The sequence below is a fragment of the Schistocerca americana genome, chromosome 2 (genome assembly GCF_021461395.2).
Source record: "Schistocerca americana isolate TAMUIC-IGC-003095 chromosome 2, iqSchAmer2.1, whole genome shotgun sequence".
In the NCBI taxonomy this organism is placed as follows: domain Eukaryota; kingdom Metazoa; phylum Arthropoda; class Insecta; order Orthoptera; family Acrididae; genus Schistocerca; species Schistocerca americana.
This window is the reverse complement of record NC_060120.1, coordinates 825,265,005-825,337,093: the sequence shown is the minus strand read 5'-3', so window position 1 is coordinate 825,337,093 and position 72,089 is coordinate 825,265,005. Positions and strand designations below refer to the sequence as shown.

At 40.9% G+C, this 72,089-nt stretch overlaps 1 protein-coding gene across 1 annotated transcript; it reads right to left on the bottom strand.

Annotated features, from left to right (window-relative positions):
* Positions 1-13,531: 13,531 nt before the first annotated feature.
* Positions 13,532-25,124, bottom strand: LOC124593854 (S-formylglutathione hydrolase). Its single transcript, XM_047132202.1, has 6 exons — positions 25,013-25,124; positions 24,862-24,932; positions 24,598-24,785; positions 24,332-24,521; positions 14,623-14,845; positions 13,532-14,508 (listed from the first exon to the last, which is right to left on the bottom strand). Exons 2-6 carry the CDS (start codon positions 24,930-24,932, stop codon positions 14,311-14,313), a joined length of 870 nt encoding a protein of 289 aa, XP_046988158.1. The 5' UTR covers positions 25,013-25,124; the 3' UTR covers positions 13,532-14,310.
* Between the last annotated feature and the right edge of the window lie 46,965 nt (positions 25,125-72,089).

Below are 72,089 nucleotides of genomic sequence, written 5' to 3'. Positions count from 1 at the left end.
ACATGTTGGATGTCTTAGGTTGGGCAGACTGGTAAAACCAGACAGTTGGTGAACTGTGATGGAACTAACACAGATTTTAATGCTGGGCGCACAGCAGAAGGGTGTCTGAATGCTCAGTGCACCGAACACTCGTAACGATGTACATTGGCACAGTGGCAGAGCATTGCATGGTGTGATGAATCCCAATATCATCTTCATCATGCCAATGGGAGGTTGTAAATCCTTCATGTTCCATGGGAAAAGCTCCTTGAAACCTGTACTGTGGGATAGAGAAAAGCTGGTGGTGGCTCCATTATGCTCTGGGGAATATTCACATGGGGGAATATTCACATGGGCATCCATGGGTCCAGTGGAGCTCGTGCAATGCCCCATGATGACCAAGGAGTATCGTACACTGTTTGTAGACCATGTACACCCCTTCATGATGATCATGTTTCCCAGTGGCATTTTTCAATAAGATAATGCACCACGTCACAAGGCCAGGAGTGTAATGTAGTGGTTTGAGGAACACAGTGGCAAGTTCCAATTGACATGCTGGCCTCTCAACTCACCAGATCTGAACCCGATCGAACACATCTGATATGCAATTGAAAGTGGCACCAGACCTCATTGCCCCCTCCCTGGAATTAGATGAGTTGTGTGTGCAGATGTGTTGCCAGCTCCCAATCTACCAATGCCTAATTGCTTCCCAGCACGATGCGTCACCGCTGTTATCTCTGCCAAAGGTGGCCATACCAGCTGGGTAGGTGGTCATAATGTGCTTGCTGATCAGTGTAGTTGGACAATATAAAATAATTTGAAACATATGATTGAAAAATTTCAAGAACAGTTAGTGCATTCTATTTATCAATGTTGTGTTGCTTCACTAATAAATTCAGATGACATCGGACTGTGAAAGTGGGTTTCTCTGTATTGTAACAGCCACAAGAAGTGGAGAGTTCACTCCACCTTGTTCATTTAGTAATGCATGCTTTGTACTGAAAACTTGAGACCAGTAACAACAGATATCCAAGAATAACAAATGCTATTTCTTTAAATTTAAACATAGCTAACATTTCTTCTACAAAGAAGAGTTGTAAGTTATACCTGTGATGTCAGGAATTTCATCATCACTCATTTTCATACCAGATGCTCAAAAAGGAGCACAATGAAACCATTGCACACAGAAACGTTACTGAAGCTGTTTGTACTGTTTGATCATCAATATCAGAAGAAGCTGAAGAGTAGATATATTTGTATGAAGATAAAAGAACCAGGTGGCAAAGCAAAACAGAACAAATTGCTGGCAGATGTTTGGCACTCATAAAGAATTTTTCTGCTGTGGTGTAACAGCTTGTTCCACCTCTTCCTCATGAATTTAGGTCGTTAGCATGTAGAGAATCTCCACTGTGCAAGCTTCAGGTTTGGTTTGCGTGGAGACGATGTGAGAAGCACGAGTACATCAACGAGGCACGATGCTGTCGAGAGTCTCTACTTGTTCTGGAGGTGACACTTATACTTTGGTGTCGCAACTTGTTTGTGTTTTGGAAGGCACACAGCAAGCGTCTCTGCTGACAATGTAAACACCCACAAAATGATAGGAATCCATGGAGAAATGTCATTCTCTTATGTGCTGTTCTGAGATTAACTTCAGATATGTTGTTCTGCAAGAGATTTGTCATCTACTGTTGTATATGTTAAATAAGAGAGCAACCAAATACAGAAGCAGTGTCTAAAGAAGGCAGTTACATAGTTTTGTAGTGAGTTGGCATAGATATGAAATCTTTTATAGCCCTCAAACCCCTGCAACTGGAGACAAAGTGACATGGTACAAGAAGTGGTACTGCAGAGCAGGTCCACTGCATCAAGGGAACAGGAAAGGGCGAGCATAAATCTTCCGTAATGTAAAACTGCTCATGAATGACGTTGAGGCAACATACCAGTTGGGAAATGAGGAATTACATCCAAACCTCCATATGTCAGTCATATTGGTACCAAACATTGTATATTGACAGAGTATTAACCAAACCTCTGATACAATTTGTGCTATATGTCCAAGAAATATGCACAAACAGTAATTAATAAGTAACACCTGACCTGTGGAGCACTGGAAAGGCGTAACTGTGAGCCTCTGTCTTGTAGAGCTCATATGGAAAAGTCAGTAGAGCAGTTTGTTGGACCAAGCATCCCAAGTTCAAGCCCTGGTCATGCTAGTTTTCGTACTGTAGTACATGTGAAAGTGTTGTGTGGACCAACATATTCCTGACGTAAAAGGATTGTTCGAAGTTTATAGCAATGTTTTAATCACAGTCTACTTATGCTTCATTTATTTGAAAGCAGTAAACCTATAGAGTACATTTGTAGTTTTATGGAATAAGCAAATCATCCGAACAGAAGAATAAAGAAACAATATGTGCAGAAGTATTAATAGTAACACCAAAAAGAACAGATAATAACAATAATAATAATAATAATTGAATTCTAATGGCAGCACTGCCATCTATCAGATGTGTATGTTGTGGTTAGTCTCATGTCTGTGCACACATGAACAATTGGGTCTGAAATTGTTGTCCAGTTGTAATATTTCTGGCTTTGCAACCATCATATTCGGCTACAAGAAGCGCTTTTTAGAGCAGTTGAGAAGGCAGCTGTGGCAAGGTAACATAATGTGGCATTAGGTACCGATGACAGATTGTTTGTTCAGTATGGGTACCGTGAGAAAGACCACCTAAATTGTGGTCCTTTTCCGTGATTGGCTGCTGCATTCGGAAGTTGCACACCAAAACAGTAATTAATATTTAACAAACTACACATCATATTTACTTGCATGTCATATTTAAAGCATCCCTCAATAGCATGCTATCATTCCATTATTTCACAAGTATTATTAAGCAGCAGAGTAATAAACAACTCCAAAACAAAAAGGCAGATGAAGCACTTCAGTGATCTCCGGATTGCACATAACTTGTATGGCGGGTGAAGTGGTTCGGCTATAAGATCAGAGCTGGTTCGGCGGTCTCAGAGGACGGACGTGTTGTCCACTGTGGTATCAGTTAAGACTTCATTTGTAATGTCTAGTTTGTAAAAACAAGGCTGGCAACATGTTGTCTGCCGCGGTCATTGTGAGTCAAGATTTCTTTAGTAATCCATGGTTTGTAAAGATATAGAGCTGGTTGGCAAGCCTTGTCTGCTGCAGACAGTGGTAGTTAAAACTTTATCAACAATTTATGATTATTTGGACATATAGTTGAGAACAGTGTGATACTAATTACAGAAATATGCCACTCATTAATTTGTTGAAAAATAGAAATCATTCATGACTCTAAAGTGTAATTTAATTGTGCAGTTTCTCATGTTCTGCTAATAAAAAGTGAGTGGATCCTGTATAAACAAACTGAGTGGAAAGTTAATTATTTCTAAAATAACAGTTCCTCACAAAGAGTTTCTTACAGCCTCAATATTGCGGATTCATGACTTACATGCTGTTTTCTGTGCAGGTTGGTGTACTTTTATTAGAACTTATGCATTCCACTCAGGGCAGTGGAAGCAAATAGGCACCTTGCGTGTACTGCAATCTTAGTATAAACAAGATCAGTGACACCTCATCTGTGGTAACACAGAGGAGGTATGAAGGAGAGAAATGTTTTTGAGGGAAGGGGATTATACGCACGTATATCTCTCCCGCTCTCTCTTTTTCAACTTTCTGTACAGTCTGCACACTACTAGTACTGCTGCAGCTGACAGTGATGTTTTGAAATATGAATCCATGGAATGTTACCGATATTCTTGTCACATTGTTGCATAGTGACAGTTGTGTGCCTACAACAACAGAAATTAATTAAGATGAGAGAAAGCATGCAGTATTCCTACTGGACATTACTGACCAGTGGACGGTGTCGAATGTCACCATTAGATATCAACATGCATGCACCAGATGGAGCAGAATCATTCATTTGTGACACAAATGCAAAAAAAGGGTCAAATATCTTTGATGTGGCACCAGAAGTTCCTCAAGTGATGGAAGTGATGAAATTCTATGAGAGGAGAAAAGGGAAGTGCTTTACTCCAGAAATGAGAAAAAAAAAGCTCAAATATTGGCTTAATGTCAAAAATCATCCAAAGTCAACGCAAACATTCACACATTGCACGATGTCTGCAACAAAAAACAGATTTCACACTAGAAGTCCTGCATGATGTATGTTGTATCAATGGGAACAGTGGTTGGAAAGTGGGGAGATAATGTCTGTGAAAGAAGTACAAACATATTACAATGCATTTGATGGAGACCTTCAAACAGTGTCACCTGAAGGGTCGGTGTGTTCATGATGTAGACATCAAATTGTGGGCAAAACCAAAGCAAGACAGTAAATTTCCCAAACTTTGACACAGGCAACAGTTGGGTCTTGTGCTGGAAGCGTAAAAACAATACTATACGCCATAAAATCAAATATTTTGTTATGGTGAAAACCCACTAGAACAGAAATGTTATAGGACAGGTAAAATGCAACTTGTGCATTGATGGCCTACACAGATGCAAATATCTCCGACACTGACAAAAGTAGATTCAACAAGATGTCTGTGGGCTTCTGCAGCTAGATCTTCTACAGAAATTGTAGGGGCTGTAGAATCCGTTCACATGAGAATCCATATGTACACAATTATTCCACTGCTTTCACAGACAGGCAGACTTGCTCCACAGCTGTGTGTAGCCCTTCAAGAGACACATATATACACAGTCCATGTACATAGCATCATATTTAATCATCTGCTCTCATTTCTTCAGCAAAGTGACCAAAGAACTGTTCAGGTGAATGTGGGCTGGTTCCCCTTATTCCGCCTCAGTTACACTATGTCGGCCTGCGCAAACATTGTCTCCACGTACGCGTACACCATAATTACTCTACCACGCAAACATTTGAGGTTACACTTGTCTGGTATGAGATTTTACTGGAGGGGGAGGGGTGGTCCATTGGGGGCCGAACCGCACAATAACCCTGGATTTGGTGTGGGGTGACGGTGAAGTGGGTGAACTGCTGTGGCCTGTTATGGGGTTTGTGAGCCACTGAGGGCTAAGGCGGGATGAAATCTCTCCGCCATTTCTAGGTCCCCAGTTTAATATACAATACACAAACTTATTTATGAACCCAAGCCCTTTGAAAGAGTTCTGCTTCAGACACATGCTTCCATTCTGCAGTCTACATACAGGTTGAATGTGCAGATAAGGGATTCATCAAATGTGCTGGGTTGCAAAGGTGCTTCACACACTTTTAATCAACCACTATCTTGAAACCTTTATTTCTGAATGAACAACACTTTGCTTGTATGGTGGTGATGGTGGTGTTTGTTTCGATTCCTCAACGTTATGCACTTATTAATAATATTAATGCTTCCACACACGTGACTCATATGCTTCTTTATTCTTATGTTCTGATTGATTGTTCTTGAAACTGCAAACATTCTCTATGGATTTGTTACTTTCAAATAAATGAAGTGAAAGCAGACAGCTAATAGAACATTGCTATAAACTCCTAATTACAGTCCTTTTACGTGTCATTAACATGTTGTCCCAAATAATATTTTCAAATTTTCTGCAGTACAAAAACTGGCATGACTAGCTCTTGAACCCAGGACCCTTGGTACTACTAACTAGCACTGTACCGACTTCCCCATTCATTCATTCATTTCTATGTCCGGTCAGCATTTCCAGAAGGTAGCAATTCTGGCCTTGTTGTTTCCCTCTATCAGGTCCTGTGTTGTGCAGGGTTGTTCAAGTTGAGGACAAATTAGCAGGTGGGATGGGTCTCGTTTTGTTCCGCACTCACAGGATGCATCTCCATCAGCTGGAAGAATGCCCCATTTTCACATGTTGGTCTTGCAAAGAGGAATGCCCAGCCTAAGACGATTGAGCGATCTCCAAATTGGGTAGGGCAAGTCATTTCCTGGAGCTAGCTCTTCCTTTACAGGGATATCAGGTGGCAGCTTACTGTTCCACCTGGTGATGCGGTTAGACTCTGGTGTTCCCTCTAGTGGCTGAGTCCTGGCGATGACACTCTTTCTTGACTTCAGTCAACGGATTACAGCCTGGTGATCATGCGGTGGGTGTCAGGGATCGTAAGTTTGCTTAGTCCTCTCTACATCAGCAGCAACACACCTTCTAATAGTAGGGGGAGCTATTCCAACAATCGGGTAGATTTTATCGACTGGAGTTGGCTTCATACATCCTGACAAGAGTCAGACGGTCTCATTGATTGCAATATCAATCTTTTTGGTGAGAATGGATGCACTCCACACAGGCGGAGCATTCTGTGCGGCAGACACACACAAAGCAAGAGCCGAAATTCTCAGGACAAGAGGACTTGCTCCCCAGGTGGTGAATGCGAGCTTCCTCAACATGTTATTCCATGAACTAACTTTCAGCCTGGTGTTATGGCAATGTTTGTTGAAGGACAGAGTTCGGTCAAGGGTAACACCTAGATATACTGGTGTTGAGCAATGCTCCAGTCGTTTGCCTTGCCATGTAACGTCCAGTTCCCGCTGAGCTGCATTGTCCTTCAAGTGAAATGCGCACACCTGAGTCTTGTTGGGATTTGGCTTTAGGCAATTGGCTTTGTAGTAGGAGCCAAGCGTATCTAGTGCAGAAGCCAACTTTTCCTCTACTTCTTCAGTCTTTCCTTGAGCAGCCACTGCAGTATCGTCAGCAAAGATGAAAAGGCTGGAATTTTCCATTATGGGCTGGTCATTAGTGTAAACATTGAAGAGCACACGGATGAGCACACTGCCTTGAGGTAAGCCATTCTTTTGTATGCACCATCTGCTCTTCTTACCATGGAGACAGACTTGAAATCTTCTGTTCTGCAGGAGAGTACCCATAAGGGATGTTAGTTGGTAATCCTTGGCGAGTTGGTAAATTTTCCTCAGCAACTTCCTTTGGTTGATAGTGTCGTATGCAGCTGTTAGGTCAACAAAGGCAACTCCTGTTATCTTACCCTGTTCAAAACCATCTTCGATGTGTTGAGTGAAGTTCAGTATCTGACTGCAGCATGACTTTCCAGGTCGAAAGCCAGCTTGTTGAGGGACGAACGATTCTTCGAGGATGCCTCTAATTTGGTTAAGGATAAGATGCTCAAAGACGTTGAAACAGTGGCATAACAGTGTTACTGGGCGAAAGATTTTAGGGTCGTTTGGCTCCTTACCAGGCTTAAGTAGTGCAACCACACAAGCTTTCCTCCAGAGCTTTGGAATTTATAACCTTGATACACTTTCATTAAACATTTTAAGCAGCCATTGCAGAGTGGTAGGCCGAACTTCTTGATCCGTTCCACTTTGATGTCATCGATGCCAGCAGCTTTGTTCAATTTCAGGGTGGAGATGGCAGAGTCTGGTTCATCCAAGGTGAATGGTTCTCGGAGGTTATGGTTCTCACACCCTGGGGTTTGTTCCAGTTGCTCCCGTGTACTCCAACCTTTAGTCTTCCCATTCATTAGTAGTCTGCTGTTATTGCGGTGACGTTTCTAGATTTCATTGGGTCACCGCTCAGGTTTTTCAAGAGATTCCAAGCCTGCCTACTATTTAATTTCATGTCAAGGTTCTCTACCAACGAGGTCCACTTAGCTTTACGATTTGCTGAGATAGTTTGCAGCAATTCCTCACCAACCTAGAAAGTGTCATCAGCAAATGGGTCTACCTTGAAAAGGTCTGTGTAGCGGTTCATTAGCTGTTTGCTGTCATCAGTCAGTCCTGGTATGTAACTTGTTTTACAGCCTCTTGGGATGGTCCTTCGTGAAACTGTTAGGACGCATTTGACAAGTGCATTGTACATCTCAGGTTGCGGCGGAATCTTGGCAATCTCTGTGTTGAGCTAGTTGGTGAATCTTTCCCAGTCGGCCATCTGGAAATTAAATCTTCATATGAAAGGCACCTCCTCTGGCATTACCATGGCATTCATTTTGCAGATTACAGGTCTATGTTGCGTGGATGGGATGGGCGTACCCATCATCTTGACACAGCTCCCAGTAACTGTTGATGACACGAATATATTATCAGGGTTGTAGCCTCTCCTCAACCGACCTCTGTTGAAGGATGCCGGCAGCTTTGGATCATGAATTAGCTGAAGATCATGAGACTCTGCCCAGGCCTCAGGTTTTTCATGATTAGTTTCTCAATTTGGGTATCCCCATCATGTGCTTCGGCAGTTGTAATCACCAAGGCACTACCATATTTATCATGGGGCTGTTCCAGAACAAGTTCCTGCCTGCAATTCTGGGCTGACGGCTATTGTAGCCTCGGTGAGTCTCTTGTACTAAAAGGATGTCACATTTATATTGCGCACATAAATCAGCCAGTAAGGACTCTTTGGCACACAAAAATCCCTAAATATTTATCAAGATCGTAACAAGTGGTCTTAAAAAAGACCCTTAAGGAAGATCACTACTTCTGTGTTGACCAGTGGTGGAAGAATCAGCCACTGCTAATGTGCAATGTTGCCCAGGGAGCGCCCAACTGTACTGAGGAGCTCTACACCCCAGGTGCTCACAGTTAAGTTTTTCTTGTGGTCCGTAGGTCAAGTGTTACTTATTCCTTGCCGTGTATGTGAGCTCTCCTGGACGACAGCACATAGCACAACCTTTATTGGAGTCCTAGTTATACTCTATTGAAATACAACATTTGGTACCGATTCAACTGACTGACGTAGGTTTGGTTGTTAGTTACTACCTGTAACTAGGGACTATTGTTTCACTTCACTATGTCATAAGAAGATACTAATATGATCTAACAGGACATATACCTATGATGACCTATTGACAGTAACGTCTGCAGCTCATGGTCATGTTCTCGCTTCCCAAGCACGGGGTCCTGGGTTCGATTCCCAGTGGGGTCAGGGATTTTCACCTGCCTTGAGATGAGTTTGTGTTGTTCTCATTATTTCGTCATCATTCATGAAAGTGGCGAGATTGGACTGAGCAAAGGTTGGGAATTTGTACAGGTGCTGATAACTGCGCAGTTGAGCACCCTACAAACCAATCATCATTTATTCACAGTAACCACATTTCGTTGTACATAACCACATAGATGGAGAAATTTTATTAATCACATCTTAAAACAACATCTTCGTAATATTTTTGTTAATGAACTTCCATGCTTTTAATTTCCATCGACAACTTTGTGCAAAACAGTTAAATTTTCCAGTAACTTTCTGAATGTGTTTATTATTGACTACAGATTCATAATTATGAATACTTGTTCTTACATTTCAAAATTCTTCCAGTATGTGAGCCCCTTCATGCATTACACGCTGTCCATAAGCAGCATGATTCACTCTAAATTTCGCCTGTTGAGGTTATATGCTAACAGAGCTGTACCACCAAATTCTTTTCACACTTAGCATGATATGTTTGTGTTTGCTGTGTAAAGTGCAAAGTGAATTAGCAACACTTGCATGCAAAGTAAAACAATGGCTACATGAGGGTAGCAAGAGAGAACTCCCTATACCAATCTATCGACACATATGCATGTGTGACACTTAAATTATGTTCAAAGTCTCGGACACTGTGCAGTGTGTAAAGTCTTATCAGTGGGGACTACACCCGCTTTCTACTGTGGTGGTTAGAACAGTCAGTTGGGAATAGTGTTTTGTATCATCATAAGCAAAAGAAACTTTGATTTACCTCTCAAGAAAGGAGAAACTGAAGAGCAGTATCTATCTACATCTGTACTCTGCAAACCATCATGAGGTACCAATTATTAGGAGTTCTTCCCATTACATTCACATATGGAGTGCAGGAAGAATGAGTAATTGAATGCCTTTGTGCGTGCAGTAATTATTACGAGGTGCATTCAACTTCTAAGGCCTCCGATTTTCTGTCTAATTAACTACTCACCCGAGATCGATGAAACTGGCGTTACTTCTCGACGTAATCACCCTGCAGACGTACACATTTTTCACATCGCTGACGCCATGATTCCATGGCAGCGGCGAAGGCTTCTTTAGGAGTCTGTTTTGACCACTGGAAAATCGCTGAGGCAATAGCAGCACGGCTGGTGAATGTGCAGCCATGGAGAGTGTCTTTCATTGTTGGAAAAAGCCAAAAGTCACTAGGAGCCAGGTCAGGTGAGTAGGAAGCATGGGGAATCACTTCAAAGTTGTTATCACGAAGAAACTGTTGCGTAACGTTAGCTCGATGTGCGGGTGCGTTGTCTTGGTGAAACAGCACACGCACAGCCCTTCCCGGATGTTTTTGTTGCAGTGCAGGAAGGAATTTGTTCTTCAAAACATTTTCGTAGGATGCACCTGTTACCGTAGTGCCCTTTGGAATGCAATGGGTAAGGATTATGCCCTCGCTGTCCCATAACATGGACACCATCATTTTTTCAGTACTGGCGGTTACCCGAAATTTTTTTGGTGGCGGTGAATCTGTGTGCTTCCATTGAGCTGACTGGCGCTTTGTTTCTGGATTGAAAAATGGCATCCACGTCTCATCCATTGTCACAACCGACGAAAAGAAAGTCCCATTCATGCTGTCGTTGCGCGTCAACATTGCCCGGCAACATGCCACACGGGCAGCCATGTGGTCGTCCGTCAGCATTCGTGGCACCCACCTGGATGACACTTTTCGCATTTTCAGATCGTCATGCAGGATTGTGTGCACAGAACCCGCAGAAATGCCAACTCTGGAGGCGATCTGCTCAACAGTCATTAGGCGATCCCCCAAAACAATTCTCTCCACTTTCTCGATCATGTCGTCAGACCGGCTTGTGCAAGCCCGAGGTTGTTTCGGTTTGTTGTCACACGATGTTATGCCTTCATTAAACTGTCGCACCCACGAACGCACTTTCGACACATCCATAACTCCATCACCACATGTCTCCTTCAACTGTCGATTAATTTCAGTTGGTTTCACACCATGCAAATTCAGAAAACGAATGATTGCACGCTGTTCAAGTAAGGAAAACGTTGCCATTTTAAGTATTTAAAACTTCTCATTCTCGCCGCTGGCGGTAAAATTCCATCTGCCGTACGGTGCTGCCATCTCTGGGACGTATTGACAATGAACGTGGCCTCATTTTAAAACAATGCGCATGTTTCTCTCTTTCCAGTCCGGAGAAAAAAAATCTGAGGCCTTAGAACTTGAATGCACCTTGTACAATCTTATCTGCATGTTCCCAAAGTGAGCAATACGTAGGGGGTTGTAATATATTCGTAATCATTTAAAGCCAGTTCTTGAAATTTTGTTAACATACTATCTTGGGATTGTCTACATCTCTCTACAAAAGCCTTCCAGTTCAGTTCCTTCAGTATCTCTGTAACACTCTCTTGCAGATTAAACAAACCTGTGACCATTCGTCCTGTCCTCTATATACATTCAATATCCATTGTTAGTTCTACCTGGTATGGGCCCCACACACACTTGAGCAATATTCTAGAACCGGTCGCACGAGTGATTTCCTTTGTGGATTGTTTGCATTTCCCCAGTATTCTATCAATAAACTGAAGTCTATCACCCGCTTTACACGCAACTGAACCTATATGATCATTCCACTTCATATTCCTACAAAGTGTTACACCCAGATATTTGTATGAGTTGTCCGATTTCAACAGTGACTCATTGATATTATAGTCATAGGATACTAGGTTCTTTTCATTTTGCAAAGTGCAAAGTTTTACATTTTTGAATATTTAGAGCAGGTAGTCAATCTCTTTACCAGGTTATCAAGATCTGACTGAATATTTTTGAAGTTATCTCCCAGATAGTACTTCATTAAGGATAACTGCATCATCTGCAAGAAGCCTTAATAGTAAAATAACACTGTCTGCTAGGCCATTAATATACAACAGGAACAGCAAGGGTTCCAACACACTTCCCTGGGGCACACCTGAAGTTACTTCATTTGATGATGACTCCTCATGCTGTGTCCTCCCTACCAAAAGTTTCTCAATCCAGTCACAAATTTCACTTGATGTCCAATAGCGAACTTTTGACAATAAGCTTAGATGCAGTACTGAGTCAAATGCTTTTTGAAAATCAAGAAATACTTCATCTACCTGGTTGCCTTGATCCAAAGCTTCCAGTATGTCAAATGAGGAAGTGCAAGTTGGGTTTCAAATGATCGATGGTAATCATTGTTGCCACATGTGTGTTTTGGTCACTGATACCAGTTTCGATGTGGACATCTGTAAAGACGTCCGTTTTATTTGTTGTCATTAGATCCAGTATATTTTTATCATGAGTGGGGTTCCTAGCTATCTGTTCTACATAGTTTTCAGAGAAGTCATTTAGTACTGTTTCACAGGATATCTTATCACTACTAACCAAGCTGTTATTTTCCCAACTGATTGTTGGATGTCCTGCATAGTACATTTATGAAGTGATGGAAAATGTTGTTTGGAATAAGAGAGTTGGAAAATTTGGCATGAACAGCAGCTTTTGCTGCGTAACACATGTTAAGATTACAAAAGAAACGAAGCACTTGAGAAAATATGACATGTACTAAAAAATGTATGGCTGCAACGCAACAGTAGATATTGTGGCGATAAAGGATGTGCCAAGAATATACTATTTGGTCTGATACTGTAGCCACATTAATTTAATGTACTACAAAAAAAACACACACACACACACTGGTGATGGACACGCATCACAGCCCTTTACCTTCTTTCATCAGAGCTTCAAATGATTCATTTGCAGCTGTGAACTGTTGCTAGTCTGTCCCCCACAGAGTAGTCAGTCTGAAGTACAGTAATAAGACAGAGTAAGACAATACCATCTACAAATTTTTAGTGCTTAATGTTCTCCATTGCACTTCATCCAACATTTCATGCCTTGGGTGCATTCAACCTACTTGAAACAACCCCTCCCCCCCTCTCTCTCAACAACTACAGTTCAACTCTAAAAAAAGGTGTGCCATGTACAAGATACTGGTTACCATTTGGTAGTTTTGTACAGCATGACTGTGGTCAATCTTTTCTGCTTTCTAAGTTTATCACTAATTAATGAAATCTGGGTTTTATCACCTGACTTGCTGATGCAATGGCCATGAGTTTACTCTGCACCTCTACAGCAAATGTTGACTGACTTCTAAATCCAGCAAATATGTGACATTAGGAATTAAAAGGCAGATAATAGCGTGCCACTCATACTTTAGGACTTGCAGGAAGTAGCCAATGGAAAGCGATATTTTATGTAGGCCTACACTTTAGATTTTGTGCGTAGTTCATTAAGAATATTTTTTACCTGTTCAGTTCAGAAGTTGATATTTACACTTTGATCTGTAAGGTCTACGGAATATTCTGTGCTATGACAGGTAATCATCATTGACAATAAAAATGTAAACATCAACATGTGTTCAGCTTAACTGTAGGAATAAAATTGCTAGTAACGCATTTTTCACTTTCACAAGTGGTATCATTTACCAATAGTAGCAATACAGTGTGTATCAAGCTACGTATTCAGGATGTCTAAATACAGAATACCAATTCTAACTGCTACTTTGGTGTTCAGGTACCTGTATGAAATTTGAGACTTATTAGTGACATATAGGGTACAATTATGAACCATTTATATGCCAGAAACATTTTATTTACCATAAACAAAGCAACTATTTCAGACTGTAACAAAACTCTGTAACTCTACATACTGTGTTAACAGTTTATACATGTAGCACATAAAATAGTCTTATAAAAGAGATAGGTTCTCTTCTTGAACATCATCATTGTCATATGCAGTTAAATCTCTTTATTGCTTTTACCACAAAATATACAAATGGAAGAGGAAAACTTTCTTCTCTTACACAAACGTCATTTGAACACACTATTTCATACAGTAAGAAGAATTTTGTTGTAACAGCCTAACCTTACAGTGTTTATTGTTCGACAATAAATGCCCCTCAAGACCATAAATGCAGTACAACAAAATAGTTACTGACGACACTTACTGCTCACTAGTATTGAATCAGAAATCCTGTATTTGGGATCTCTTAGACAGAGCAATACAAATCACTGTACAAAATAAATGGGAAAACATTAACAATGGAAACCAGGGAGGAAGAGACAGCACTTATTTAGTAATTGAAAAGCTGTTTCTACTGTCAATAACTACTGAGGTCAGCCCTCAATTTAGACCGACGTACTGTAGGAAGATGAGTGGAGATTGGATGCAGGTTGATAACGGAAGAAAAAGAGCAGTATGAAAAGAAAATAGTACTTGTACTTGTTGCAATCACCAGTATACAGCCCAAATAATACACACACATGCTGCAAAATAAGTATGATATACTTGGTGTAAGTTTCCCAATTGAGCTTGCCAAGCAGGACAATGTATTCATAACAAATCATAATCACAGAAGAGTGGATGTTGCATTGAGGTGTTTCATGTGGAATTCAATGTGTCTACCAATGAAAGAAGCAATGAAGTAATAACTATGATCATAACCATCACACATTTGGAGCACTACAGGTGTGTGTGATTCCTGACAAGCAGCAACAAAATTTTCAGGCAGCAGTTGTTTTTCTTTCAGGAACTGGTCCTCCACACCCTACCAAAACAAAACAGTAATGGTTAATTGCTACTACTGCCAACAAATAGCAAAATAAGGTTTCCAAATTTACACATGCCAAAATAACAGACAAAAATATCTACATGTACTGACCTGGTCAATTAAAATGTCAAGGGGTGGTCCATCATAGTTTTTGACTAGCTCAGTTGCATCCCATCTTTGCCACTCAAGAATGTTACCCACTCCCAAATAGCCGGTGAATGCTTTCTTTCCCCAGGGACAATTTATTGGGTTGCAAATGGGTGCAAATGCAGATACAGAGCGGTATTTACCAGGATTCTTCAGGGCACAAATCAGTGCCCCATGACCACCCATGCTGCAAAGTAAAAATGAGTATGTCATGTAAATTATGTACAGAATATATTGAACAAAATGTCGGATGATTATTTTATTCCCCCCAAAAAGTTTCTCCTACAATTCCCAGTTTTGTTTTATGTGACAGCAAGCTTTGCTTTACTAGAGCTCATGGCCATCGCACTTATTAGTGACTAACCACAGTTCAGTTTTAACTGAAGAAAAAAGATATAGAAACTTTATTTTTTGCAGGGAATATTAGTCAGCTGCAAGACTTTGTATCAAAGCTATTGCAGATGATTTCAAAATATTTTAAATTACATTCCTTCTTACAGCTCAGCATAGATATAAAGCCTGCATTATCTTTACTGTAAAGGCTTGTTATGCTTTGGCTAAAGTTAATACAGGAGAATATGCAGGTAACACAATCTCCATTATCAGAAGTGTGAACACATTTTGTACATCTTCGACTTTTGCTCTTCACAAAACAGACAACACTATTACAATTCTTTGATGATTTATGTTGATCAGACTGTTAAGAAAAAAGTTACACTACTGTGAGCGGTCCAAACCTTCCCACAATAAATAAAAAATGTTCAGCATCAAAACTGACAGCAGACACAAAGCACACTAGATTAATTAGTATCTGATGACTAATCTTCAACTAAAAGTATTAAAGATAACAGTAAAAACCTCCATAATACACAATATCACTGCCCCACATGGATAATAATGTAACACTGGATAATTTTAAGTTAAATCCATCAGTGATTTGTTTGTATTGTTCATTCCAACCTAAGGTCAACATGACAATAAAAGAATTGGTGTTAATACATCAGCCTTCTAAATATACAAGCACTATGTTAGTAGTTTTCCACATTTTTTATGCTCTCCGCAACACAAAATCAACATGGCAATAAATGAACATGTGTTTATATATAGTCATTCTCAAAATATAAGTCCTTTCTTATTCAATAGTTTTCCTCTTTTTCTGCTCTTGTGAACAGTTACAGGGTACGTAGCTGCAGTGTTATTCTTTTGAGTCGCTGATACTCTGACCCATTAATCTATTTTCGTAAGTAGACTTCCCTAGTACATCATATCACTTCTCTGAATACATGTGAATTTCAATCACCAAAAACATAACTACCTGTACTTCAAATATGACAATAGTTGCATTTGCACACACACATGCATGTACGAGTGTGTTTGTTATATAATTCTGATGAAAGCCTGTTTGGTTGAAGCTGAAGGCTTTGTTTGACAGTCTTTTTGTTGTGCCTGTGCCTCAGCATCTCCGCTAGATGGTGATTAGCAATCTATGCTTTTCATAATATGACAATATTATGAAATGGATAGTTGCTACTCACCATAGAGCAGAGATCTTGATTCACAGACAGGCACAACAAAAAGACTACTACGCACATAAGCTTTGGGCCAAAAGACCTTCTTTTGGAATACACACACACACACACACACACACACACACACACACACACACACGCACGCACGCACGCACACACAAAGGGTAAAACGATTGTGGGTGCATTTGTGGAACAGAAGGCTGTGTAGTGCTGGAGTGGAACAGTAAAGGGGGTAGGTGGGTGAATGACAATGACTAACATAGGTTGAGGCCAGGAGGATTATGTGAATATAGGATACATTGCAGGGAGAGTTCTCACCTGTGGAAATCAGAAAAGCTGGTGTTGGTAGGAAGGATCCAGATGGCATAGGCTGTTAAGCTATCATTAAAATAAAATGCATTGTGTTGGGCAGCGTGCTCAGCAGCTGGGAGGCCCAGCTGTTTCTTGGCTACAGTTTGTCGGTGGCTATTCAAATGGACAGACAGCCTGTTGGTTATCACGTCCACATAGGACAAAGCACAGTGGTTGCAGCTGAGCTTGTGGGTTACTACAAGGGCATGACAAGCAACAATCTGACTGTCCGCATGAATGGCCACCAACATATCTTGGCCAAGAAATAGGTGGACCACCCAGTTGCTGAGCACAGTGCTAAAAATTATGTTCTTCATTTTAATGACTGCTTCACAATTTGCACTATCTGGATCCTTCCTACCAACACTAGCTTTTCTGAACTGTGCAGATGGGAACTCTCCCTGTAATATATCTTATCTTCACATAACCCTCCTAGCCTCAATCTTTGTTAGTCATTGTCCTGCACTCACCAATCCCTTCTCTGTTCCCATTTCAGCACTACACAGCCTTCTATTCCCAAGTTTACTCACAGTCTTTTCACGTCTCGCCTTTTCCAGATCCCCCCCCCCCCCCCAATAAACCTCCCGACTGTGCCTAGCTGTCCTAAACTCTCTCTGACTTGTTCCTGTATGGGTAATTTCATGTGAAATCACCCAGTGGCCGTTGCCCTTATGTCACAGATTTTCCTGAAAATTTTGTGTAAGAATGTACATAAGGAATTAGGGTTAAAATGTTTCTTCTGGACTTTTTTGACCAAAACTGTAATTAGGAGCCCATTATGAAATGTGGGCCTCTTCTAGCAACTGGTGTTGAGAAACGAAGTGTCTTGTAAGTTTGTAACCACTATAACTTTTTTATTTATGAATCAATTTTATTCAATTTGGTGTCATTGGAAAGTAAAAGAATAGAGCTATAATATAAAAAATATTAAAGTGCTGTGTCTAAGCAACAAATGTTTGAAAATCTGTAATTAATGTTATTTTGTCATCAATTTTTTTTCCAAATTTTAGGATTTTTTTCCCCAGCAGAATCACAAGTTTCACCATCTGAATTTTTGTTTCAAATAATTCCTACTGTCATACTTTTCAACATAAAAAAATCAGAAGGGTGTTTGTCCTCTATTGTTAGATCTTATACTTTTTCAATAATGCTGTAATAATTAATTGCTTCAAATAGCTAATCAACAATACATGAAACAACAATGAAAAACTCAGTCTAGCAGCAACACTCATGTGCAACACAGGCTGTGTGTGTATCACGTTTTTGTCTGTGCGCTTTATACACTCCTGGAAATTGAAATAAGAACACCGTGAATTCATTGTCCCAGGAAGGGGAAACTTTATTGACACATTCCTGGGGTCAGATACATCACATGATCACACTGACAGAACCACAGGCACATAGACACAGGCAACAGAGCATGCACAATGTCGGCACTAGTACAGTGTATATCCACCTTTCGCAGCAATGCAGGCTGCTATTCTCCCATGGAGACGATCGTAGAGATGCTGGATGTAGTCCTGTGGAACGGCTTGCCATGCCATTTCCACCTGGCGCCTCAGTTGGACCAGCGTTCGTGCTGGACGTGCAGACCGCGTGAGACGACGCTTCATCCAGTCCCAAACATGCTCAATGGGGGACAGATCCGGAGATCTTTCTGGCCAGGGTAGTTGACTTACACCTTCTAGAGCACGTTGGGTGGCACGGGATACATGCGGACGTGCATTGTCCTGTTGGAACAGCAAGTTCCCTTGCCGGTCTAGGAATGGTAGAACGATGGGTTCGATGACGGTTTGGATGTACCGTGCACTATTCAGTGTCCCCTCGACGATCACCAGTGGTGTACGGCCAGTGTAGGAGATCGCTCCCCACACCATGATGCCGGGTGTTGGCCCTGTGTGCCTCAGTCGTATGCAGTCCTGATTGTGGCGCTCACCTGCACGGCGCCAAACACGCATACGACCGTCATTGGCACCAAGGCAGAAGCGACTCTCATCGCTGAAGACGACACGTCTCCATTCGTCCCTCCATTCACGCCTGTCGCGACACCACTGGGGGCGGGCTGCACGATGTTGGGGCGTGAGCGGAAGACGGCCTAACGGTGTGCGGAACCGTAGCCCAGCTTCATGGAGACGGTTGCGAATGGTCCTCGCCGATACCCCAGGAGCAACAGTGTCCCTAATTTGCTGGGAAGTGGCGGTGCGGTCCCCTACGGCACTGCGTAGGATCCTACGGTCTTGGCGTGCATCCGTGCGTCGCTGCGGTCCGGTCCCAGGTCGACGGGCACGTGCACCTTCCGCCGGCCACTGGCGACAACATCGATGTACTGTGGAGACCTCACGCCCCACGTGTTGAGCAATTCGGCGGTACGTCCACCCGGCCTCCCGCATGCCCACTATACGCCCTCGCTCAAAGTCCGTCAACTGCACATACGGTTCACGTCCACGCTGTCGCGGCATGCTACCAGTGTTAAAGACTGCGATGGAGCTCCGTATGCCACGGCAAACTGGCTGACACTGACGGCGGCGGTGCACAAATGCTGCGCAGCTAGCGCCATTCGACGGCCAACACCGCGGTTCCTGGTGTGTCCGCTGTGCCGTGCGTGTGATCATTGCTTGTACAGCCCTCTCGCAGTGTCCGGAGCAAGTATGGTGGGTCTGACACACCGGTGTCAATGTGTTCTTTTTTCCATTTCCAGGAGTGTATATCTGAAGGACTTTTGTCACCTTGATTTTGTGCTTCTTATGTAAGTAGCCATTCTGTCTGGTAATTAGAGAACAAGAAAAAGTTTCAAACCATCCAGTTCTTTTTTGCAACATACACAGTTGATTAAAAATCACAATGGAAAGCAAATGTTCTTTAGGTTTTGTGTCATAAGAAAAGTAGTAGCAGTGAAGAGCTTGATTTACTAGATATGTCAAGCCTGAATCAAGCTAATATTGAATTACTGAAGCTAAGAAGCACCTGTGAAAGTATTGAGAGTATTTGTTCTTCTCACAAAGGGCTCTATTTGGGAACATATGATGACAGACAAAGAATTTGCTGTGACCCTTTTAAGAAGTATGGTAAAATGACTGCTAAGAAATCTTTGAAACCTATTTCTTTAACCATGGCAACGAAATTTAAAACCCTTGGACTTATACCAGGTACCAAGCTGTGCATAACATGCCGTAAGGACATTTTATCTCCTATGGGGGATAACCTTCCAGGAATGGATGAATGTGAAGTTGAAGATCAAGAATATACACCAGAGCCGTCTACAGCTCTTCAAAAACTTAATGAAAGTTGTGAATTACTTGAAATTTCACCATTTAAGGTTACCAAGAGAGCACAAGACAGGCATCTAGAAGACATTCGATCCACGTCTTGTCGCTTAGCTTTAAAATTCCGGCAAACAGTATCAGAGGTGCTACATCCTCCAGCGAAAAATGTGTCTGAAGAAACTGGCAGTGCTGAATGTACAGATTGTAATATTTTAATGCAAAAACTTAAACAGAAATTCAGCAGAAGTTCTGTTGAAGAAAAACTACAAATACTTACCTTAGCACCAGCTTCATGGAGTACAGAAAAAATGCAAATGTTTCTTAACACTACCGAATACATGGTAAAGAAATCGAGGGTATTGCTAAAAGAAGATGGTACTTTGTCAAAAGGGAGTTATAAAGTGGGAAACTGAATAGGTAAGGATGTGGAAAAACATGTCCACAATTTTTACTGTGAACATGATGTAAGTCGCATTTCTGCTAATAAAAAAGACCGACTGTCTGTCTGTCCCTTCAGAATACGGCAAAAGATTGTATAAGACAAAAACACTAATTTTACATAATCTTAAATATGTATACTTAGCTTTCAGAGATTAGTTCAGGCCTACTAAATTTTGTGAACTTAGGCCAAAAGAATGTGTTACTGTAAACAGTCATGGAATGCATAACGTATGTGTATGCAAGTATCACCAAAATGTAAAACTTAATGCATGCTGCACATGTGAAAGAACTGTATACTGAACTTCTACAGAAACTTGCGTGCAATCTGGCAAACGAGGAGTGCGTGCTACATCGCAGTTCTCGGTGTCCTGATGAATATGAACTGCACAATTTTTTAATGAAGCTGGAGTCCTTACAAGATTGTGAAAATGTTGTATTCAAACAATGGATGCAAACTGATCGACTACACTGGAGACACTAATGAAGACGACTGATGAATTTGTTGAGTATCTCATGCAAAAACTTCAAAACTTAACACAACATCATTATGTATCAAAATCTCAGAGTCACCACTTCAAATCAAGCAAAGAAACCCTCCCTGATACTACATGCATCATCATGTAGTGGATTTTGCAGAGAACTATACCTGTTTGCTTCAGGATGCTGCACAAGAATTTCAGTGGCAGAACATTCAAGTCACCCTTCCATCCTTTTGTGGTTTACTTTAAAACAGATGATTGCATTAAGTCAATGTCATTGTGTTGTATAAGTGACTGTTTGCAGCATGATACAAACACATTCTATGTTTTCCGGAAAACTGCTCGCACTTATGTATTGGAACACCACACATCCAGCATGTTATGTACTTCAGTGATGGCAGTTCTGCACAATATAAAAAATTTAAGAATTTTTTTAATTTGTGCCATCACAAGCAAGATTATGGAGTAAACTGCAGAATGGAATTTTTTTGCCACTAGTCATGGCAAAAATGCATGTGATGGAGTTGGTGGTACCATTAAACGTTTAACAACAAGAGCAAGTTTACAGTGTCCATATGACAGTCACATTTTAAGCCCAAAAGATGTTTACATTTGCGAAAACTCATGTTCCAGGAATAGAAACCTTTTATGTTATAACAGAGGAGATAACGAAGTCCACAAACATGTTACAAAAAGGATATGAGACTTGTTCTACCATTCCTGGGACAAGAGTGTATCATTTTTTCAAACCACTGAATGAAAACAAATTGCTGATAGAGCGTGTTTTCATCATCTCAGAATTCAATAAACTGCCTCTAACACAATTAAAGAAGAAAGATTTGTCGCAGCTATCTAAGATAACCAGTGGTGGCTTGGAAAAATTCTGGAGATAAGTGAAGAGCACAGATGCAAAAGTCAAGTTCATGAGTCCAAGTGGCCCTTCCTCAAGTTATTCATGGCCACTTCACACTGATGTTTGCTGGATACCTTATGAAAACATTTTAATGACTTTGCCTGCTCCTAGTGCAAGGACAAGTACTGGTAATTTATATACATTTGAATCAGACATACTATTGTCCACTGAAAACTTGTTTGAAGGAATGAATGCTTTTTAGAATTTTATGAATGTGTTTTATGAGAACTGATCATCGTTTGTGACCACTAGAAAAGAGTCACAAAATGAAATGTGCATATTATTATTTATGTTCTTTCTGTTTTAAATGATTAAACATTACAAAAACCCTTCTGATTTTTTTATGCTGAAATGTATGACAATAGGAATTCTTTGAGACAAAATTACAATGGTGAAACTTGCGATTTTGACGAAAAAGTTCATGAAGTTTTTAAAAAAAAAAATTTGAAAAATGACTTTATTACAGATTTGCACATATTTATATGCACAGTTGCAGCATTTTTATAGTTTAGTGATACAGTTGGTCCTTTTATCTTTCTAATGACACCAAATTGAATAAAATTGATTTATAAATAAGGGAGTTGTAGTAGTTAAAAATTTTCAACCTACCTTTCGTACTGACACCAGATGGAGAAAATGCTAAACATTTCAAAATGGCCCCTGACTACAGTTTTGCTAAAAAAAAAAACGAAAAAAAGCTGTAGAAAATGCAACACACAGCATTTTGTCATCTAGTATGAATGAGTCAAACAGCAATGTTGGCTTTAAGACTGGTGGACTGAAATGAAACCTCTTAGCTGATAACAATGACTGACATATTCATTTTTGGTATTACAGCATTGTTGGGTACATTATTGCAAACATTTTGAAATCTGGTAAATGTGCACAGGCAGAAATCTACTTCTGCCTTAAATTCCAGTCCTGATGTCTTCATTCAGTATTCTGTTAGGTCACAGGCAAGTACTATGGGTAATATTCCAGAATCATGCTTAGATCTTACAGTTGCATTATTCTACAAAAAAAAAAAAAAAAAAAAAAAATGAACAATGTGAAATGTCCAGTTTTAGATCAATTTCAAAATCCCAATTTTAGCTAGTTATGGGGCAGATATCAAGTTACTTTGAGGACAATAAACTTTTCCTGGACACACAGCATGGCTTTCACAAATAGAAGTCAACTATACAGCACTGGACGTAATCACAGTGGTTCAAGGACAGAGAAACTGTGGCACTCAAACTCTGTCACCTCAGCAAGACCTCTGACTGCATCTCGCAAGTGTTGTTATAGTACTGGAAGTGGTGTTCTGGCAACTCTTTACTCTGATCCCAAATGAAATTTTCACTCTGCAGCAGAGTGTGAACTGATATGAAATCTCTTGGCAGATTAAAACTGTGTGCCAGACCGAGACTCGAACTCGGGACCTTTGCCCTTCGTGGGCAAGTGCTCTACCGACTGAGGTACCCAAGCACGACTCACGCCCTCTCCTCGCAGCTTCAATTCCGCCATTAACTCATCTCCTACATTCCAAACTTCACAGAAGTTCTCCTGCGAAACTTGCAGAACTAGCACTCCTGGAAGAAAGGATATTGCGGAGACATGGCTGTTCCACACCGTGGGGGTGTTTCCAGAATGAAATTTTCACTCTGCAGTGAAGTGTGCACCGATATGAAACTTCCTGGCACATTAAAACTGTGTGCCGGACTGAGACTGGAACTCAGGAGCTTTGCCTTTTGCGGGCACCAGGAAGTTTCGTATCAGCGCACACTTCACTACAGAGTGAAAATTTCATTCTGAAAACATCTCCCAGGCCGTGGCAAAGCCATGTCTCCGCAATATCTTTTCTTCTAGGAGTGTTAGTTCAAGTTTCGCAGGAGAGCTTCTGTGAAGTTTGGAAGGTAGGAGATGAGGTACTGGCAGAACTGAAGTTGCAAGGACGGAGCGCGAGTCATGCTTGGGTGGCTCAGAACTGGTAGAGCAGTAGCCCACGAAAGGCAAAGGTCCTGAGTACGAGTCTTGGTCCGACAGACAGTTTTAATCTACCAGGAAGTTGCTTGAATCTGATCCTGAAAACAGAAGACAGATGGTATCAGCCTATGGAGCATTCTCCCAAGAATGAAAATTGGAGCATGGCAGACCCCAGGGATCTATCACTGGACCTCTCCTGTTTCTTATTCATGTCAGTGATATATGCTGCAACAACCACTTACAATTTGCTGATGACGCCACCATTTTTGCCAAAGAAAAAAATGCTGCACATGTTCTCCACCTGTATTGAGGAATTGTTCAAAAGTGACTGAAGTGATTAGACAAAATAATGCTTTCATCTGTTACATATGTCTTCATAGTGAAAACTTTCCTCATTTTCACAAAAAAAAAAATTATAAAAATGCCCATGTACATAATCTTGAATCCATCCATCCAGTCATGACTGGTAAATGATGCAGATCTAGTAATAAAGCAATCAAAAAGCATTATTTCCAAGGCTTACATCAAAAGGCATATTGTCCAATAGAACTCAACAACTACATTTAGTCCTACACACACACACACACACACACACACACACACACACACACACAGTCTCTCTCTCTTTACTGTCTGTGTCCAATTATTTAATGGTGTTTTTCAAGCACAGGGCATGTATGATATATGCGAGTTCTCTTCTGAGATACATATAAAAGTCATTGTGTTTATTACCTGTGACCCATTATAGACACTTTATCTGCAAGCACAGGGAAGTTAGTATTTATTATATCTGGGAGTTCCTTTGTGACATAAGAATACATTCGGTAGTGTTTTTGCCATGGATCCGTCACGGAGTCAACATAAAATCCAGCTCCACTACCAAAATCCCAACTGTCACCTTCTCCAGGCAAATTCACGCCCCCTGTAATAAAATATTATGTGTCAGTCGACAATTAATTTACATAAGACATGTTGTGCAGATCTGGAAGGCGGCTTACGAGGGCTAGTGTCTGGACAAACTATTATTACTCCATGTGCAGCTGCGTATCTCTGAGCACCGGCCTTCTGAATGAAGTTCTGCTCCGTACAGGTCAGACCAGATAACCAATATATGACTGGCAGGCTACGTTCTTCCGATTGCGGTGGTAGGTAAACCGCAAAGTTCATTTGACATCGCAGCTCGGAACTATCACATAAAATCACAGTGATCAAACAAGATGAATATTACGCATGCCACTCGCTTAAATAAAACGACGTCTTACCTCTCATGAGAAAATACTTTCTGATACCCGCCGAAACAACGATTACTCGATACCTCAATTAGTTCTGGCATCTGAAAAAGTAAACAAGATCTGTTTACCGTCTCCACTCAATAAAAGAAACATGAATTAAAGCCTACTGTTAGCTTCATACATTTATCACGCACAACACAGCACACGCCAAACAACAAACCCAACCCCGCGAACCAGTGATATTATAGCGCAGCACTGCTCGAATCGCCCGTATTGCAGCGATTCACACGTTTCCGATAAAGTCCCAGACTAATCATTTGCAATTGTATATTAATATCTGTGAAGGATCATGATCAGCATTTTTTTGATATCGTACACGCTATTATTGCGTTAAATAGCTAAGTGATGGTGGTGTTGCGCTGAACTGTCTGAATACTCAGCTCTGGTAAATCATTGAATAAATTTACAGATTTCATTAGAGATGTCGTTGAACCAAGAAGTACTAGTAATCCCAAACTTTTAAAACAGGACTTGTAGAGCAAAACAGGAAGAGAAAAAATAAGCTGTGAAGTGCGAGTTGTCTTCAGCGTGATTCCAAATCAAAATTAACTGACGTAATTTATTTGACACGAAGAGGAAAATTACGTGGCATGTACATTAATCTTGATCTAACTCTCTGGAATCAATTAATGCTTGAGTCTGTGCCATTCACCTGTTTAGGAAATTGTCTACTTTATAACAGTGCAGTTTAGATCACAGGCAAAGATGTTTCCAGTTTCTCATTATAATGTGTATGTCTGTAATTGTTGTGGATGTATTGTTATTATTTTCTATTTACTTATTCGTTCTTGGACAATTCAGTGCAACAGTATCGGACATTCCATAGACGATAAAGAAATTTTATACACATAGAGAGCACAAACAAAATATGATAGGATTCGGTGAGGATAGGGCAGGAAATTGTCCATGATCTAATCAATGGAATCAGACAGTGTGGCATTCGTCTTAGAAAATTTGGAAGACCACAGAAAACCCAATTCGGGATGTCTGCACAAGTCTCTTCAGGAAGTACACTAAATAGATGTGCCTGTGCTTCAGTGATATGTTATATACATGTTAGTAGTCCTAAAGTACATTAATGCTCCACCACATAAATGTTACTGTAATACAAGTATCAGTCTACCTGTACAACAGATGTCCCATATATGCTAGAATATTATAATTTAATGTAAAAATAGTGTAATTAATGTACATTTGAATCATACAGTATTATAGTATTATATTTTGTTATACACTGACTTATCCTACAGCAAAATGAACTAAATGATTACGGTACCTGGACCAATAAGGATGTGTGGCTACCATGAGACATCAAAGTGCATTGTGCAGTATGGTGCAAAGTGATATTTTACCTTTCTGATGTATTTTGTAATTAGCTCATGTTACTGGTGTCTCTGTCAAAGTGTATTTTCTGAGTAAATTGCGGTTATATGTTATCTATACTGTTTCATTATTCACAGATAGGGTAACACCATAAAAGGAATCCTACATTGGTAACTTTCTGACTTGTAACAAGAATGTTTGCAAATGGTGCCAGGGTTTTTGTCATCATAGACAAAGGATAAAAGGCATTGTTTAGGTACTTAAGGGAGGCGAAAATTTAATAGTGAAGGGGGATTGGAATTCGATAGTAGGGAAAGGAAGAGAAGGAAAAGAAGTAGGTGAACATGGACTGGGGGAAAGGAATGAAAGGGGAAGCCATCTGAATTTTGCACAGAGCATACTTTCATCATCGCTAACACTTGGTTTAAGAATAATGATAGAAGAGTGTACATGTGGAAAAGACCTGGGGACACTGGAAGATTTGGGATTGATTATATAATGGTAAGATAGAGATTTTGGAGCCAGATTTTAAATTGTAAGACGTTTCCACAGGCAGATGTGAACTCTGGCCACAATTTATTGGTTATAAACTGTAGATGAAAACTGTGGAACTTGCAAAAAGGTACGAGATGGGACCTGGATAAACTGAAAGAACCAGAGGTTGTGGAGAGTTTCAGTGGGAGCGTTAGGGAATGATTGACAAGAATGGCAGAAAGGAATATGGAAGAAGAAGGATGGGTAATTTTGAAAGATCAAATAGTGAAGGCAGCAGAGGATCAAATAGATAAAAAGACGAGAAATATTGAAACTCATGAAAGGAGAAAATATAAAAATGCAGTAAATGAAAGAGGCAAAAGGGAGTACAAGTGTCTAAAAATGAGTTGACAGGAAGGGCAAAATTGCTAGGTAGGAATGGCTAGTGGACAAATATAATGATTTGGAAGCATGAATCACTAGGTGAAAGATAGAAATAGCCTATAGTAAAATTAAAGAGGCCATTGGAGAAAAGAGTGACTACCAAGAGCTCATATGGAAACCCTGTCCTAAGTAAAGAAGAGAAAGCTGTAATGTGGAAAGAATATGAGTACATAAAGAGTCTACACAAGGGAGAAGTACTTGAGGGCAGTATTATAAACATGGCTGAGGACATAGATGAAGATGAGAGGCGAGATATGATACTGCGAGAAGAATTTGACAGAACACCGAAAAAACGTAAGTCAAAACAAAGCCATGGTAGTAGATCACATTCTGTCTACTGATAGCCTCGGGAAAGACAGGCATGACAAAATTCTTCCATCTGGTGAGCAAGATGAATCAAACTGTCGAAATACTCCCAGATTTCAAAAATAATTAGTACTTCCACTTCCAAAGAAATCACGAGCTGACAAGTGTGAATATCACCGAACTATTAGTCTAATAAGTCATGGCTGCAAAATACTAACACGAATTCATTACATAAGAATGGAAAAACTTGTAAGATCTGTTTGGATTCCAGATAATGTAGGAACATGCAAGGCACTACTGATTCTATGACTTCTCGTAGAAGATAGGTTAAGGAAAGGCAAACCAACGTTTATAGCTTTTGTAGATCTAGAGAAAGCTTTTCACAATGTTGACTGGAATACTCTCATTGAAATTCTGTGGGTAGCTCAGGTAAAATACAGAAATATAAAGGCTATTTACAACTTGCACAGAAATCACATGTCAGGTATAAGGGTTGATGGGCATGAAGGGGAAGCAGTGGTTGAGAAGGGAGTGAGACAGGGTTGTGGCCTATCCTCAATGTTATTCAATCTGGACATTGAGCAAGTGGTAAAGAAAACAAAAGAAAAATTTGGAGTAGGAATTAAAGTCCAGGAGGAAGAAATAAAAACTTTGACATTTGCCAATGACATTGTAATTCTCTCTGAGACAGCAAAGGACCTGGAGAAGCAGTTGAACAGAATGGACAGTGTCTTGAAAGGAAGATATAAGATGAACACCAACAAAAGCAAAAGAAGGATAATGGAATGTAGTCGAATTAAGTCAGGTGATGACGAGGGAATTAGATTAGGAAACGAGATGAGACACTTAAAGTAGTAGAAGACTTCTGCTGTTTGGACAGCAAAATAGTTGATCATGGCCAAAGTAGAGAGGATATAAAATGTAGACTGGCAATGGCAAGGAAAGCGTTTCTGAAAAAGTTAAATTTGTTGTTAAGTGTCACGAAGTCATTTCTGAAAGTAAATAAAACAGTTTAGACAAGAATAGATCCAAAGCTTTTGAAATGGGATGCTACAGAAGAATTCTGAAGATTAGACAGGTACATCAAGTAACTAATGAGGAGGTACCGAATAGAATTGGGAGAAGAGGAATTTGTGGTACAACTTGACCAGAAGAAGGGATTGGTTGGTAGGACAAATCCTGAGGCATCAAGGGGTCGCCAGTTTAGTATTTGAGGGAAATGTGGAGGGTAAAAATCGTAGAGGGAGACCAAGAGATGAATACACTAAGCAGATTCAGAAGGATGTAAGCTGCAGTAGTTAGTCGAAGATGAAGAGGCTAGCACAGGATAGAGTAGCATGGAGAGCTGCATCAAACCAGGATTTGGACTGAAGACCACAACATCAACAACAACTACACCATCAAATTTGCAACACAGTAAATTTCGAACATAAATATCTACCGTTAAAACACAAAGGTCTACATTTACATCATAAATGAAATACAGAATCAAATGTTTCGATTCCTATTTGCAAAAAGACGCGCACCTAACATCTGTCGATTACAGTGCCATCTACCACGAATGGGAAACAGTGGTTTGAGTAATCTGTATGTATTTTTTGGTGTAGAAGCCAAATATTCAATTAAAATCGGAAGTTCCCATTTTAAAACACAAAGTTGACGCCACCCACACAGAAGGGGCGGTTAGGAGGTGACAAGTTGCAGCACAGGCAGACATTCCCATTTCTGATATCAATTTTCACCTAGAACATTTTTTTCATATTATGCGTCATTTTCGAGATATTTAGTTGTCTCAAGTTAAAATAAACACCCTGTATATGCTTCTGTATCCAGCTATTCAGACATAGAGAGATGTGATCAGGTTTGTGCTGTCCCACCAGCTGCACACAGATCATTGAAAGGTGCTCTACAAGCTAGGAACATGCCTCCCATCGTCATGTAGAATCACGTGACGCAGTAACGTTCTGTGAGTCGGAATACAGGTGCCAACATGCCTAGCAGAGGACCAATTGCTTGTTGCTCTCGATCAGTGGTCAGACCCAGTTATCTGGCTGTTATTTATGCAGTGACCACTGCAACGGGATTGGGCTTTTCGAGTTTTACTATGCGGGACAGCTGGCTGTTATTTATGCAGTGACCACTGCAACGGGATTGGACTTTTCGTGTTTTACTATGCCAGACAGATTCTCACTTACAGCCCATAGATGAATACCACTTTACTTGTTTTCTGTGTAACCAGCATATTGGGCTTAATAAATGAACTGTGTACCACGATTCAACATAGGCCTCGTATGGTTTCCATGTAATCGCTTCAGACAAATGCTAGGGGGGTTCCTGTGAAAGGCCCGATCCAAGACTGCTGTCGATCACAAGGATTTTGTCATTGACAGGAGAATAAATCTCTGTGTCTTTCTTCTTATCGTTTTAACTGACTGTTTGAGAAGCGTTTCTGAATAATTTTCTCAAGGACGCGTATCGTCTAGCTGCCACCTGAGAAGGCACTCTAGCCCAAACCACGAAAGATAGCGGTTCGCGCAGCTCGATAAAGGACGAGGATTGCATTGTTGCCGGGTCCAAGAGACGTTGCGGTACGCACACACTCTTGCTTCGCACTTGATGAAAGCGTATATCACTTGCTTGTGTAGAATTTGTCACTTACCACCAACATCAGCTATGGAAACTCGCAACCGATGGAATAAGGATTTACTATATAATTCGCTACACTGACATTTAATGCTTCCAGTAGGTACGACCTTCACAGCAGAGCGCTCAGAACACTCCTGATTGCCCATTGGCTGTTGGAGAATATGTGACGTAGGTGCACAGGATAAGCCTAAACTCGACCGCCATCGTTTGTGGTTCCAACGATACTGCTCAAGCCACAAAAAGAGTAATGCAATTTGATGTCAAGGAAATTTTTGGAGAAGCATGAGTTTGGATTACGATTATTTACTTCTAAAATTATCATTGAATAACATGATTGGTATAGGAGGAAATCTGTAGTAACTGACAAAACGAGAGTATCTGTCCACGGATTACCCAGTCAGCAAAGCAACTGATTGATCTGAAATAATGTACCTAGTATGCTTGAATTAAAGACCTACCAACGTTTTATGTTATTAACATCTGTTTACGAGGTTTACCCATATGGATAGACGAACATGTTAATGCGCCACTTCAGGGATTCGGGTAGGCGAGCCTGCCCCGTATCGAATCCGCCTCGTGGATTAATGACAAGGACTTGTCTGCTGGCCAGCCTGGACATGGTTTTTAGACGATTTCGTACGCCCATCTAGGTAAAAATGGGGCTGGTCCCACGTCTTGCTCAGATACATGCTATGTTAACTTTTACAAAACCCTCACACTTGAACATGAGGTTTACTCTAGATGCAGACAGATGTGGTACACAAATTTGGTCCCTGGAAAGCGGTGGTGTTAGGAAGGGCAGCCAGCCACAGCTGTCACTAACATTGCAAACATCCATAACACCATGTCGATCGCGTAAGGAAACAGAAAAAGGAAAGGAAGAAGCTGAAAGAAGAGAAAGGTCTGTTTACGAGGTTTAGTGGCTCCTCTTATCTATGAATAAGTGTGTTCATTCGAGACAAAATAAAACGATTGAAAAACTAACTAATATGTGTAGATATCTTTTGTGATCCTGCTGGTTCATGTTTTAAGTCCAGCATAGCACAGCAGCAAAATAATGGTCATTTTATGTGCGAATAGTTAAATTCGGTAGGTCGCAATTGTTATGACAGTTGGATTAATTTCAGTCTCGCAAGGTCCCTGAATTCTGATGTGTGCTATTGTCTACTTTGCACAATTCCTAGCCTCAATAATATAGCTGATTTTACCAGATTGGTTTGTTCTTTCTTTAATGGTAGCAATCCCTTTCCGAATATTATTGTAGTTATGCAAGATTCATTTAAGTTCCCAGATGAGAGCACAGCATGACCGCAACTGCATCACAGATAAGGACTGGTAAGTTTAATATGTCGAGATTGTGTGGCTGGACTTAAAGCACATAGTATCTGAAGATAGTTCTGTGTCGAAATTAAGACCTGCCAACCCTGTTAGATTGCCACTTACAGTCACATGCAGGTTGTTCGATATTACTTTGCAGAACTGATGGTAAGGCTGGTTTTTCTTCTTGTGTAAATTTAAAGTGCTGGAGCAAATTATTCGGGAAGATTTGTGTGATGCAAGTTTTATTTTTATTAACCCCAGATTTATAGCCCATATTCATTAAACAGCCGAAAGAAGGACAACCATGTTTCAAAACGGTTCATTAGCCATTAAAGGGCATGGAATGATGAGGTATAGTTGCTAACCAAGTATGTAGGATTTAAGACACAGTAGATACTACTTCACAAGGTAAAATAGCACGTGTAACTGACATGAATAGAATTAAGAGGGAGCTAAGCAACATAGAAGCTGTCAGTTCTGATATGGATTCGACAAGCGTTTTGTATGAAGAGGAAAGGGGCTTAGAATCTCCAAGTACTTTGTCATTAGAACCAGTGAAAGTGGAACCACTGAAAATTATAAATTGGATTGCCAAAATGTTTTACTATTGTCACTAATTGGAATGTTGGGTAATCTCAAGACAGAGTTGCAAACAGAAATAAGTAAGTGTAATGAAGTGGTCAGTTTTCTTGATGAAGCTAAAACTGGAGGTAAAGTGTGATATGGATGAGTACAATTATAGTATCAGGTGGATGCAAAATTGAAGAAGATGTTCCAAAAGATCTTAATGAGGTGCCCAAAAGTGGCAAGGCACAAGCTAAGGAATTTGAAGGAAAGATAGTGAAAAGATTGAAAGCTAATAAAGTTGTATATTGCACATTCACTCACTAAGTTGAGCAAAAGAATTCAGATCATGAGCAGGCAGTGATCCAACAATTAAGTAATGTCAGTGATTAACGCTTGATCAAAGCACCGAAGTTTCAGAAACACATAACCGAGAAGGGTCGCATTCAGGGCACTGAGGGAATAGCACATGACTCATTCCACACAGAGCAATTGGCGCATAATACATTAGTTGACGAGAAACTGGATAAAACTGACAAGGAGGTATGTAAGTTGTCGAGAACTGTGTTAAAGCATTCACTTGTTACTTCAGCAGAAGCTGCTTTTGTTTATTTTCGGCATTTTAGGTATTTAAATCCGCTCAGAAATGATCATCCGGAACTATTCACACAGGAATAATTATGGGATGTGTTATTGGTATCCTGGTCAGCTCCAGAACGAATTTCTTTTGTAGAAAGACATTCCAGGGGTGGTGCTGCTCGGTGGGCGAATGATGTGGCCAAAGACTGTAAAGATTTACAGGAGTTCTATAATCCGTTCATCATAAGAATGAACCTGATGTAAACAAACACAAACGTGATGATTGGTCAGAAGCAGTAGCACACGTACACTGCTGTTGTTACGCTCTTGAAGCGGGTCCTACTTCTGTATTAGATATCTTATTACTAAGTTACGTTAAATGAAACTCTAAGAAATTCAAATGTATTAACAACCATCAACGTTTTTATTAATCACGCTTTAGCTACATAGTTTTTTTTTCAAAACTCGTGTACAGTCACAGGCTCTGCAGCGTTGTGCTCTGATCGTCGCTCTCTTGATGCGCAGTATGAAAATGGCTGAGGCTGCTTTCTGTACCGTAGTGAAACACGCGTGTGGAACACTGTTAAAAAGCGCCGAGAAATAGGCTGTTCTTAATGTTTTTCATATATTTACGGAGATAATCGGCTTTGAAGTTTTCCCAGTAGTGTATATAAATATAGTCGATAGTGGTAAACCTCACTGAACATTTGGCGTAGTCTGTAGTGTAATGGAATGTGAACAAAATGCGGTTATTCGTATGTTGGTTCAAATCTCCACAGTAAGATGTTTTTCCTCGTTCGATTTGAAATATCTACATCTCATAATTATAAAAAAATCATCATCATTTTTTATGAATGATGCACGTCTTCTTGTTTCTAATTACATATTGGGCGCGAAATTCCTGTTTCCATTTCAAATACAAATTCTTAGTTATTGATGTTTTATGAAAGACTGTTCATAAAAGTTGTTTGAATTAAGAAAATATAAGTTTAATTTTTTAAGGCAAGAATAAAAGACCAAATCCTTTTTATTAGGACTATGTCCATTGTTTTATACCACAGAGGTCTTGTAGAAACATGAAAAACAATCATTTTCACAGCATCGAGCACATCATACAAATGGTGCACTTTTACGGTTACTATTGTACCATGATAATATGAACCCTCAGAACTGATCTGGAGCCAAGTTGCTGGATTTGGTCCGAGAAGTATTGTTAAGCTGCAAGACGTACTGCAACTAATGCATGCAGCTTTTTCACATGCCACTGTCGAACGCTGGCGGGATATAGAGCGGCTCTTCATAAAAGAAGAAGAGAAATATGCTGCGCCGGGTTGGCTTCGTGGATTCTGTTGTTGATAGACTCGCTATCAACTTGGCAGCTGAAACTTCCAGAACTGAAATGTATTTCTCGAGTTCGGTTAAGAAAGGAGCTAAGTGGCTTCAATATTTAACTATACGGTGAAATCCTTCAGTATCTGTTATGTTACACACAGCTTATGCAGAAAAAATTACCCTGTGGTTAAGTCAATAGTACGTTAGCTAAAAACGATAACGTGTTGCGGTTTTCGTCTAGTCATCTAAGGAGAGTATAGTGGGAGATCAGCAGTTCATTATTTAATTCTGCTTCAAAATCAAATGACGTTCTAAGAAGTATTGCTCCTCTACTCGTCTGTTTTTACATGTGAACTGCAGCTGGCCACGTCACTGCAGGCTAGCTGTACCAGCTGACCAGTGTTGTCCAAGTTAAATGCTCAGGTAAAGCTTTTGACCCGTATTATCGCTAAGTCGATGTGCGCGTAACGCACAACACAAAACGCACCCTTATTATCGTACTTGACAGTACTCGAGACAGCTTGGCAGCAGTCTCACGTGAAACGGAAATCCAACGAGGTTCAAGAAAACGCGGAAGAATACATTGTGCAATGTTTACAACAGTTTTATTCTTATGATGACCGGATTATAGGCCAAAAGTTGCTGGTGGATTTCTGGAGCGGCAACAAGCATCAACCAGATTGTGGCACAATGAAAAAATCCTATGAGCACAGCTGGAAATGATTCTAGTACTTTGAGGTTGCTGAACCGTTTCCTGTGGGTATGGAACATACGTTTTTGTTGTATATTCGGAGGGAATGAGGTGCAGCGCCATGCAATAATTACAATGATTATGTACCATTCCTAGACAGAGTCAAACGCAAGCACGGTGATTATTGCGGGTAACAGAACATACAGCAGTGTACACACGATGGTGAAAGACCAGTGCATCTTACGCACAGCTAGGGCTGCACGCTAGACTCATACAACAGGTGACAGAGTAAGAATCACTGTGATGACAATGCAGAATACGAAAATCATCATCACTTATTGGCAGAAAGCCTAGAAAGTTTAAATATCTCCTTGTAGGAAGATTAAAGACGAAAAATTAGATGAATAGGCCAGAGTTTGGGGAGTGAATTATTAGTCGATAGTGATTCTTAAAGTTCAGTGATTTTGCAAGAATATTGTACAGGCTTGTCAAGCAAAATGGACAGGACTGTCAACCTCCAGTGTTAAAAGTTTTGGTGCTACAAGATAGGTCTTCAAAGCAATCCGATGGGGAGTTACGCAACCTGTGTAATTCAAGGATGTTGTCACAGAGCACACATGACTGATCATTTCGAAATTCACTGTTAACGTGATTGTAGTTGTAGATTTTATGAATTTGTATTTCTGAGACGTAAATGCTTTAATTATGTTACATAAAAGTGTGTGTTGAGCGAGGGTGGTAGTGATACCATTTTTGCAGTTAGAGGATCCAATTAGTGGATGCCAGCTAGTGGACCCTCTGAACTTCAGAGCACGGCTGAAATCAATAATGGAACAGATGAATGAAGAATAAGTTTGTATGGTTTAGACTTCAAAGGGAAGCAGAAAGAGAATGTAGGCACTATCTTCCAGAAAGGGAACCAGGAGCAGAAGAAAACGTAGTAGGTTTCTGTGTTAGGAAACTTCATAGTAAAGTGACCATGTGTACTCAAGCTGGGTAGACAAAATTCTTCTTTTCCTGCTCTATTCTCTTTCTCTCATGTTTAATCTGTAGTTTGTGGTATTGCAAATGTGTATAAAGGCCTCAGAGAGTTTTTCCTGAAGTATTTGTTAGAGAAGTTATTGAAATTGCAAGAGAAAAAGCTAAGGAAGCAAAAAGGTGGATATAGAATATTGTGAGGGTAGCAAGAGATATGTAAAATCCCAAAGGCAGATCAATGTGAATAAAGTTTTGAAACATAAAGAAAATAACGGGGTCGAAGGAGATGAAAATGAGGCATAACTCTGGGTAAACCAGGATCTTGGAAGCAACACTCCAGGATATTTATGTACGAATTTCTGTAGTTTTAAGTTAAAGAGGTTAAAAATGGACTAACTGTAGAGGAAATATAGCTTGGAACTAAGGTAACAGTATAAAATATATAATACACTCCTGGAAATTGAAATAAGAACACCGTGAATTCATTGTCCCAGGAAGGGGAAACTTTATTGACACATTCCTGGGGTCAGATACATCACATGATCACACTGACAGAACCACAGGCACATAGACACAGGCAACAGAGCATGCACAATGTCGGCACTAGTACAGTGTATATCCACCTTTCGCAGCAATGCAGGCTGCTATTCTCCCATGGAGACGATCGTAGAGATGCTGGATGTAGTCCTGTGGAACGGCTTGCCATGCCATTTCCACCTGGCGCCTCAGTTGGGCCAGCGTTCGTGCTGGACGTGCAGACCGCGTGAGACGACGCTTCATCCAGTCCCAAACATGCTCAATGGGGGGCAGATCCGGAGATCTTGCTGGCCAGGGTAGTTGATTTACACCTTCTAGAGCACGTTGGGTGGCACGGGATACATGCGGATGTGCATTGTCCTGTTGGAACAGCAAGTTCCCTTGCCGGTCTAGGAATGGTAGAACGATGGGTTCGATGACGGTTTGGATGTACCGTGCACTATTCAGTGTCCCCTCGACGATCACCAGTGGTGTACGGCCAGTGTAGGAGATCGCTCCCCACACCATGATGCCGGGTGTTGGCCCTGTGTGCCTCGGTCGTATGCAGTCCTGATTGTGGCGCTCACCTGCACGGCGCCAAACACGCATAGGACCATCATTGGCACCAAGGCAGAAGCGACTCTCATCGCTGAAGACGACACGTCTCCATTCGTCCCTCCATTCACACCTGTCGCGACACCACTGGAGGCGGGCTGCACGATGTTGGGGCGTGAGCGGAAGACGGCCTAACGGTGTGCGGAACCGTAGCCCAGCTTCATGGAGACGGTTGCGAATGGTCCTCGCCGATACCCCAGGAGCAACAGTGTCCCTAATTTGCTGGGAAGTGGCGGTGCGGTCCCCTACGGCACTGCGTAGGATCCTACGGTCTTGGCGTGCATCCGTGCGTCGCTGCGGTCCGGTCCCAGGTCGACGGGCACGTGCACCTTCCGCCGGCCACTGGCGACAACATCGATGTACTGTGGAGACCTCACGCCCCACGTGTTGAGCAATTCGGCGGTACGTCCACCCGGCCTCCCGCATGCCCACTATACGCCCTCGCTCAAAGTCCGTCAACTGCACATACGGTTCACGTCCACGCTGTCGCGGCATGCTACCAGTGTTAAAGACTGCGATGGAGCTCCGTATGCCACGGCAAACTGGCTGACACTGACGGCGGCGGTGCACAAATGCTGCGCAGCTAGCGTCATTCGACGGCCAACACCGCGGTTCCTGGTGTGTCCGCTGTGCCGTGCGTGTGATCATTGCTTGTACAGCCCTCTCGCAGTGTCCGGAGCAAGTATGGTGGGTCTGACACACCGGTGTCAATGTGTTCTTTTTTCCATTTCCAGGAGTGTATGTACAAGGGGGAGGGCTTTGTGTCAAGCAGATGAATGATTTGTTTTACAAACAACTGAGTAATCTGTGAATATTATTTAGTAAGATAAGTGAACAGAAATTGAGAAGCGTGGAGTACCAGAATAATATGATACGGAAGAGATGAGCAATGTCACTTTTTTGCTAAATTATGGACTAAGGTGCATCATGCGCCAGAGTAGAGTTAAGTTTTCAATGTGCATAATTCTAAGTCTGACAAATTGAAATAAAGACTAAACAGTGTAAGTAGGCTGTTTATGTTTTCTCTATGTAAGTAGGCTGTTTAGGTTTTTTTATGGTAACGCCACCTCTGTATGAAAATCACTGGCTGTGCTGTGTGCAGTCTGTGGCTGCTTTGCATTGTTGTAATACTCGCCATTGTAGTGTTAGGCAGCTGGCTGTGAACAGCGCGTAGCGTTGCGCAGTTGGAGGTGAGCCGCCAGCAGTGGTGGCTACGTAAGTAGGCTGTTTATGTTTTCTCTATGTAAGTAGGCTGTTTAGGCTTTTTATGGTAACGCCACCTCTGTATGAAAATCACTGGCTGTGCTGTGTGCAGTCTGTGGCTGCTTTGCATTGTTGTAATACTCGCCATTGTAGTGTTAGGCAGCTGGCTGTGAACAGCGCGTAGCGTTGTGCAGTTGGAGGTGAGCCGCCAGCAGTGGTGGATGTGGGGAGAGAGATGGCGGAGGTTTGCAATTTGTCATGAACTGATATATATATTATGACTTGTGATGATATTAAGGTAAATACATTGATTGTTCTCTATTAATATCTTTCATTTGCTAACTATCCCTATCAGTAGTTAGTGCCTTCAGTAGTTTGAATCTTTTATTTAGCTGGCAGTAGTGGCGCTCGCTGTATTGCAGTAGCTTGAGCAGCGAAGATTTTTGTGAGGTAAGTGATTTGTGAAAGGTATAGTTTAATGTTTGCCAGGGCCATTCTTTAGTAGGAAATTTTGAAAGTCAGATTGCGTTGCGCTAAAAATATTGTGTGTCAGGTTAAGCACAGTCATGTATAATTGTTCAAAGGGGAAGTTTCATACGTCGACCCTTAGCCGAGGATACCTCACTGGAATCTTCTGATTTTTTGTTGTAGTTTGTGTAATTAGTGTAGATTTTGTTTATTGCTAGCGCGTAATTGTAGAGAAAATCTCCTTTGTAGTTGCAGTCTTTCATTGTTGTACAGTAAAACAGTTGTGGCATGCATGTAGATTTGCACCAAGTATTTCGCAGCTGCGCTTGCAATTAACTAGATATTATTTTCAGTGCTATGTTAATGTGTTCTCTTATTTTTGATCTTCAAATTGTGCTTTTCTGCGTTGTCGTGTGAAATATTGTGACAATTATGGCGTGTGAAAAACGTAATACTAGGCTCCAAAGTAAACTGAGAAATGACAGTGAAAATGAAAGCAGTGTGTTAGCGCCACCGAGTAATGAATTAACTGATGTTCAAAGTAGTAATTTGGTAATTGTGAATAGGGAAATGGAGCGGGCTGCAAACAATGGCGTGGACAGTGAAACAATTAGTGAAGAGGGACGCATTATCGATCGATCGGTCGGCAACAGCTCGCCTCAGGAATCCGAAATGACAGGACACAATTTCGCAAATACTGTAGATTCAGGTTTTGGGTCATCACCGTTTTCTCAAATAAGTCAATACACATTTTCTGCTTGTCAAAATGTGAATGTTGCCGGTGCAAATGCACTGCCGAAAAGAGTAGAGGAACAGATTCCAGACACTAATGCATTGTTATTACAACTAATGCAACAAATGGAACAAAATCAGAGACAAACACAGCAAAAGCTGCAAAAGTTAGACACATTGGAACAAAATCAGAGACAAACACAGCAACAGTTAGACACAGTGGAACAAAATCTCAAAAAGTTAGACACAGTGGAACAAAATCTTAAAAAGTTAGACTCATTGGAACAAACACTTGAACAAACACGTGAAGATTTAACTACTGAGTTACATAACATTGAATCGAAATGTCAAAAAGTCTGTAATGACGTAAAAACACAAATTTGTGAGCATTTTCAACCTATTTTTTCGCGGCATGAAAATGCATTACAGAATCACGAAGCAGCCATAAAAGAACTGCAAATTATTGTTCATGAAAATCATGAGACCTTGCAAGCTAAATTTGACTCAGTTGCATCTACCGATTCGCTTACGCAACTTGCAAAAACTCAGGAAAACTTTAAGGACACAGTAGATACTCTGAAACTTGGTTCAGAAAAACACACTGAAGAAATAAGTACACTATCGGAGAAAGTAGCCGAACTTTCGGATCAGGTCACTAACTTATCTACAAAGGTAGATGATGATCTGAATGACACAAGACCCGTAGCCTTCACTGACACAGAAGAGTATGAACAAATAAGAAAATTCAAACAAAATCAGAATCAAATTAATACACAACACCAAAGAGAAATCCGGGAAGTACAAGATCAGCTGACACAGGTAATACAAGAATTACGTATTTCAGAGGACACTCGCGCCCCAATAAGGGAAGAGGGACATAGAAATACGGAACAGCCGCAAAATAATAACACAGGGCATTTCGGTAATTATGAAAGAAATTGGCAAGGTACACCGAATTTTGAGATGGAACCGCCGACACGACGTAACAATGACCGATATGCTACTCGCCGACATGATGATTTTGACTATAAGCTGTTCATTACTACACGTAAATTCAAAACATTTAAGAATTCTGGCAACGACATTCATCCACAAGCATGGCTCCATCAATTCTCTCATTGTTTTCCTCCCAACTGGTCGTTGGAACACAGATTAGAATTTATGTGTGGCTACTTGGAGAATGAACCAGCTGTAAGAATGCGATCGGTAATTCACGATTGCCACAGTGAAGGAGAGTTTTACCATGCCTTCCTCTCAGCATATTGGTCTCAAGCCACACAAGATCGTGTAAAACATGGTATCATAATGATGAAACATTTCGAACAATCTGAATTCTCCAGTCTTGTGAAATATTTTGAAGACATGTTGCATAAGAATCAGTATCTTTCAAACCCATACAGCCCCTCAGAACTCATCCGCATTTGCTTACTCAAATTGCCTGAACATTTACGACATATTATTTTAGCAGGACGTTGCAAAGAAGACATTGAAGCATTTCAGGGACTGTTACAAGAATTAGAAATTGACACTGACAATCGCGGAACGCGAAACCAGGAACACAACAATTACAGGTCACATACGTCACAATTCCGTGATGACAGAAACAATAACTGGACACGAAAAGGCTATTCTTACAACGCAGATCGAGACCAAAACAGACACCACCCATATGACAACCGCTGGCAGAGTAATAATAGTTACAGAGAAAGATCGCATTTCCGTAGTAATGACTATTACAGAGACAATCAGAGAAACAGACAATATGGGAACCAAAACAATTATTATCAAGGGAGGCAGAATAACTTCAGACGCAACAGTTCGGCGCACAGTCACGATTCAGGGAGAAATTCTCCACCACGTGACGGACAAGGAAGAAACTACGGAATCTACCTACATGACGACAGACGATATATTCGTAACGACAGACCTGAATTTCATCAGAACTGGCGAGCTTTAAACAGAGCTGGGCCCTCTCGGCAAGGCGAATTTGTGGAAGTTAGGCCTCCTAATCCCAGTAACGACGCGCGGCATCAAAGAGACAGACAATGACTCGCACCGCAGGCATACACGTGCGCCGGCTGGCTCCGAGAAAAAGAACATTTACCAGTACTGCTAATGAGATTTTAATGCAACATTTTGGTTTATTTGAAAATACATTCTGAATTTAAAGTACTTTCTGTGAGATACCAGACGGCACAGTGGTTAGTTTATGTGACAGCTACACGATTTTTATCACGACGCTACTAATGAGTGACAATTTACAATGTTGCTTTTGCGGTGTATCTGTTTTATATCTGCACAGTTTTCTGAATTCTTCTGGAAAGAAAAACATGTTTTAGTAGTAACTTTTGTGGTATAGCAACAATGAGACAGCCTTTTTTGTGGCACAACAATACGTTACTGTACAGTACTTTCTTCATCACGCCAATAACCATAATAACTATGATATCTATACGCAAAGCATTTCACTTTTGTTTATCATGAGGTAAGTACATTGACTTCTGCAGAACTTAGCTTTCGGAGGACGATAACTACGACACTTCCACAGAGATTATGTTACAAGACGCACAGTTTCGCGCTACAGTACACGCATTTGAGTGATTAATCTTATACTTAAAACACTTATTTTTAAATATTTTTTGAATTACAAAGAAAGTTTTGCGTGATACATTTCATTCCATTGCTGTAATCTGTAACACCTGAGGGTATAATTACATTAATCCTCAGGGGGGTACACGCTTACTTTGTGTACCATGTGTGTGGCAACCACAAGGAACCCTAGCTAATATGGTATTTGCTTATACAACTTTACACATCGGTACCATATTTCTCTAACACACAAATTACACAGCTATCTGATTATTTAACTGAGAGAGACAAACATTTATTTTACTACATCAGTGACACATGTTTACGCAATTATACAGTTGGATAACTTCACACTTATGAAACTGTATTTTGTCTGTACTTTGTAAACTGTTCATATTTTTTCGGAACCATTGTGAAACTATGAGAGATTTGAATGATATATTTGGTATGGATTCATGATTTTTAAAGTACGTTTGAGGCAGATGACACTTTTGACGTGAGCAGAGAATTTTTTTTAATTATTGGAGGAAGTTACGACGATTTTGAGATTTGACTGAGGTGTTATGATGTTATTATTACGACGACGATGTGTATTATGTTTTTGAGGAATGTTTATTATGCTACGTATTTCTCACGATGAAATATTGAAGAAGTGTCGACGAATATGTATATGTATAATGAGGTAAGGAATAATGAGTAGTGTTTAGGGACTCTGATTTATGAAAAGGATGTTGGAAACCAAGAAACGTACTTTAAGAGTTATGAAATGTGTGACTGTATCACAATGCTGACGAATATTTTTTTTTTTTGGACACTTATATTTATAGGATTTTGTTTCTACAGATTTGCAACGCTAATTCTTGACCTGTGAAATATTTTTAAATGAGACTGCAACGGTAGCAGAATCTCCTGTCGTAAATATTTCCGTACGAAAGTTAAGTGACCACCTGCACGTAATGCGTCGCGGGCACCCAGCTGTGTCAGACGCCTGGAGAAAAAGCCATTATTGCGAGCCCTTTTCAGCGGCACAGGTAGAAAAAAAAAAGGGGACATGGGACGTGTCAAACACCTGGAGAACAAGCCATTAGGGTGTGCCTTTCATCGCTAATGCGACACCCTCGTTACTTGAAAACATATGATTACTCGCACTTTGTGCTAATTACTGAAATGCTTATGAATTGATGGGAAATATTCGTACATCTGCACACCTGATTACGACAAGCGTCTTTCTACGAGAGTTGAGAGCTACTAACTTATGAAATGTCACATGACTACTGAATGATATTTTTATGCTTTGCTTTCCATAGTTGCTTATTTCATTTGACATTTGTTTTCCAGCTGTGTTGCAGCATTGCTTTTATAAAATAAAATGCATTTGCTAATGTGAACACTTTCTGTCAACAGATCTATTAAATAATTATTTTATGATCCACATTCTTTAAAAAAGGAGCACTTGGAATGGAGAGAACAATAAGAAGGAACTAGTAACTGCATTCATAATTTTCTTTTCAAGTAATAGGTAACTTTTTGGTAGAATAACTTCTTGTGGTGCACCACTTTAGTTACTTAGACGTTAAGATGTGATTATACATTTGGCTTATCTGCATTGTTATCTTTAGTGTACTATTTTTTCTGCTTGAGCTATGTCATGTTTCGATATAAGCTGCTGTTTGCCAGGCATAGTGTTATTGAATTTGACTTTTGCTCATTTATGCTGCTAGCTTTGCCAATTTGCATTTTTTGCATTGCTGTTTGTGTTGGTTGTTATGTGATGCTGCATTGCCTCGTCCCTTAGTTTAGCATCTGAGCTCAGTAGATTTAAGTTAGCTTAAGAGGGGGTAGACTATATAAGAAACTGACTATGGAGAATAGGTAAAGAAATGCATTGAGAAAACAGGTTTAGGTAGGATTTTCTTGGAAATAAATGTTGAGGTAAGAAATGTATGAACATATAAGTACAGAAAGCATGCTTAGATAGAATTTTTTGGGTGGAAACAAAGGATGAAATAAGAGGAAAGATATATGAAGTTTTGGGTTGGACTGCAGTACCACATGTTACACTGAAAACGAACCCTATCCTTTCCCTTTTGTGTTATCCCACTATATGTTTGTGTACCCTTGTGTATTTGTTTTCTTCCTGTCTCTGTGCAGTTTCATAGAATTTTTTCTTCTATTAATATTAAGCTACATTCACTATGATGAGGAATACTTTTATCCTCAAATACAATTGGCATTAATAATATGTTATTTACCTTATAAATATGCTTACACATTATTTATTCTGTTTAATGCTCATGTGTGAAGTTGATGTTTCAAAAATTATTGTGATCTTTTATGTATGTACTCATGTCATAATTCCACTGATGTATATGTTTATTTCTATTCTTTTGTAAAGCCTGTACTACAAATGTTATCTGTATTATTATGTTTTTAATGATGTTTTCTGTGTCTTTGTTATTGTATTTTTATGTTATCAAATTGTAATTGTTACCAGTTCTTCCAATTAAGTTACATTTCACTGCACACGTTTCTGTTGGTCATAGTATATGGACAATATGTGAGAAGTAGGGACTGATAGTGTTTGCATGTGTGTTAATGATTCAGCAAGGGACTGGATAACAGCATTGCTCGTTCTAAGGACAATTCCAAAAACTTTGTGAGTGCACAAGTGGTGGTTTATGGACTTGCTATATTATCCGCAAGACTCTTCAATGGTGATTGTGCACCTGCACAGTCACAACAGATGGCTGCTGGCCATCTCTTCAAGGACTACAGTGGGTCTACATCTTTGATGATCCATCAATACCATTATTTCTACAAGGACTGCAGGGGGTCTGCACCTCTGGTGGCCCACCAATATCGTAATCTCTACCAGGACTACAGTGGGTCTGCTCTGTGATGACCTACCTACCAATATTCTTCAAAACGTCGAATGACTCTGTTGTGGGTTTGCTCTGTTGTGGCCCATTACCTGTCTGCATGTCGAGAGTCAGCACTGTCTTTCCATTGGAAGGACAACACTACTTCTTCAAGACTGCATGGAAATCCACTACTTCTGTGTGCATTTTCTTTTACTGCTCAGACTTTGAGAAAAACACTGCTATTCTCCTGTTATGTACGATTAGGACTGTCTTTATGGACTGTGAGAAAATTTTAGCTTTTGACCAACATTGTATCAATAAGTGTGTGCATTTGATATCTTTGTTATTGTAATTATGAAAAATTTTTTTCAAATCTGTATTGGGCACTGCCCAAACCAATTTGTAAAAATTTTTGTGGGGAGCATGGGGGCTATGTAAGTAGGCTGTTTATGTTTTCTCTATGTAAGTAGGCTGTTTAGGTTTTTTTATGGTAACGCCACCTCTGTATGAAAATCACTGGCTGTGCTGTGTGCAGTCTGTGGCTGCTTTGCATTGTTGTAATACTCGCCATTGTAGTGTTAGGCAGCTGGCTGTGAACAGCGCGTAGCGTTGCGCAGTTGGAGGTGAGCCGCCAGCAGTGGTGGCTATGTAAGTAGGCTGTTTATGTTTTCTCTATGTAAGTAGGCTGTTTAGGCTTTTTATGGTAACGCCACCTCTGTATGAAAATCACTGGCTGTGCTGTGTGCAGTCTGTGGCTGCTTTGCATTGTTGTAATACTCGCCATTGTAGTGTTAGGCAGCTGGCTGTGAACAGCGCGTAGCGTTGTGCAGTTGGAGGTGAGCCGCCAGCAGTGGTGGATGTGGGGAGAGAGATGGCGGAGGTTTGCAATTTGTCATGAACTGATATATATATTATGACTTGTGATGATATTAAGGTAAATACATTGATTGTTCTCTATTAATATCTTTCATTTGCTAACTATCCCTATCAGTAGTTAGTGCCTTCAGTAGTTTGAATCTTTTATTTAGCTGGCAGTAGTGGCGCTCGCTGTATTGCAGTAGCTTGAGCAGCGAAGATTTTTGTGAGGTAAGTGATTTGTGAAAGGTATAGTTTAATGTTTGCCAGGGCCATTCTTTAGTAGGAAATTTTGAAAGTCAGATTGCGTTGCGCTAAAAATATTGTGTGTCAGGTTAAGCACAGTCATGTAAAATTGTTCAAAGGGGACGTTTCAACAGCCATAAGCCCCAGAAAAGGTAGACTATATGGTATACATACATAAAGATCTAGTGATTAAGTAAATGTGGCGAACGCAATCAAGAAAGTGTGACATTCTGTCTAAAAAAAATAGGAAAGTTCAGTAATGAGCAGACAAAGTCTATTGAGTCACGAGTGATAGTCCTCAGTCAGAGTAAACTATGATGAGTAATAATGGTAAGATCCTGGCGTTTTCCCAATCATGAGTAACGGTATTTCAAAATGTTTGGAAAAAGTGATGTAACAAACGAACCTGGGTGTAAGTCAAAACAATATCTGTTATGTGGTAAGGCAATTGGTGGCTTTCAGGTACCAGTGTAAGACCAATATCCTAAGATCTGTGAAGTAGTTCTAAGGTGAAAAAGATAGCAAGAGCAGGGACTGGAGCAGATGGCAGCATTCATGAGGAAGAAGGCGATGTCACTGCAGATGCTGTATGCAGCAATATCTGCCTTTGTCCCATGCCTAGGGGAAGAATTAGAGTAACTCCTCCCCCCCCCCCCCCCCTCCTTCCCACCCCATTTTTTTCTGTTATCACACCAACACTAGCATGTGAAACTGTGTGGTGAAGTAGGATGTAAAGTGTTAGGTAGTGCAACAAAGCAAATGTGGAACATTACATACATCATATAAATGTATGGCCTTAATGTAATTTGATGTGCTAGAATTAAATTTAGATTACATAAATTTTATATGGCAAGGAGCTGGTATTATTAAGTATCAGCGATTGTTTTCTTAAAATCACTAGTGTTAAGTATGGGAGTGACTTGTAAAAAATTGGTATGCCATATAAAAAAAGTGAAAGTCAGAATCAAAGGCTTTTAAATATAGCGAAATATTTTGTTTGGAGAAATTGGGTAAAAATGAAATATACAGTACCTACATGTTGGAGAAATAGCAGAAAGAAGAGTTTATTATATTGTTATTCAAAACTCATGGAGGTTTTAAAAACAATGGGGCAGGATGGGATTTGTCAGTGGCCCACTGTGCATCTTCATCACACTCCTAGTTAATAAGTTAATAAATTAAAATAATAAAGGAACCAGCTAATCAAGTTCAATTATATGTACAGGGTGTACATGAAGCCCAGGAACATTTTCAAATATTTACTGCACAAGAACCAAACATTGTACAGATATCATACATATGTCATTCTGAAGATAAACCCTGGAAGTTTTGTTTTTCATGCATACCACCACAGCATAGTTTCGTTATTTGCCGATAGTCAGCGCTAGTTGCAAACATGGCGAGTTAAGGTGCGGAGTGAGCTTTCTGTGTGTTGGAGTTCGACAAAATCAAGTGTGCTACAGCTGTTCCACGGATGTTTAGAACAAAGTATGGTAAGAAGCCACCAACAACGAAGGCCATTTACCACTGGCACAACAAATTCGTTATGAAGTGAAGTTAATGTGGAGAATGTACGAGAGACATTTATTAGGAGTCCAAAGAAATCAGTGCGTCGTGCATCACGTGAACTCGAAATGGTTCCAGTGACAGTGTGGAAGTCCTGTGACAGAAGCTGCCTCTGAAACCATTCAAATTGGAACTAGTGCAGAAGCTCAATGAAGACGACAAAAGACAAGTATTTTGAGTTTTATTCACAGTTGCAACAGTTGGATGAGGACGGGGATGGCATTGTTGATCGCTTAATTTTTAGCGACAAAGCCACTTTTCATACTAATGGGAAACTGAACAAGCATAATTGTCGAATCTGAGGTAGAAAGCATCCACACGAATGCATTGAATTTGAGCTTGATTCCCCAAAGGTAAATGTTTTTTGTGCCTTGTCATGTCGAAAACTGTACAGGCCATTCTTCTTCGCCGAGAGCACTGTCACTGGATATTGCTACTCGGACATGTTGCAGCAATGGCTGATGCCTCAAATGCAATCACACTCTCCGTTCATCTTTCAGCAGGATGGAACTCCACCCCATATTCATCGTGAAGTTTATGGGTACCTGAACACGGAGTTGCCGCATCGATGGATCGGCCGTACTACAGAAGGGGGCAGCTGTTTCATGAAATGGCCTCTCCGATCACCAGATCTCACTCTGTGTCACTTTTTTTTCTATAGGGACACAGTAAAGATTTGGTGTATGTATCGCCTCTACCATGTGATGTAGCAGAGCTCCGGAGAGAATACGGGAAGCGAGTGCCACATTCGACGATGCCATACTTGGACGGGTATGGCAAGAATTCGATTACCGTATTGACGTGTGCTGGGTCGCTCATGGTTCGTATATCGAATGTTTGTAAAAAAAACTTTCAGAGTTTCTCTTCAAGATGCAATATGTATGACATCTGTACGATGTTTAGTTCCTGTGCAATAAATAATTGAAAGTGTTCCCGGACTTTATGTACAACCTGTATACCTACAAAGAATTTTATTGGAGAAAGTTTAGTAAAAACAGCATCTGTTTTAATTAAACACTGAAATCAGAATTCTTGAGGCTGCGTAAAGGCAGGAAGCTATCATTGTCGCCTTGGCATTGCAGCAGTGCGGCCAAGGACGCCGTGTCATCACAGCAGGCTTCAGAGCGTGTTTATTGAAAGATTCAGGTTACGAAAAGTCGCAAACTAAAAGTAAGACGCAACTTCCGATGGCAGACACCTCTTGCAACCAGCATATGGACGAGTCCAAGGAATTGACTTTTTTTTTTTTTTTTTTTTTTTTTTTTTAGTCATCTGTCTTCTGACTGGTTTGATGTGGCCCGCACAAATTCTTCTCCTGTGCCTCAGAATAGTAGCATTTGCAACGTACGTCCTCAACTATTTGCTGAATGTATTCCAATCTCTGTCTTCCTCTACAGTTTTTGCCCTCTGCAGCTCCCTCTAGTACCATGGTGTCATTCCCTGATGTCTTAACAGATGTCCTATCATCCTGTTCCTTCTCCAGTGTTTTCCATGCATTTCTTTCCTCTCCAATCTTGCGCAGAACCTCCTTATTCCTTGCCCTATCAGTCCACTTAATTTTCAACACTCGTCTGTAGCTCCACATCTCAAATGCTTCGATTCTCTTCTGTTCCGGTTTTCCCACGGTCCCTGTTTCACTGCCATACAGTGCTGTGCTCCATACGCATATTCTCACAAATTTCTTCTTCACATTAAGGCCTGTATTTGATGCTGGTAGACTTCTCTTGGCCAGGAATGCCCTTTTTGCTAGTGCTAGTCTGCTTTTTATATCCTCCTTTCTCTGTCCGTCATTGGTTATTTTGCTGCTTAGGTAGCAGAATTCCTTAACTTCATCTGCTTCGTGACCATCAATCCTGGTGTTAAGTTTCTGTCTGTTCTTATTTCTGCTACTTCTCGTCACTTTCGTCTTTCTTCGATTTATTCTCAATTCACATTCTGCGTTCATTAAAGTGTTCGTTCCATTCAGTATATCATGTAATTCTTCTTCACTTTCACTCAGGATGGACGACTCAGGAAAGAATAATAGTCCATCAGAATAAGGCATTTTATAAGAAAAAGAATGAAGCGAAAATTATTTCGGGGAGTGTTCCTAAAGAGTTCCCATTGAAGGAATTGATTTAGTTATAAGTAGGATCGACAGACCATTGTGTAGGGGAGAACGCGTAAGACTTGGCTGAGGGTCGACTTATATCACTCCACCTTAATTACGCCATAAGCTTTGTGATTGTTCACTTCATGTTAAATAAATCTGAATATCTGCAATTAAATAAACAGTTATTATAAATGATGTTTTAAAGCACACTTTTGATACTGACGGTATCTAGAGACTTACATGGTAGTTTAACTGAACAAATGTTATGGCGCATCAAACGTCATCACAAAAAGAACGTTTGGTAAATGGGACGAGGCTAATAATTCAGTTTATATTGGCCCAGTGTTGCTATAGATTGTCGAAGATGGCCATGTGGATGAGATTGGGGGCGGGGGTTTAGAATAATTAGTGTCCCTTATTGCCGGTACTGTTATGTGCGAGTAACTAAATTGTTTTATCAATCGGTATTGGTTTCAGTATTGCAAGTTTCCTAATTCTGATGAGTGCTACTGTGTACTTTGCATAAACGCTGGAGAATGTGTACACCAAATTAAATGGAGGACAAAGGGCCTCGGTAATGTAGTTGATTTTACCAGGTTGATTTGTGGTGTACCAACGCTTTTCCGAGTCTTGTTGTAGTTCTGCAAGATTTATTTACGTGCACAGACGGGAGCGCAACACAACCGCAGCTGTACCATAGGTACTGAACGAGGTGGCGCAGTGATTAGCACAATGGCCTCGCTTTCGGGAGGACGACGGTTCAAACCCCCGTCCGGCCATACAGATTTAGGTTTTCCGTGATTTCCGAAAATCGCTCCAGGCAAATGCCGGTATGATTCCTTTGAAGGGGCACTGTCGATTACCTTCCCCATCCTTGACACAATCCGAGCTTGCGCTGTGTCTGTAATGACCTCGATGTTGACGGGGCGTTAACCCAATCTTCCAACTTTCTTGTACCATAGGTAAAGACAGGTTGGCTTAACAGGTCGAGGTTGTGCGTCTGGAGATAAAGGACGCATTATCTGAAGGTAGGTCTGTGCCGAAATTAGATCGCCGCTTTCCGTCCCGTGTAGGTTGTTTGATATTCCGTTGCAGAACTGAGTACTTGGCTGGTTCCTCCTCTTGGTGTGTACCAGCGTATTTAAAGTGTTGGAGCAATTAAATCAGAAAGGTTTGTGTAAGACAAGTTTTATTTTTATTAATCTCAAACAGATTAAATAACCGAGAGCAGGTCAACCATGATTCACACTATGCATGTGGGTGCTAACTCTGTGTTGTTGCATTGCCTTGACAGGTGCTCGATACTGCGATCACTAATTTTAATGAAGACATTGTGCCACAATCTAAGCTCTAGTAAACCCATTTTCAAAGACATATTTTATCTTTCTCTTACTCTAATAGGACATCGTAAATTACTGTTCTAGTTCGGCCCAGGGAGTAAACGACATTTCGTCGGAACTACTGATAGTCTTGGGAGAGCCAGTCATGATAAAATGTATGCAAATGTATGAGACAGGCGAAATACCCTTTGACTTCAAAAAGAATTTAATAATTCCAATTCCAAAAAAAGTAAGTGCTAACAGGTGTGAATATTACCGACTGTCAATTTAATAAGTCAAGATTACAAAATACTAACACGAATTATTTATAGAAGAAAGGAAAAACGTAGAAGCCGACCTCCGGGAAATCAATTTAATTTTTGGAGAAATGTAGGAACGAGCGACGTAATAATGACTGTACGACTTATCTTAGAAGAAAGGTCAAGGAAAGGCAAACCTACATTTATAGCTTTTGTAGACTTGGAGAAAGCTTTTGACAATGTTGACTGGAACACTCTTTTTGAAATTCTGAAGGTAATAGGGATAACACACAGGTAGCGAAAATCCATTTACAACTTGTACAGAAACCAGACGGCAGTTATAAGGGTTGAGGGGCATGAAAGGGAAATAGTGGTTGAGAAGGGAGTGAGACAGGGTTGTAGCCTATCCGCAGTGTTATTCAAACTGGATATTGAGCAAGTAGTAAAGGAAACAAAAGAACAATTTGTTTTAAGAATCGAAGTTCAGGGAGAATAAATAAAAAGTTTGAGGTTTTGCCGATGACATTGTAATTCTGTCAGAGACAGCAATGCACTTGGAAAAGCACTTGAACGGAATAGTGTCTTGAAATGAGGGTAGAAGAAGAACATCAACAAAAGCAACATAAGGATAATGGAATGTAGTCGAATTAAATCGGGTGATGCTGCGGGAATTAGATTAGGAAATGAGACTCTTAAAGTAGTAAAGGAGTTTTGCTATTTGGGGAGCAAAATAACGCTTAAAGTAGTAGACACTTAAAGTAGTAGACGTCTTTTGTTATTTGGGCGGAAGAGTAGTTGATGATGGTCCAAGTATAGAGGATATAGAATGGAAACTGGCAAGTCAAGGAAAACGTTTCTGAAAAAGAGAAACTTGTTAACATCGAAAATAGATTTAAGTGTTAGGTAGTCTTTTCTGGAAATATTGGTATGCAGTGTAGCCACGCATCCAAGTGAAATATGGACGATAAAATGTTTATACAGGAAGAGAGTAGAACCTTTTGACGGGTGGGTAGATCACATAAATAACGAGAAGGAGCTGAATATAACTGAGGAGAAAAGAAATTTGTAGCACAACTTGACTGAAAGAATTGATCGATTGGCAGGGCACATTCTGAGACATGAAGAGATCACTAAGGTAGTATTGGATGGAAGTATGGTGGGTAAAAGCTGTGTAGGGAGACTAAGAGATGAATATAGTAAGCAGATTCAGAAGGATGCAAGTAGCAGTAGTTGTTCGGAGATGAAGAAGCTTGCACAGGATAGACTAGCATGGAGTGCTGCATCAAACCAGTCTTCAGACTGAAGAGTACAATAACAACAGTTACTAAAACGTAAAGGACTTATTTAAGCTAAAAGCAAACCTGCAGCTTACATCTTGCTCTGAATCTATAGGCGAGGACTTGGAAAATTTGCTGGTACGTTGACAAGCAGCAAAATTTTCTATTTTATTAAATTTTTTTTACATCAGTCATCTGACTGGTTTGATGAGTCCGCAACGACTTCCTCTCCTGTGCCAACCTCCTCACCTCAGAGCAGCACTTGCACCTAATATCCTACTTTATTTTAACCCTCTACAGCTTCCTCTATTACCATGAAAGTTGTTCTTAGATGCCTTAACACATGTCGTATTATCCTGTCCCTTCTTCTTGTCAGTTTTTTCCGCGTATTCCTACCCTCTGCGATTCTGGGAGAACATCATCATTTTGTATTGAATAGTAGGGGAGATAGACTGCATCCATTTTTTACGACATTTTTAATCGGAGTACTTCGTTTTGGTCTTCCATTCTGATTATTCTTTTTTGGTTCTTATGCATGTTGGTACCCATGGGACGGCATGTATTACCTTATATATTCCAAAATGCCGCGCGTAACAACGGTATTCTTCCAGCGCTCATACCTCGGGTTCTGATGGTGACAGAAAGGTAGGATCAAGTGTTTTGGACAGCCCTTGGGCTAGGGACCATTTGTGTACCCAACAGAAGGATCGTTTTAGTGTCACTATCCTACAATATGGGGGCAAAGTATGAATATTACACACTTCCTTCTGATTAGGCAAAGGAGCAAATCGGTTGGTCCCTTTTGCATATGTGGTCTACGGTGGGCCTCAAGAGGCTTATGGAGGCACCATTGAGAGATTCCTCAGAAAACTCCAAAAATTATTTTTTACCATTTTTTCGTACCAAAACCAAGCCGGGAATTCCAACACAACAAATGTCTAATATTTTTACAATATACTCCTAAGATCCTGGTCTCGAACAACCTTGAAAATTTTCTTGATATTTTTATCCGTTTCCAAGGTACGGAGGTGAGAGTTACCCTACTTCTACACGTAAAATGCGCACGTAAAATCCAGTAAGAGGAGAAATGTAAATAATAAATAACCACAGCAAATTCCTCAAATTTTAAACATGTATTCTCTAGGCATTTATCTAAAAGCGAAATCTTTCAGATCAAAAAAATCTGTATTAGTTCATGGGCGGTTCCTTAGAAAACCACAAAGAAGGCTTTTTTTACCATTTTTTCGGAAGGGTTCTGGGAAAAATGCTCCTATCCGAGCACAAAAAGTCGAATATGCTCCTGTTTAATAGATTTTGACCGAAAAGTGGGGTACCAGCTGCCTCGTTCTACTTTCCTAAGCATGTTTAAAAAAATTTCCAAAAATTTTGGCATGTGAACAAATCCGCATTTATAATGTTGAGGAATAGAAGACAGTGGCAGTAGGAAAGCGACAGAAGATATTAGACATTAGTTTTTGCATAGAAAGAGAGGAAGAGATAATGGTAGTGTGAGGGAAAGAGACGGCCACAGTGGCGGTGGTACGAGGGTGGTTTGTAAAGTTCTCGGAACGGAAAAAAAAGTACTTACATCACTGAAACCATTTTTTAAATATTTTTCCATGTAGTCTCCTTGTAGATTAATGCACTTGGTCCAACGATGTTCCAGTGCCTTGATCTCATCTCGTAAAAGAGTTTCCTCCAGGCCTGCAAAATATATGTCAACTCCGGCTATCAATTCTTCGTTTGAAGTGAATCTTTGCCCACCAAGAAAGATTTTCAGTTTTGGGAAGAGATGGAAGTCTGACGGAGCCATATCAGGTGAATAAGGTGGGTGTGGCAACAATTCATACCTTAGTTCGTGTAATTTTGCCATGGCGACGGCACATGTTTGCGGGTGCGCATTGTCTTGCCGCGGCACCCATCTTGCAGATAGTATTTTTCATTTCTAATTCTTCAGTTAAAATGTGATGTACCCTTTCAAATGACATCTGGAAATTTCACGTACTTTCATGACCATTTTTGCAATGTTTTCTGAAGTAGTTACACATCTTGGCCGACCACTGCGCGGATCATCATCTAAGCCCTCCCGACCAAATTTAAATTCTTTTGTCCACTTGGCAACAGTTGAATATGAAGTAGCAGAGTCCCCCAGTGTATTCTGGAAATCGGCATGAATGTCCTTTGCTTTCATACCTTTCTTCACGATGTACTTAATCAATGCTCGAATCTCGATTTTTTCCACCTTCGCAAATCACTACACGGGAACAACAGAGCCACGTCACCGACACAGCTCTCTTCAAAGAGCACTGATGTGTTTACAGGCAACAGTACAATTAATATCACGCGAACAACTCGTTGCGCTAGCGCTGACCTCTCGTGGTGATTCCGAGAACTTTTCAAACCACCCTCGTACATAGTTGGCAGTGAGAGAACAGTGATTGGAAAAGATTGAATGAGACAGTGCCAGAGCGACAGCAATAAACATAAGGAGAAAGAGGAAGTGGGTGAGAGCCAGTGATAAATGAGAGACAGTCTATGACAATGAGAAGGAGGAAGAGAGAGATAGTGACACTGAGAAGAGACAGCAGCAGCGGGAAGCAATGAATGAGACACTGGCAGTAAGAGAGAGCAAGAGGGATGCAGTGACAGGAAGAGGAGACAGTAGTAGTAGTACATAACTGTCTCCTGTGATACAGGAGACAGTGATAGAGAGACACGAAGAGATAATGACAATGAGTTGGGCTAAGTGAGTGAGTGAGAATGGGCAAGTGGGAGTGGATGGATATGAGAGTCTTCCAGCGATGGACTGGTGGGTGTGAGCGACTGACACTTGAGGAAGCTTGAGGAATGAGAAGTGAGTTGCATGTTAAGAAGAGCGCGAATATGTTCGCATGCCAAAACTTTTAGGAAGATGTTAAGAGTGCTGAGGAAGGTGGACTGAGGCATCTGGTGCCCCAATTTTCAGTAAGAACCTTTTAAACAGGATCATATTCGCCGTTTTTGTGCTCGGACAGGAGCATTTTCTCGCAGGTTGTACTGGTTCAAATGGCTCTAAGCACTGTGGGACTAAACTTCTAAGGCCATCAGTCCCCTAGAACTTAGAACTACTGAAACCTAACTAACCTAAGGACATCACACACATCCATGCCCGAGGCAGGATTCGAACCTGCGACCGTAGCGGTCGCGCGGTTTCAGACTGTAGCGCCTAGAACCGCTCGGCCAGCCCGGCCGGCCAGGTTGTACTGTACCCATGTTTCCACATACCTTATACCTTTTATGGGGGAAATTTCGAACATCTGGCACCAATTACAGTGTCCAATGCTCTTTGTAAGGCGGCAAACACTATGATGATTTCCTCATTCACTAAAATCTTTCCATTATGAACCGTGACTTCACAACTGCTCCTCTGGTGCCTTTATGTTTCCTAAAACCAAACTGATCGCTTCCTACGAGATATCAATTTTCTTTTCCAGCAGTACTGTAATTGTCGCTAAATGTACTCTGTCATGTTTTTCAACGGGTTTGTGTGGGTATATGAAGTGTATCGTTAGTCGGAAAACGTTGCAGAATCAACACTCAAAATACTGTCAAGTAACTCCTTAAATACATGCCCCGATTCCAAGCGCCAACGTTTCATCAACTACAAAGAAGTCCTCTTGTAAAAGTCCATTGATAAAGAGGAATAGCGAAAATTACGACTCACCCACAAGTGAAAGCGCCACGTACAAGTTTTACGCATCGTCGAACATCGGCGAGGCCTATCGAATACGTCTTCCCGGAGATATTACCAGTTAACCAGGCGGAAAATGACAGACGTTCGTCTGAAATACGTTGCCTAGAAGTACTTTGGTTTACTTCATCTTCTTTAAGTACAATTTACAAACTTCATGGCGGACCGCCTCTTTGGGATTTCGACATTTGAACCTGTTGGTGATTATACATCTACTTTCTGTTTATTTACCCCGACTGCTGTTTAATTTTTTCCATACAAACGTAGATTAAATATCTTTTGTTGAGCAGTTCTTTTTAAAATGAGCACAATTGTTTGGCGATCAGCATAATCTGGAGGTAATGACTCAGACTGTTACATATAAATCTTAACTGCCGGTGAAAACAGCACGAAATGTGTGTAAATTCAGCGGACTGTCTGGCAGCACACTTCCATGCTACCGAATATATCTAAGTCTGCACCTACATCTAACGCTACTTTCGTACTTTGTAAACCACTATGAAGAGAATGGCAGAAGGTACTTCCTAGTGTTCCAGTTATTAGGATTTCTCTTCGTTCCATGTAAGTACTTACTGCAGGAAGAATGACTGTTTAAATGCCTCTGTGCGCTCTCTAATTAATCTGATATTTTTCACACGATCCCTAAGTGATCGATACGTAGGGTGTGTACTACATTCCTAGAACCATCACTTAAAACCGGTTTTTGGAACTTTGTACGCAGAGTTTCTCAGGAAAGTTAATTACAGAGCGCACAGAGTCATTCTTCCTGCAGTTCGTACTTACATGGAACGGAGAGAAATCCTAATAACTGGAACACTAGGAAGTACCCTCTGCCATTCTCTTCACAGTGGTTTACAGAGTACGAATGTAGCTTTAGATGTAGGTGCAGATTTAGACATATTCGGTAGTATGGGAGTGTGCTGCCAGACAGTCCGTTGAATTTACACACATTTCGTGCTGTTTTCGTCGGTAATTAAGATTTATATGTAACAGTCTGAGTCATTACCTCCAGGTTATGCTGATCTCCGAACAATTGTGCTCATTTTAAAAAGAACTGTTCAACAAAAGATATTTAATCTATGTTTGTATGGAAAAAATTTGTGGTAAGTTCTTATGGGATCAAACTGCTGAGGTTATGGTTCCTAGGCTTAAGACACTACTTAAAGTAAATTGCGCTAAGGAGCCGGCCGAAGTGGCCGTGCGGTTCTGGGCGCTGCAGTCTGGAACCGTGAGACGGCTGCGGTCGCAGGTTCGAGTCCTGCCTCGGGCATGGATGTGTGTGATGTCCTTAGGTTAGTTAGGTTTAACTAGCTCTAAGTTCTAGGGGACTAATGACCTCAGAAATTGAGTCCCATAGTGCTCAGAGCCACTTTTGCGCTAAGGAAAGAGCAAAATTATAGGATGGATTTCACGAGTCATCAGTAAGCCATCTCCTTTGTGGACTGATTGCATTTCCCAAGTATTCTACCAAAAAAACTGTCTGCTACCTGCTTTACCCACCACTGAGCGAGCCTATGTGATTGTTTCATTCCATGCCCCTACGATGTGTTACAACCAGGTATTTTTATAAGGTGACCGATTCTACTGTGACTCGTCATAACGTACTTATAGTATACCTACGTTTTTATGTTTTGTAAAGTGCACAATTTATATTTCTGAACATTTAAATCAAGTGTCTAATCTTTGCACAATTTTAAAACCTTATAGAGATCTGACTGCATTTTTTTCACACAGTACTGAATTATAGATAACTGTATCAACAGCGAAAACACTGAGGTTACTGTTAATGTTGTCTGCACGGTCATGAACACATAACATGAACAGCAAGGGTCTCAACACAGTTCCCTGGGGCACACCTGAAGTTATGTCCATCAACGAAATGTCTATCAACGACTCTCCACCCAACATAACATGCTGTGTCCTCCCTACCAAACAACCCTCAATCCAGTCACAAATTTCGCTTGATGCTCCAAACGATCGTACATTTGACAACAATAAACGTAGATATGGTACTGAGCCAAATGATTTTCGGAAATCGAGAAATACTGATCTACCTGACTGCTTTGATCCATGGCTTTCAAGATGTCATCTAAGAAGAGTGCGAGTTAGTCAGCCTGCAGATTCGGTACAGAATCTGACAGGGATTTCATCGGGTCCTTGTCCTAGTTCAGTTTTAGCGAGTTCAGTTCTTCTTCAACACCACTGATACCTTTAACTATATCGATAATCTTTGCAGTAATGCGAGAATTAAATTGGAAGAGTACCCATGGATTTTATTTGCAAACGATCATTTGAAAACGAGTTCAGTGCTTCTGCCTTTGCTTTGTTTCTCTCAGCTGCAGTTCATGTTTGGTCCATGAGTGTGTGTATACTTGTCAATCATCTTTGCTGTGATGCGAGAACTAAATTGGGACAGTACCTCTGCATTTTATTTGTAAACGTACATTTGAAAACTGAGTTCAGCGTTTCTGATTTTGCTTTGAGACCCTCAGCTGTAGTTTCTGTCTCGTGCATGAGAGTGTGTGCACTAACTTTTGCACCATTAACAGTCTTTACATATGACGAGAATTTCTTTGGGTTTCATGTTGATGAGAGATCTTTCGGTAATATTCTGCTGTGGAAATCGTTGAAGGCTTAATACATTGCCCTCCCGATAGCCAAACATCGTTTCATTCAGCTTTTTCCTATCTCTAGCTCTCTGTTTTGTTTTATACCTATTATACAGTAGTCTGTATTTCTTTAGAAGTTTCTTTACAGTGACTGTATACGATGGAAGGTCCCTTCCTTGACAAACTCTTCGTACATTGTATATCAAGTTCACGGTCAACTATTCTTCTAAATCTCAGCCGCAGTTGTACTACTTGCCCTTCTCCAGAACTAAATGTTTCGAGTTCCGTATTGAGATACGACAGTACCACATTTTTATCAAATTTGCTGAAAATATAAATCCTTCAACCTCTTTTAGTTGCTCTTTGTAAGTTTTTGATCATACAACTGCCTCATGGACACTGATTCCATTTTCTATGTGGACTTCCTCAGATAGGTCAGGTCTATTTATTACTATTAGATACAATATATCTCGATTCTGAACAATCTGTTCGAGTTAGTACTCAGAGAACGCATTTAGTAATGTTTCGCAAAACGTCATGTCACGCCCACCATTTACAAAACGGTAAAACTTCAAAAACTGTAAAACTAGCAACTGTCTCATGAATACGTATATAACCGGACAGTCACATAAATGCGATATAACTCCTTATTACAGTGTGTATCGATATTTTCCAACATATAGAGCGCCTATTGCTAGTACGATTAGTTTACTTACATCTTTTGGTACTTATCTGTGAAAAGTGATTTTTTATCCCTCATTATATTTCGATCTAAATTTGTAGATGCCACAAATATTCACTGTTGTTGTTACTAATAAATAAATGTGTATAAAAAAAAGGACAGGTAAGTGTAATATCCAAGTTACGTTCTTAGTGCAACGTGTAAACAGTCGACTTTATACTGAGGTCGTGTGACAATCGCGTTTTGATGTTGGCGACATGTGCAGTACACTCACTATGCTCACTCCTTAGATATTCCTATTTTATGGTTTTACTTCATAACCGGGTACAGGTATGTGAGAACTAATGGGCCCTACACATGCACCAATTTATCTGCCGACCGTCTGACAAATTGTACGTGTGTACGCTTGTTGTCTGGCCGAAAGAACGATTTTTCTTGTCGCCGACACCCCTACCATTTCACTCAAGAAATTTTGGCGTGTGTACCGCTGCCGTGCCAACCGCCCAACAAAAGTCCTCTTCTGTCACTGCGCACTGGATTAAATGCTGATCAAATATGGCTAACATGACAGAATGCGATGCAGACAATATTTGGATGCAGGGTCTTTGGAGAAGTATAAAGACTGCAGATGTTTGTGGAACGTGCGAGGAGTATAACAATACAGACGCAAGAAACGAAGCACTTGTTTCTTTCTTTAACGAATCCATAATCGTTTCGGGTGGCACACAGATACTTTAAAAAATTTATGTATTTTCACGAATAAAAGTCCGTCGACGTCGGTCTTTGGATTTCATTTCCGATAAATCTGAAATCTAATCTGTCTCTATATCGGTTTTTAGATTTCATTTCCGATAAGCATAGGAAATAAAACCCAAAAACCGAAATACCGCCAGATTAGATGTTTAGGTTTCATTTCTGATACGTGTCGGAAATAAAACATACAAACAGAAATACTGACAGTCGTCGAACTTTTATACATAAAATATAAACTATGTGATCAAAAGTATGTGAACACCCCCCAAAGACATACATTTTTCGTATTAGGTGCATTGTGTTGCCACCTACTGCCAGGTACTCCACATCAGCGACCTCAGTCGTCATTAGACATCGTGAGAGAGCAGAGTGGGGCGCTCCGCGGAACTCACGGACTTAGAACGTGGTCAGGTGATTAGGTGTCACTTGTGTCATACGTCTGTACGCGAGATTTCCACACTCCTAAACAATATCCCCACGTCCACTGTTTCCAATGTGATAGTGAAGTGGAAACCTGAAGGGACATGTACAGCAGAAAAGCGTACAGGTCCACCTCGTCTGTTGACTGAGAGAGACCGCCGACAGTTGAAGAGGGTGGTAATGTGTAATAGGCAGACATCTATCCAGACCATCACACAGGAATTCCAAACTGCATCAGGATCCACTGCAAGTACTATGACAGTTAGTCGGGAGGTGAGAGAACTTGGATTTCATGGTCGAGCGGCTGCTCATAAGCCACACATCACGCTGGTAAATACGAAACGACGCCTCGATTGGTGTAAGGAGCGTAAACATTGGACGATTGAACAGTGGAAAAACGTTGTGTCAGTGACGAATCACGGTACACAATGTGGCGATCCGATGGCAGGGTGTGGGTATGGCGAATGCCCGGTGAACATCATCTGCCAGCGTTTGTAGTGCCAACAGTAAAATTCGGAGGCGGTGGTGTTATGGTGTGATCGTGTTTTTCATGGAGGGGGATTGCACCCCCTTGTTGTTTTCCGTGGATCTATCACATCACAGGCCTACACTGATGTTTTAAGCACCTTCCTGCTTCCCTCTATTGAAGAGCAATTCGGGGATGGCGATTGCATCTTTCAACACGATCGAACACCTGTTCATAATGCACGGCCTGTGGCGGAGTGGTTACACGACAATAAAATCTCTGTAGTGGACTGGCCTGCACAAACTCCTAACTTGAATCCTATAAAACACCTTTGGGAAGTTTTGGAACGCCGACTTCGTGCCAGACCTCACCGACAGACATCGATACCTCTACTTAGTACCGCACTCCTTGAAGAATGGCCTGCCATTCTCCAAGAAACCTACCAGCACCTGCCTGCGAGAGTGGAAGCTGTCATCAAGGCTAAGGGTGGGCCAACACGGTATTGAATTCCAGCATTACCGATGGAGGGCGCCCCGAACTTGTAAGTCATTTTCAGTCAGGTGTCCAGACACTTTTGATCACATAGTGTACTTGCTTCGTTGTTAGAAGTATTACATAAATGCAGCGTATTACCACGTCTTTTTCTTTCAAGACCAAAACGTAGGACCTCTTTACTGTAATTTATGTGAGGACTAAGGAGCCGGCCGAAGTGGCCGTGCGGTTCTGGGCGCTACAGTCTGGAGCCGAGCGACCGCTACGGTCGCAGGTTCGTATCCTGCCTCAGGCATGGATGTGTGTGATGTCCTTAGGTTAGTTAGGTTTAATTAGTTCTAAGTTCTAGGCGACTGATGACCTCAGAAGTTAAGTCGCATAGTGCTCAGAGCCATTTGAACCATTTTTTGAGGACTAAGGGATCCTACACACGCACCAATTCATTGTCCGACCGCCCGACATTTTTACACATCACTTCTTGAGTGCTGTTGCTGTATTTATAACATGAGTAACTGAGTACCCGGCGTTGCCGGGGTATATATTTATTCCAATTCTATTAGTCCATATGCTCCTTCCTCGCTCTGTCCATCTCCTCGACCCCGTTTCTCTGCCCACCATCTACGTCCCCGACTCTCTGTGCATCTCCTAATGCCACTCTCTCCGTCCATCTGCTCTTCCCCCTCTCTTCGTTTATCTGCTCCTTCCCTCTCTGTCCTTTCGTTCTTTCCCCTTCTGTCCATTTCGTCCACCACGTTCTATGTCAATTTCAGACTCTCGCCTCTATCTCCTCCTCACTATCTGTTCATCTCCTCCTGCGCCCTCTCTCTCTCTCCATCTCCTTCTCCCTCTCTGTGTGTCCATCTCCTGCTCCTCCCTCTGCCTGTCCATCTCTTCATTCCCCGTATCTCTGCCCATCTACTCTTCCTGTTTTTCTCTGTCTATCTCCTCGTCCTTTCTCTGTCCATCTCCTTCTCCCCCTATCCGCCTCCTCCTCCTGCGTTTCTGTCCGTCTGTCCCCTCCTTCCACCTTCCCCCTCCACATTATCACTCCTGCGCAGTGAGGTTACTACTCACGAACAGTAACTTGGCGAACTGTGAGGGGGTTGCAGTAAGTGGGGAGAGCGCTAAATATTCGTCTCTTCTTCATTCACTCTTTAATCTAAGACAATGGATCCGAACCTGGGGGTAATTACCCACTGAGGGATAAAATGAAATTTTCTGAGGGGTAAAAACTAAGCGATTCGATTCTGTTTCAGTTACGAAACTAAATTATTTTCAAATCATCGTTACTATTATCACAATTTTGTAAGACTCTAGTATTGATTATATAAGTTGTCAATAATTACTTTTCTCAGTTAGCAGCATTAATGCGGTGAAAGTTACAGGTTCCTCACAGAGTCCACCCCTTACATACATATGTTGTGCTTTGCCCCATATATCGCTGGTGACAAAAGTGAGATATACGTAACAGATGCTAAATATCTCAAGAGAATGTCTTCTTCAAGTTGCATATAGTAACTGCAGTAGTCCAGAAATTGCTTCATTACTTGCGTCGAGACAGATAAATGAATTGACAGCACAACACAGCAGTAACTACATAAGAGCTACTATAGTGCTGTACACAGCATTATCATTATTATTGTTAGGATCGTTAGACACAAATCATTAACATACTGAAATCATCCAAAAAATGGTTCAAATAGCTCTGAGCACTATGGGACTTAACACCTGAGGTCATCAGTCCACTAGAACTTAGAACTACTTAAACGTAACTAACCTAAGGACATCACACACATCCATGCCCGAGGCAGGATTCGAACCTGCGACCGTAGCAGTCGCGCGCTTCCGGACTGAAGCGCCTAGAACCGCTCGGCCACCGCGGCCGGCGAAATCATCCAATTTCTGCCAGTTCAGAAGTAAGGAGTCCAGCAATCAAGTGATTTACAGACAGTAAGCATAGTGCACTCATCTGAACCTGTTTGACTTTAAATGATGTTGCAGTGTTCAGGTCAAGAAAATGCCGCAATGGAGAGGAGCAACGATTTTGTAACAGTTGTCTACCCTCACTGTGGATAGTTAGCTTTCTTATCTGAGAAGGAGTTGTACTTACTTCATCATTCATTCTAGCACACACACGCACACACACACACACACACACAGAGAGAGAGAGATAGAGAGAGAGAAACGGACGCAAACACATAATATCATTCATCTTTCATTATTTTAAAAATAAAAGTATTCCAAGAAAAGTCTTTCTTTCCACAGCTTAGTTAGGTGGGAAAGTTAGTGATAATATGGGGGAGGGGGAGGGAGTGGGGCAACAGATGGCAGGGGGATGGGGAGGAGAGGGCTGGTGTACTAGCTAATATTTGATTGCACTTAGGGGTAATGGTCCAAGAAAGGTTGCGAACCAGTGATCTAGGAGGTGAAAGGTTCTTACACGCACAGTATCTCGTTTGGTTGAAATCGATTCAGGGGGTTAGGAGGAGCTTTTTACTCTCGGCTTTGCCCACGTACGCACATGTCACATAGATTTAAAATATTTCTCACGTATTTATACACATATTTCACCTACACCTCTAACGAATCTCGCGCTGCAGTTTCGTTTCCAAACACCTCAATGTTTATGACGTCATATCAACGGAACTATGTATCGTACAATGCCAATATTTTGCGGAGACATCCAGTGGTATATGTGGTTACCGTCTGCAAAGTGCGTTGTGAACAGAGTTAGTAGTAAACAAGTCATTGCTGATGTGGTAATTTTTCACGTATTTCATTGTTTGTTACGTCGTACCTACTTAAGGGGGCCGGAGGTGGTCAAATCCAAAAAATTACGATTTTTTTTGCTACCGAAAATTAATTGGAACATTCCTCTTTAATGTAAACTTTGAATTATTGTTCTACTCGCCCTAGAAGTGGAGTTATTACCATTTTCCCCCACGCCTGCAGAGGAAATGGGCGGCCGCTGAATGCATCTAACACCCTCTCGTGACTTCCTGGCTAACTGCTTGGGATTTTCTCGGCCTGTTACGCATACAGCGCCTTATGTTACGCATACAGCGAGTGTGCAAGGGTTGGCTACATTGTTTTCCGTGACAAATGAAGCGCTAAGAGCGCGGAACATCGTCTCTTTGTTGTTTACCTTTTCGAATTAGTTCAGTGTTGCGCCTGTTGTTGGTAGTATTATACTTCTTGTGTAAAGCGTTGTTCTGGTTACGATGCCACGTTTTAGTAACCATGTATATAAGAAGAGGAAGAACGTAGGGAAAAGAAAATTAACACTAATACCAAGTTGCGATACTACAATTACTGAAACAGTGCGTTCTTCTGCTAAGCAACACATGGCCAGCCATAGTCCTGTGACATCTTCTAGCAAGAAGCTGACTGGTGGAAGTGACAGATTTCGTGAATATGTTAGTGACAGTAATGATATTAACGAAGTACTGAATATTGGATTATTATCTTCTGTGCTGAAAGAAAGTGTTCTGCGCAAAATGTGTTCAAGTGTAGGAGTGGGACTAGAGATAACAAAGCACTTTGGTTTAGCTTGTGAGATGAAGATAATCTCTGCATGTTGCAAGTATCTAGTGACTTTCTACAATTCACATGCCAGTCTCTTTGGTGAAAATGGACGATCTAGAGTGTTTGATGTGAATGTTCGACTTGTGTATGGTCTTCGATCCATTGGAAAAGGGTCTGCTGCTGGTAAACTGTTTTGTGGTATTATGAACTTGCCATCGCCTCCAAGCAAATTTGGGTACTACTGTGAACTGGTAGGATCCTCTGTTGAAGATGTGGCTTTGAAAACCATGAAGGAAGCAGTGGAGGAATCTGTAGAAATGAACAGTGGTTCTAGGGATTTGGTAGTGGCATTAGATGGTTCTTGGCAAAAGAGGGGTCATAAATCCCTGAATGGGGTTGTAACTGCTACTTGTGGTGATAGTGCAATAGTGATAGATGTTGCAATATTATCAAAACATTGTAGGTGCAAAAATAAAGTCAAAGGAGAGCACAGTGGAACCTGTGAGGCAAATTTTAGTGGATCAAGTGGAGCAATGGAAGTGGATGGAGTGAAACAAATTTTTAAACGTTCAGTTCCCAGATACAACGTTAGGTATAAATACTACCTTGGGGATGGTGACTCCAAAGATTTCAAGATTATAGAGGAACTGAAACCATATGGAAATGAATTTGTAGTTGAAAAATTGGAATGCATTGGGCATGTGCAAAAGCGTATGGGTGCACGGCTTCGAAGGCTCAAACAAACTTTGGGTTCAAGTAAACTCAGCGATGGAAAGACAATAGGAGGGAGAGGCAGGCTTACGATGAGGTGATTGAACGTCTACAGAGATACTATGGGTATGCTATAAGGCAAAATACTAGTAATGTTAGTGACATGCGAAAAGCAGTGTGGGCATTGTTCCTTCATACTGCCTCTTCCAATGAATACCCTCAACACAGCCTGTGCCCAAAAGATTCCTGGTGCAAATATAATGCAAAAAAGGACTATGATCACAAACATGGTTTGCCAGCAGCTGTGATAAATGCAATAAAACCAATTTTTCATGACTTAGCACAGCCAGAATTGTTACACAAATGACTATACGGAAAGATGCAGAATCCTAATGAGAGCGTAAACAATTTGATTTGGAAAGTGATTCCTAAAAGGGTGTTTGTAAGCATAAAAACACTGCACTTTGACATTTATGATGCAATAGCAACCTACTACCAAGGGAACAATGTGAAGTGTGAAGTTCTGAAGGCATTAGGATTTACAGCTGGGGTGAACACTGTACGAACACTAAGAAATATTGACAGAGAAAGGATAAGAGGAGCAGAAAGAAGAGAAAGGCCAGAAAAGAAGAGAGAAGAGGAAGCTTTTGGAAGATGAAGAAGAAGACCCTGATAATCCATCCTATAGTGCAGGAATGTATTGAGAAACTTTGATAGCCATTTCCCGTAAATTATAATTTTTCGAATATAAGGAACATTTTCTCAAAATCCACTCAAGCTAGAGAGATGAAATTTTTATACAGCACTCCTAGTGGTCAAACTTACATTGTAACACAGCCATTTGGCAATATGTTCAGTAGTTTCATTTCAGTTTAATTATAAAGCAATTATTTGTAAAAAAATTTGGGTCATTAATAAAAAAAATAATTGGAAGGAAACTAGAAAAGATACTCCAAAATCCCTCTGTCATAACTGCAATACTAAACCACTCTATATGTAAAAAAAATTCAAATTTTTCTATTTGGTAGTTTATTGATAAATGTTCCTCAAACTTAGTGATTTTAACATGGGCAGCATAGGCACCTCCGGCTCCCCTTAAATATGCGTCACACAATGGTATATTTTTGCAAGTATATTTAATGGTATGTGCAAATACTGGCTGCATAATGTGTTGCAAATAGAATTAGTAATAATAAAGTAATACATTAAAAGGCCATACTTGAAGGGGCAGTTTTACTGCGTGAATGCGAAAATTTGGTAAATGATAAACTTTTTTCCTTTCATAATTTTGTGGGCGTGTGTGGGGGAGGAAGGGGGGAGGACTGTCAGCGAGAAAAAGTCCTGTAAAGACTTAAAATTATGTGCAAAATTTGTTGCAAATTACCAGGTTCTTAAATACCGGATGAGTATAGTATGGCTGTTTGTGCGTCGTGAACTTCGCTTCCTTATCAGCCTCATCCCCACAGTGGTTTTTCCAGACAGTGATATTTGTACCAAGTTTGGTGAAATCGATCCAGCGGCTTAGAAGGAGATGTGGAACATACATCCATTTTTATAATATATACTGATGTGCATCACCACCATTTGTAGTCCTTATTCTAATCTGAAATTAGTTTCTTAAACTTATAGGGGACGGCTTTAATGCTGCTTACATAAATAAATTCATAAAGTTTTCACGAACTTCATGCCTTTAATTTGTTCTGCTTTACCATGACGTATTTACTAAGGCAATAAATCACGTTGCAAGTTTCAAGAAACATTTGAGATAGTAATTTTGGGGATACAACTGACTGAATTAGGCCTTTTCTGCCAGTGGCTAGACATGAAGCTAACAGTCTCTCCTTGCAACTTACGGTTTCTCTCACGACTGTATTGCTTTTCGTCAAGTATGGTTTGCTCACGTTTAGCAGCTCCGGAAAAGCATGACTGATCTATTGTTAAATATTAACAAACATCATCGGCTCCTAGCTCTTTAAGTAACAGAGCGAACGTGAATTCCTTCCGTTACATTAGTCATTTTTTTGTCTACAGATTTCTCTTTTTTTATTGGCCTTTTTAGTTCTTGAACGGCTTTGGCAAATCACAATTTTTGTGTCAGTGTAATACCAAATACTAAGTGGTATGTCGTAGAACATAACCTGACGATCGTAGGAGAAACTATTAGCGACCAGCGATGGGTATAGGGAAGCACTATAGCCGCTGAGTGCAGTTCATTGGTCAGTGACTAAGCTGCCATGAAATTGATCGGTCGGTTGATCGGCCGATAAATTGGTGCGCGTATAGGGCTCTTAATGTAATAGTAAAAGCATGACACTGAAACATTTGATTATTTTTCATCATTTGCCAGAGAACGTCGCCGAACATCGGTTTCTATCAAAAACATTTTCTATGCCGATTTAAACATAAGGAAAAAATGTTTTCGAGGCAATCTTTAGCTCATTATGTCTGAACGGAACAAAGAAATAGTGTAATGTAGAACTGTTACAATGCATAATTTCTTATCATAAAGTAATAATTTTGATCTAGACACGTTGCTGCAGTCGTAATCATCTAATTTGCTGACTATCCAAAAGAGAACTTATCAATACGACGTACCTTTAACAGTCCTGCACTTTCTACTTCCATCAAAGCTAAGCATTTACACATTACACAGACAACGCTTTTCCTGTAAAATATTCGAATCTTGAATCTTAAAGGAGGTAATGGTTGGCTAAAAGTAACTAAAATTAAACAGAGTTTATGTTTACGTTACTATAACAGAATAAACTGCATTGACAGCACACCAGCACCGTAGTAGTGCTTTATTTTTTGTAGAAGTTTAAACCTGCTCCAGAAGCATTGTTGTATATCCTTGATCCATCTTTTACTTCATTTTTACGTTTTTGAAAGTATTTATCTCTGAACTAAGGGGCATAAGTAGTATGTGAAAAGTCGAAACTAGTGCCTATTGAATCCGTTTTAGTGTCTACAAACTACTACTTACTGCCAGAGACCAACTCGTAGCATACCGGCGCAAATGCGGCATTCCCTTCTCCGTTAAAAGTACAAAGATACTTTCAAGGAACGTTATCATTAATCGCTGCACATCACTGCCCTGTCAAGGATTATTATGGTACCTGAATAAATTAGATCAGTTGCGTAGTTTTCCGGGCCAGAGACAGTTTAACACGAAAGCTTACTGGGCCTCGTACCATGTCATAAGAAATCATCAGTGACAGTTATTCTAACAAAGAAGAAGTATATTTTATGAATTAATTCTGTTGTCGGCTGTTTATATATTAATGAAACCATCAATTATTTATAATATGATACGGTATCATACCCATAAAACTTCCTTGTTAGATTAACTTCACATTTGACTTTCTCCTTTTCAGAGAAAATGATCTCTTTGAAATGCAGCTCACAGTCAGTCAGGCCACATCTTTTTTTTCAGATATGTCTTTGGTCCTAGTTAATCCCTGGGAGAGGAGAAATTTAGCGTTTAGTAAATTACTTTCTGATTAATCACGTTTTTGATTCGTGTGAGAAAAGTACAGTAAAATAGTTTTTTAACCCTCGTTATAATTAATCTATACACTTACCTTACGCTAAATGATTTCCGGTCGATCTGCAACATACGTTTGCTTCACATAGATCGTTCAGAGAATGCAAGCGGTATCTGTTCTAAACTTCACTTCTGGAGCGACTGTAAACTGTATTTCTAAGGACAAATTTCAGAGCAGTTGATGAACATATAACTATCGTTCTAAAGAAGAAGTGAACTAAGGAATAGCTACGCCGAAGTCCCACGCCTAAAAATGCGGTGAACTGCAGAAGTTCATAACGTTATTTTATCTAGGGATGCACACGAATGTGGCTGAAACAGCAAGGCGTGTTCTTTTTTGAGTAAGTCATGGACGACTTTAAGGAAATGGTAATCACAAATTGCAGGCGATAAGATTTTTTTTCCTTTTTAATTAGTCACTATGTTTACATGTGGCTCCCAAAACCGGATTTTATAAACCGATTTCACAACACCGTTTCTTGTTGGTCATGTAAACACTTCAAAATCGATTCTGGAAATCCGTTTCTAGCTGTCGGTTTTCGACTTGCAAACCGATTTTTGCTCCGAAGTAAACGCTCAACCGTTTTTTAAATGCTCTTTGGTTCTCAGGTCACATCTTGTTTTCAAAATATTCTGCTAATATGGACAGACTGACTTATTGTGGAGTGGAGAAGCAGAAATACAGGGTTATTCGAAATGATGGACCCATTTCCAAAAATCCGTATGTATTGAAGTACAAATCCAAAAATGAACAAGCCTTATAACAATGAAAAGAGGAAGTTTCAAAGTTTTTGGCAGGCGGCGGTGGGTGGGTGGTGATGGTTTCTGAAGCGGCCTGTAGAGTTCGAGCGGCAATAGGGCCGTCATTCCGTTTCACTGTCAGTTGTGAGTGGGTTTCCGACTGTGGAGCATAAGGTTTTCTGCGTTCTTGAATTCGCGGAAAGTGAGTCGCTAATTTCAGTGCAGCGGCCATTTCGTACCAAATTCGTTATTCAACCACCAACTCGCAAATCATTAGCCGTTGGTTTAAGCAATTTAATTACAAATTATTCACTTGATATATGAGCAAAAACTTTGAAACTTTCTCTTTTCATTGGTATAAAGCTTGTTCATTTTGGATTTGCTCTTGAATAAATACGAAGTTTTGAAAATGGGTCCATCATTTAGAACAATCCTGTGGTATTAGATTGAGCGTTAAGCTGCCTACCTAATATTTACGTGAAGAGAAACAGCGATTCTGCTGACTAAATCAGAAACAGGAACAACTGTTTGCCAGGCGCCATATTTAACTGGGCTAGCAAATCCGCTTCAGACTTTAGCACGTAAACACGACAGGGAAAAAGCGTTTCCGATATTCGGTTTTCATCTTCTGGAAGACGTGTTGCATGTAAACGCTAACTGAGTCAAAAGTAGCACCACTTACAATAACTGCTATACTTGCGTAGTGACCCATGTATGGAAAGATTCTTGATACAGACATAAAAAAATGTTTTGCATCACCCAGTTTCCGAGAGTTCCGGAACCTGTACGTAAATTGGATTAGAGATCAACATAAACATCATTTCTGCCATTTTCATTGCTCATGAAAACCACACATTGCGCGTTGTACCACCATACAGCGAGACCTTCAGAGGCAGTGGTCCAGATTGCTGTACACACCGGTACCTCTAATACCCAGTAGCACGTCCGCTTGCATTGATGCATGCCTGTATTCGTCCTGGCATACTATCCACGTACTATCCGTAAGTTCATCAAGGTACTGTTAGTCCAAATTGTACCACTCCTCAACGATGATTCGGCGTAGATCCCTCAGAGTGGTTGGTGGGTCACGTCGTCCATAAACAGCCCTTTTCAATCTATCCCAGGCATGTTCGATAGGGTTCATGTCTGGAGAACATGCTGGCCACTCTAGTCGAGCGATGTCGTTATCCTGAAGGAAGTCATTCACAAGGTGTGCTGGATGGGGGCGCGAATTGTCGCCCATGAAGACGAATGCCTCGCCAATATGCTGCCGATATGGTTGTACTATCGGTCGGAGGATGGCATTCACGTATCGTACAACCGTTACGGTGCCTTCCATGACCACCAGCGGCGCACGTCGGCCCCACATAATACCAACCCAAAACAGCAGGGGACCTCCACTTTGCTGCACTCACTAGACAGTGTGTCTAAGGCGTTCAGCCCTACCGAGTTGCCTCCAAACACGTCTCCGACGACTGTCTGGTTGAAGGCATATGCGACACTCATTGACGAAGAGAACGTGATGCCAATCCTGAGCGAGCCATTCGGCGTGTTGTTGGACCCATCTGTACCGCGCTGCATGGTGTCGTGGTTGCAAAGGTTGACCTCGCCATGGACGTCGGGAATGAAGTTACGCATCATGCAGCCTATTGCGCACAGTTTGAGTCGTAACACGACGTCCTGTGGCTGCACGAAATGCATTATTGAACATGGTGGCGTTGCTGTCAGGGTTCCTCCGAGCCATACTCCGAAGGTAGGGGTCATCCACTGCAATACTAGCCCTTGGGCGGCCTGAGCGAGGCATGACATCGACAGTTCCTGTCTCTCTGTATCTCCTCCATGTCCGAACAACATCACTTTGGTTCAATCGGAGAGGCCTGAACACTTTCCTTGTTGAGGGCCCTTCCTGGCACAAAGTAAAAAAATGGGCGCGATCGAACCGCAGTATTGACTGTCTAGGAATCGTTGAACTACAGACAACACGAGCCTTGTACCTCGTTCATGGTGGAATAACGAACAGATCGGCTGTGGACTCCCTCCGTCTAATAGGCGCTGCTCATGCATGTTTGTCCGCAGCTCGTGGTCGTGCGGTAGCGTTCTCGCTTCCCACGCCCGGGTTCCCGGGTTCGATTCCCGGCGGGGACAGGGAATTTCTCTACCTCGTGACGACTGGGTGTTGTGTGCTGTCCTTAGGTTAGTTAGGTTTAAGTAGTTCTAAGTTCTAGGGGACTGATGACCATAGATGTTAAGTCCCATAGTGCTCAGAGCC

Excerpts from the sequence above, each read along its gene's own strand:
- LOC124593854 (XM_047132202.1), bottom strand. The coding sequence starts at position 24,932 with ATGCCAGAACTAATTGAGGTATCGAGTAATCGTTGTTTCGGCGGGTAT. Across the intron at positions 24,786-24,861 it reads AAAGTATTTTCTCATGAGAG|TTCCGAGCTGCGATGTCAAA; the intron begins GTAAGACGTCGT and ends TTTATGTGATAG. Across the intron at positions 14,509-14,622 it reads TTGACATTTTAATTGACCAG|GGTGTGGAGGACCAGTTCCT; the intron begins GTCAGTACATGT and ends TTGTTTTGGTAG.